At 38.1% G+C, this 64,467-nt stretch overlaps 2 protein-coding genes across 2 annotated transcripts in view; one reads left to right on the top strand and one right to left on the bottom strand.

Annotated features, from left to right (window-relative positions):
* The first annotated feature begins 11,579 nt into the window (after positions 1-11,579).
* LOC139708509 (solute carrier family 2, facilitated glucose transporter member 3-like) lies at positions 11,580-38,703 on the top strand. The gene is made up of 12 exons (XM_071620456.1): positions 11,580-11,727; positions 13,733-13,834; positions 15,698-15,858; positions 23,164-23,288; positions 25,662-25,802; positions 26,447-26,584; positions 27,932-28,119; positions 31,088-31,198; positions 35,489-35,590; positions 36,492-36,567; positions 37,097-37,224; positions 37,977-38,703. Exons 1-12 carry the CDS (start codon positions 11,662-11,664, stop codon positions 38,169-38,171), a joined length of 1,533 nt encoding a protein of 510 aa, XP_071476557.1. The 5' UTR covers positions 11,580-11,661; the 3' UTR covers positions 38,172-38,703.
* Positions 38,704-61,528: 22,825 nt separating this feature from the next.
* The window catches only part of LOC139708504 (solute carrier family 2, facilitated glucose transporter member 1-like), a 19,709-nt gene continuing 16,770 nt past the window's right edge, over positions 61,529-64,467 (bottom strand). The window contains exons 10-11 of the mRNA XM_071620450.1: positions 63,994-64,121; positions 61,529-63,034 (exon numbers count right to left, since the gene is read on the bottom strand). Of these exons, the coding sequence (XP_071476551.1) occupies positions 62,849-63,034; positions 63,994-64,121 (314 nt within the window). The 3' untranslated portion in view covers positions 61,529-62,848. The remainder of the gene's footprint in view (positions 63,035-63,993; positions 64,122-64,467) is intronic.

Genomic DNA, 64,467 nt, shown 5'->3' with positions numbered 1-64,467 from the left:
GTTCAAAAATGGAAACAGTAACATTCGGCTCTGTACGATGCTAAAATAATTGTCAGATGATTCATTTCACTTTCGGAAGTGGACAGCAGTAACATTCGGCTCCGTACGATAATGAAATAAATGTCGGATGTTTGCTTTTAAATTTTTAAATGAATAACGGTAATATTCTGCTCCGTACGATGCTAAAATAAATAACAGATTGTTGATTTTACATTTTTAAATGATTAACGGTATCAATCGGCTCAGTTAGATGCTAAAATAAATAGCGGATGTTTACTTTCACGTTCGGAAATGAATAAAGAGAACATGCAGCTCCGTAAGATGCTAAAATGAATGTCGGTTGTTTGCTTTCACATTTGAAAATGATTAACGGTTACATTCGGCTCCGTAAGGTGCTTAAATACTAGTAAATGATGGATGATTGCTTTTACAATCAGAAATGAACAACGGTAACTTTAGGCTCTTTACAAATCTTAAACAAATGTCGGATGTTTACAAACGTCTGCAAATGTTCCAACTTTCTCATTTCAAACGTAGGTTTTGACCACCTAAATAAGCATTAACTTTTATAATAATCTATTAGTATAAGCCTATTTGATAAATCTTAATGATTGAATTTTCTGTTCATTTATTTCAGACATGGGTACCTGTATCACTTGAGTAATGCTTAATATTCATTTTTCTATGTTTAGTAGGACCGATTTAGTTTTTCTTATGTTTTTCTTGATTTTTTTCGGGCCACCAAAAAATAAAAGTCAATGATTTTGATGGCCCGATCGGGCCGCCAAAAATAAAAGTTAGTGTGGAGCCCTGTATATATATATATATATATATATATATATATATATATATATATATACATACATATATGTAATTAGATATTGAAAATCTTGACATCAGTCCCTTCTGTCGTTCTACTTTTTATAAATGCTCAAGGCGAAATATCTACTGCTATTTCATTTTGACCTCCCCTACACCGGCCTCCGTATTAAGACCATGGATGGCCATTATTTATGCAGACAAACCTATATTTCTTAGGGAGGGGACACGCCTTCTGTGATTTTCAGGATCAACAAGAGAATTCAAAAGTTACAATATCTCACAACCATTGATTGAAACCGTATGAATATTGCCAAGTGAGCCCTGTAATCCACTTTGAAACGTTCTTAGATATAAGCTTAATGGCAATGTAAGTCTGGACTCCTTTTCGTGGCAACAGGATGAAACCTGAAGATGATAGTTGTGGTGCAGACACATCTTTATCTCTTTGTCTCTCTCTCTCTCTGTTTCTACTAAACTATCATGTTCACTTTATATCAAAAGATGTTTCGTCTCTCCGTCTCTCCGTCTCTCCTTTCATTATTATGATCCACCATGCTCCTGCTGCTTTCGCTTAATTGCTTTATTACCAATATTCACATGAAATTCTTACATTAAATTGTCATACTTTTGCCTTTCTTTTCTTTTGAATATACCAAGTAATGTCATGATAAATATTGTATGCTTATTATACATTGTTGCAACTATTTTTGCTCTATTTTTATGAATATGAGAAACAATAACTTTAATTGAATGGACCAAAAGAAAACTCAAATTTCGGTATTGTACTTTGCAAAGACATAAAATAGAAATTAGTGACAATTTAGAGGAAATGGATGAAAGCAAGCATGATCATTCAGATCATCTCCATTACCGCCAGAGCCATTCTGAGAATCAAGTCATTAATGGACGCACTCATTTTTTTTTTCAATTCAAATTCAATTCAAAGGTTTTATTTTCACTTCTTTCAACAGAATGTACAAAAAATATAGATTCGACATGCGTTACCGACCTTTGAAACTTTTTTTAAGGAGTCAACATTATGTTGCGCAAAACATTATTCAAAGAATTTTGTAAAGGTATGAAATCATGTGTAACTGAATAAAGAAATGTATTGTGCGAAAGGGAACAATGGCATATCGTATAATAAAACAAAATATGCACGACCATTAGTCCTTTGAAAAGAACAGATCCATCCTATTGACATTGTGGCTGGTATAACTAGTATCTCTCGCGGGATGGAACTATAGTTTTTTCAGAATGATCCATATGAAGGTTTGATGATATTTGCTATTTACGCAGTGTTATTTTACAGGGAGGTCCAGTATCACGTGACCTTGATTGTCCAATCGCTAGCCGGTGTTTGGCTAAAGTAATCCATGTAGTATTGCACGATGAAGCATAAGCTTCGATTCATTTTGCGGTAATAAAGAGACAAGCTCTGTGGCTTTCTGACAGGCGCCATCTGAAGACAGTCATTATCGTGACTGTAACTTGTCGCTTCTTTCAGAGTATAACGCCAATCACGTTTCCGATTGCCCTAACGACATCTGAAATGAATTTACACCCCAATTCATTTTCATTTTTTTATCATGTATTATTGTCGTATCTTCCTTTGACGTACGTGAGACCGATAATCACGAACGCCTGGGATATCGGTGCCCTAATCTCCGGCTTCAATCGGATCCAATCTTAGCCTCCAGGCATACAGTGTGCCATCATTTCTGACGTTCTCGCATTTGAATTGAGCTGACATTCCGAATCTCATCATTTTCACACTCAGAATCGTCTGCGTCATTTTTATTGTCTCTGAAAGAGAAGGTCAGGATTTAACACAAAATGAATGCACAGGACAGAGTGGATCGGTGAGAATTGTATGCTCAAGTTTAACTTTGGAACTGTTTAGGCGGTTTTAGGCGGTTTCCAAAGTTAAACGAGAGCATCATATTCTCACCGATCAACGAAATAAGCCTGTGTAGCAGTCGTTTTAAAAATGGGCCCGTATACAAATTCATGAAATTCAACCTTTTTTTACCATCATTCTTCCGGTACACTTACAACACTATACAAGGCTTGAGCCATGTGTTAGGATTTTTTGGATTTTACCGGTCGCATATGGCTCAGTTGGATCAGTAAAGATCAACGCATGATAATTGACTATGATCAGACTGCAGAGATTCTAAAGCCCATTTTATAGCATCGATTTACCAACGTGGAAATAAGGTTATAGTTCATAGCCTAGTTCGTAATCTACAAGATGTGTATCACAACATCCACGAATCAGCATCGGGGTTTCCTTCTCCTCATCGGAGTGGTGTTTTTCCCCCAAAAGCGGAAGAGAACATTTTTGGCATCAGTTTGATTTTTACAGAAAAGTTTAAACGGCTCATATCGTCAGGCAATTTTGTCAAATTCAAGTACAAGAAGTATATGTTCCAGTGAGAAGAGAGGTATTTGAAATTGGCGTTAATCTTTTTCTCTCAAAACAAAATATTTACCACTGAAATTTTCAGCTGCCAACGCCACAACCTTCAACAGCGGAATGACCCGTCTTCGCCTTGATCACGTTTAACACCAATTTCAGATGAATTTCCAATACAGATGAGCTCTACTCTAAGAGAAGTACTTTTATTTCTTTTCCTTTATTTTCTAACCAGGGCATGCTATGAATAATATTTGCAACTTTGTCGAAATTACTTTCTGCGACAGCTTCAAGAGTATTCCAGTTTTAGTGATGAGTTGTGAGAGACATAAATATTCAGGACTTCAAGTGTCGCAACTCTTTCTATCTGAATGCACATCAGGACTTTGTCGAAAAATTTTAATCAATTAACAATTTAAACAGGACAAGCAGGTTTTATGCTTAAGCTATATAGAGAGAGCATCCACCGTTTCAGCGGAGAAAACCGGATTTCTGATTTGTGCTGTTAATCAATGGCCTATCATTCAGCGCCATGCCAATTGCGTTTGACGTCTCCCAAATGCTCAAAGAAGATAAAATTATGATAACTCACGAATATTTTGTATTCTTACCTTGATTTTAGAACACAAAGAGACCATCATGACACATAACGGGTTCTTGGTAGAAAAAAAACCCCCAAGAACAACAAAACAACAAACAAAACAAAACATAAACAAAAACAAAATCAGAAGATTCTATCAACATACCACAAACGCCCCACCATATAGTGCATACAAGGCTTCTGTTACTTGTATGTTGCACAATATAAATCTTACAGTCTGACTGTTATACATATATCATTATGTTCTTCTCTGTCTTCATACACATGACAAAGAACAATTTTGTTGACTTTGTACCTAACATCAGGATATCATATTGAAATGATCACGATATCATATTGAAATGACTGAGAGATGCAGCGTGTGAAGACTCGCTTAGGTAGCCAAGCGATACATTGTTTGCGTGATGACATCTCCATAATTATTGTAACGCGAATGTATAATCCAGGAACATTATTTTTCAATTTTCACAGGCGTGTGGACTTGTAATGTTCATGTACCCAATTTGAAAACGCATACACACACACACACACACACACATACACACACAAACACACACACACACAAACAAACAAACACACACACACACACACACACAAACACACACACACACACACACACACATGCGCGCACACACACACTTCGTAATTACACTGCATGCATAAAAATATTTCAAAGTACTATGTGTTTTTAAGTACCCATGGGCTCCGATTTCGTCATTGGCCGCATTAAAATTTCATAACCAACGGCAGCCGGCCGAAGCTATAGGCCTACTTGCACAAAATTTGAGCACATCATAGGTAAAGCCCCCGTTCCACTATGCCGTTCTCGCTACGATTTGACAATTTTCTCAGGTCGGGAAGGATCGGGTAAAACCTGAGCCGATCTGGACACAGTACGATGTTAGAACGCTCTAAGTACGCTGCAGTTACGACTACCAAGTGCTTGCTACGCTCTTACTACGATGATCGGGAATTAGACATTGCGATCTCTGCCGCTGCCGGTACGCTTTAGAACGATGTAGCTACGCTGTTAGTGCGATGTTGCCGATGTTATCCGATCAATGCACGCTGTATCTACGCTCTGAACGATCTATACGATCTTATCACGCTGTTACCCCGTTCAGAGAGCTGAAAAGTGCCCGATGTGCCCCGATGTACCCCGATTCGACTGTGGGTCAGCAGTCAGTCAACTTATTAGCATGCAGAACCGAAGAAATATACTGTGGACCTCGAAGATTCATTCTTCTTTTTTTACTTTTGATTCTCAAAGTTGTTGTTGCTTCGTTATTCTCACTACTCTTTCTTCATCAGCGAGCCCGTGCTTCTGTGCCTCCAGTGCCCTGGTTATGACCCACCATTTCCCTCTCCTCTCCCCTCCTCCCCCCCCCCCTTGTCCACCTCGGACTTACTACCTTCTTCACTACTATATCTTTCTATCCTCTCATCAATTTTTCCTTACAAGAGAGCCGCCATGTGTTTGTTACTGTGCGTACGTATAGTGCATGTATGTGTGTATTACTCTGTCTGTCTTTTTTTTTTTGCTACCGCTTAGGGAAATTTGTTGTTGTTGTTTTTTGCAATCATATATTTTTCTCTATGAGGGGACTGCATTCTAATACTACAAGCTCTGCTTTTTAGCAGTCCCCTCCATTTCCAGCAATATTTTGTATGCATTCACCACAGTGACGTAACTGTTATTTGTATCTCTGTTGATAATTTGCCTGTATCTCTTTTACAATGTTATTCTGTTCATCGCATTGTGGTACTGATTTCATGACGTCTGTGTATATGAGCGTTTCTTTGTATTTTTTATTATTTGTTTGTTGGAAGTGAAATAAATCAACTTGAACTTGAACTTGAAGAGCCTCCTCAACTCACGGTTCTTTTGCAGCAATGCATTGTATAAACAAAGACGTGCTGATTTTTCAAAGGATTTTTCTTGATGTCCTTGCTTTTATAGTCCGTCTTCCTCCAGTTGTAGATGATTTCATATTCTTCAAAATTCTGCTATGTCCTCTTCCTCCTCTTTCAGCATCACGTGTAGTCTCTCTTTCTTCGCCTTTTGGGTAGCTGCTTCGCTGCTTTCTTCTCTTCTTTTCCTTCATCTCTTCTTCTTCTTCGAAAATTACAGCTAAAATTACTTCCCGTTCTTGTGCCGATGTTACTACGCTCAGAAAGACTTTGTTACGCTCATCCCGCTGCGTTTACACCGTCATTACGCTCTCCCCGCTGCGTTTACGCTGTCACTACGCTCTCCCCGCTTGCCGTACGATTAAAAATATGTCAATTTTGATCGGGGAGATCGGGAAGAAATTTTGAACCGGTTCAAAATTTCTTCCCGATCTGAAAAACTGCCCGCTCCAACCCCGACCTCCACACGCTGCTGCTACGATGTTTCCGATCCCCGTACGCTTTTGCCGCTCTCTCCCGATCTGCTAGATCGGGACAGATCGGGGTCCAAATCGTGATAGTGGAACGGGGGCTTAAGGAAGTAGGGCCTACACTCATCGCGTAGGGGCTCATGCACCTGGTCTCAGGTTTCGTCAAACATTACAATCTCATAATGAATCAACATCACATTAACCATAACGCAAGCCTTTGATGAACTATCACTGTATAATGAATTTGTGCATTTGTCTCCAATACTATGTTGTTTTTACAGAGCATCTTTCTCTCCGAAATTCAGTGTCATTGTGACTGATCATCCTCAAACGGAATTCATTCACGATACCAAGGCGGTGTACTTCCTTGACAATATACCAACACTGATCCCCTAGAGATCATTGAATACAAAGTTTTAAAGAGGGTTGTACAATAAAATTAGCAGTAGATGGCGCAATTCAAGTATTTTGTGCACGGCGTTTACGTCTACGTGTACGGCACAGACTTCGCAGTGAGCTCACGCACTGCCATTTCTGTGCATGAAATACGCACAGATGGCACAGATACCCTATGTGTATGATAATAATAAACAAGAGTGGCCCCTTATAAAACGCTGAAGTCCGTCAAAAAGGACGCTCATGGCACTGGTACATGGATAATACATTGTACAGCCATAGGAAAATTGAATACAATAACAATTATTATCTAATGAAATACAAAGCAAACAAAAAACTATTATTACACAGATAACGTAAGAGGTTAAGAGAAGCACTGCATATACTAGTGATATAATAGTGGGTACAAAACAAATTAAATTCAAAGTGATAAACATATTTAGAGGAAGTCAGACGTAGAAGAAGGGAAAGGTTGTACCATAGAGAGAAGGTCCTGCTTGGGAAAAGCTACATGGGCGAAGAGTGCGAGGATCGAGGAACCTGGAGAAGTTAAGAACTTGGCTTGATGAACGGAGTCTACGAGGGGGTTGAACTGATCAATGTATGGAGCTCTGGAGGTAGAGTGGCGAGGATCCATGGACTGTGTGGTAGACCAGTAAGAGAACTTTGAAGATGGTGCGCTCTTCGATTTGCAACCAGTGAAGGGACTGCAGAAGAACGGGAGTTTTGTGACAGAATATACTATTACATTAAAGAGTGGCAAGTCGCTGAGTCGCCAAGTGGTGCAGAGTTTTTAAAAGTTTGGATAGCTCGTGTTCGGAAAGGCCGAAAAGTAGAGAGTTATAAGAGTCAAGGCGAGTAGAGATGAGGGCGTGGACAAGTTGCTCTGGTGCACAATTCATTCTGGTCAGGTACCTGCTGTTAAAGCTAAAGTTGCGAGGTTGGTATCTTATGGATCTTGATATATCAGAAAAATGAGCATTGAAGATAACACCTAGATTGCGACTCTGGAGAATAGGTAGACGACATTAACGCCAATTTGGATACATAAGTCCTTCATATCTACTTTGCTGAGCAATCGCTTTGAGCCCAGAACACACCTCTATGACTTCTGCTGATATATTTTCAAACCAGAATGGATGTACTCATTCATTTTGTTAATGTTTTTTTTTAATGTAAGCCTAAAGGCGTTTTATACAACCGATGGCATCGCGGTGAAGGTTGGAGGAAATGACACATAGAGATTGTATCATCAGCATATAGCAGTGGTATCTGTTGCCATGACTCTTGATGATGGGACCAACAGGCTGCAAGTTACAGGGAGAATAGGAGAGGGCCTCCTATACCGAACCCTGGAGGACGCCATAGATCAGTTTACTTGCTTGAGACGAGGCATCACCAAGGATCACACTTTGACAACGATTTTTTGTCAGGTATGATGTAATTGAATTAACGCAGGGCTGTCCAACTGCATGACTCAAGAGAACAATGTTGGTCAAGGAGAATGTGGTGGTCGACACTATCAAACACTGACGACATAACGAGGAGAACTGAGAGCTGTCACGTTTCCCCAACCCACCTGCTGCGGTATATCGTCTGCTAAGTTGGTCAGGAATCGGTTTCCACGCTGTTGTGGGTCGATATTTCGACTGATGGATATCAAATAGCATGTTGTCATGCAGATTATTATTTTATAAAGACGAGAGAAAGCCACACGCTCCAAGACTTTGGAGAGGTAGGAGAAGTTGAACAGGCGGAAACTCTGAAGAGATTCCGTATTCATTTCTGATAGTGTCGGACGAACAATAAACTCTCTTCAGATCCGCAGGAAAGACTCCACTAGCAAGGCTGGTTGGAATTGATAATGTTTGTTAAGGGAGGCGATGCCATACATGCATTACTTAAGGAGAGACGCTGTGATAGGATCTAGTTTGCTAGCTTTTGCTGACGACCTTGACAAGATTTCGCAAACTTCATCTTCAGTATAGTAGCGGTAATAGTGTCAAGACTGCACAGCAGTTTCAGCGTTAACCCAATTAGTCCATGGGCCAAGACCCGAAAAATGGGTTATTGGTACCACCTGAGGTGGCAAAACCATTTTGGTGTCATTTTGTTTGTTGGACATGCTTATCAAGCTATGATAGCATTTCCAAATGAGTAGCTTAGCCATAATAAATGAATTTCTAACCAATTTGGTCTCGTTTTTATATCCCTATACTTCTGAATCGAAACTAACCGCTATCCAAAGAAGAGCACTGTCTGCTGTATGTCCACAGGTGTTCTGTTGTAAACGCGGTGCTCTTAGTCTTTGTTCAAGGAAGCGAAGGGAATATCCAAAGAGTTATGATGTCCACAGCTGCCACGCGGTGCGCTTTGTCTTTATCTAGAACAATGTACCATTATCATATCTAAAGTTCCTAGTAAAAGGGATTATCTATACTGTTTTTATACTACCCTCTCAACAAATACATCAGTTTTAAACAAAAATCACTCTGTTTATTTATGATATTATTTATTATAATGTATTGTAGTGTACCGGTACGTTGTTTTTGCATTATCTTCATTGTTGGATGGAAATAAAGCGACACTGGCGTGGTATTAGCGTTTTCACCGTAGCGTTTTCACCGGGAAATGATAGACAATTGAAAAATACGGTAAAATTCACGAGGAATTGCTCTTTTTGTTGTTGTTGTTTTAATTAAAGGGATATACACTGTATTATAAGCTTTGGATATTCCCTTTGCCGTCTTGAATAAAGACTAAGCGCTGTGGACATCATAACCTTTGGATATTCCCTTCGCTGCCTTGATTAAAAACTAAGCGCACAGCGTTTACAACAGAACACCTGTGAACATGACAGAAGTCAGTGCTCTACTTATGTATAGCGGTTAGTCTCGATTCAGAAGTATAGGGATATAACAACGAGACCTAATTGGTTAAAAATTAATTTATTATGACTAAGCTATACTCATTTGGAAAATGCTATCATATTATCTTGATAAGCATATCTATTCCCGACAAACAAAATGACACCAAAAAGGTTTTGCCACCTCAGGTGGTACCAATATCTGGCCTGGCCCATGGACTAAATACAGGCAGTGGCGTATCTAGGGAAAACGGCGCCCGGGGCAAGCGCGAAAATTGCGCCCCTAATTTCTGAAAAAGTGTTCAACCCCAACCCCATCCCGGTAGGCACTTAAAAAAAGTCTACATGATATGCTTTTTCAAGCACTTAAAAGGGGTCTTTTGAGGGTGATTAATAAATTTAGATAAATTTTGGCGAGCGAGCCGAAAAATTGTATATATTTCCGCGTCATCATCACGTTTTGTTCTTATCTCTTTTTTTAATGATAAATTTTGGCGAGCAAGCGCCGCAAGCGAGCCGAAAATTTTTGTATTTCAGCTTACAAAACATGGAATTCTTGTCATTTTTTGCTTAGTAAATCTTACAATTCTAATCAAGATATAGTGACGGCCTTATAGATAACGATTTGTATCAACAAACTGAGGACTTGAAAAAATACTCCAAATTAGTACGCACGAGTGCAGTGAGCCGAAATTTGTATATTTCCGCGCCATCATCACGTTTTGTTCTTCTTTTTTTTTTTTGGGGGGGGAGGATAAATTTTAGCGAGCGAGCCGAAAATTTCTGTATTTCAGCTTACAAAACATGGAATTCTTGTCATTTTTTGCTTATTAAATCTTACAATTCTAATCAAGATGTAGTGATGGCCTTATAGATAACGATTCATACCAACAAACTGAGGACTTGAAAAAATTACTCTAAGTTAGTTACGCGCGAGTGAGCCGAAATTTGTATATTTCCGCGTCATCGTTACGTTTTGTTCTTATCTTGTTTGATTTGTTTTTTTGCCCCCCCCCCCCGTATATAAATATGTTCGACACCTTTGGCTCCCTCATTTGATCCAATGAGCGATCGCTTCAGAACGAAAGAAATAAAATTGCAGCCGCTGCTCCGTGTAACATTTTGCCTTCTAACGATGGCATGTATGAACACATATATATACATTGTTATTTTGCCCGCGTCATCATCACGTTTTGTTCTTATCTTCTTTTATATATATAAATTTTGGCGAGCGAGCGCAACGAGCGAGCCGAAATTTCAGCTTACAAAACATGGAATTCTTGTGTGAACACAATAAACATTGTCATTGTTTGTTTTTATCTTGTTTGATTTGGTTATCTCACCCCCCCCATTCTCCCTCCCTCCCCCACCCTTCCCTTCCTTCTTTTTATCTTTTTCTTCTTCGAGTGGCGCCCGGGGCACGTGCCCCCCCCCCCCCCCTAGATACGCCACTAAATACAGGAACATGGCGGCCTGTGTATCAAATCTATGGGAATTTCAGAATTCGGCACGGAACGGGTTAATTGGCTCAGGTTTCATGAAGGGGAAACTGTCGCTTTCTTTCCATATTATGTTTTTCTTGCTAATTTGGCCAAAAGTATATTCGTTGCCCCCCTTTTTGTTTTGAATTCTAAGGTCGACGGTCCTCAATGGGTCCGATACACCATACGTCTTCCAGGATCATGTTGTCCTCAAGAAAGACTAGTACTGCATTTTGATGTTCCACATTTTGGTTGAGTCTATTATATATAATAGACTATACATGGTACATAACAATAAAGATTTTCAACAGAATAATGAATTTTCACTGTACTTTATGAGTGTCGAAATCTTCAATTGTTATCATGAATAAGACAAAGTGTAAGAACGAGAAAATAGATGAAAGAATTTGTTCAATATTCAACAAGTGAAATAAGATTAGATCGCTGAGAATGGCAGCGGTTATGATCCGACTACATTGTAAAGATCTACCAATAGAGGGCGTCAACCCGCTCTGGGGTCGAGAGATAAATGCACACACGAGACTGGTGTTGCATCAATGATCGTGTACAGAACGTGTGTGGACGTTACATGGTGTGGTTATGTATAGTTTGCATGCTGCTGATTGAAGTGTATGACATAATCACTGTCACGTGTAAATCTGTTTACTGGAGCAAGGATACCTGTGTTAAAAACCATGAGCAACAAGGAGAAGGAGGCTATGGAGCTTAGTGGTGACAAGAAGATGGATACGCCAAAACCAGTAAGTATTTTCCGCCGCATATTCAGTTGTCTTCAAATTTTGCAGTGGAAATTACAAGGGAATTGAGACCTCGCCATATCTCTAACATGTTAGAGGGGAAGACGCGACGGGGCTCGGGCGGGCGGGGCGCGAGCCGGGTGGTTGGGTGGGATGGGCCAAGCTCAATCGCTCAGCTCAGGGCTGAGGGCCGGTACCGTACCTCACCCCGGTGTGCCGCTGCTTTTCGAGTTTAATACACTTGTACTTAGCCAGCAACGTGTACTGACGTGAAGTAGCGATAAGAAAGGCCAGAATGGAATTTTATAATGAATTGTATTGCGTCGAGATAGGTTTGTGTTTAATGACTAGTAACGTGTAACAGTTGAGGTATTGAAGTATTGCTATTAGTTAGATAGATAAATTTACTCTAACTTTCTTAAAATAATTAATAGATTAACATTCATTAACCTCAGCTTCAACAAGTCCACAACAAATTAACATTTGCTCAAAGAGTATGTCGGAAGTGTTTACTAGTATGCCCTTGCTCACACATCTCAGGAATAATTTGCAAAATTTTGCAAACTTTGTCAAGCAAAAGAAATCTTCGCCTTCTGAGCTGTTAATGTTATGAAGAGAATATCAGTGATGTGTAGTTTTCATGTTTAAAATGCTGCGTTCAGCAAACAGAATCTTTCAATGAACTTTAGGGGCTGTGAGCCCGTGTAGATATCTAACGTTATCTAGAGTCTTTAGAGATAAGGTCTTGAAATAGAAATATATTGTTACATAAATTTACAGTATACTGTATTGAGCTGTTATTTTCATGAATGGTGAGGTCACAGCCATTTTCGCAAGATGTTGTTTTCGCAAATTGACATTGACACTATCCTTAATGTGCAACCTGTATCACATGGCAACATTTTTGCATGCTGTTAGATTCGTGATCGAACCTTGATTCATGAAATTCGCGAAAATAACAGCGTTCTGCATAACAGATTTACGTATTGGTACGCTTCTTTTAGTTCTGTGTTCTTTGAGAAACATTCAAGAAGCATACAAATATTTGTCTGTTTAATAGTGATGACATCTCTAGCTAGCTTATTTACTTTAATAGTAATTAGTATAAAGAGCAGAATTTCAAAAATAATTGATACCACATTTACTCACACACACAAACACCTGCACAAATTAAATACTTTGTTTTAAATACCTCTCAGTAGATTGGATTTTTGCCACAAGGCGCAATAGTGACTGGCTCTTTCAAGAAAAATGAGATTTTCCTTTGAGAATGGTAACAGCAGCAGGAGCACCTATGGCAATGTCCATAAAACACTTCCCTACACACTGGACTTTGGCCGCGGTCATTACCGGGTGTAATGGGAGTGGAACGTTTGCAGTAATTATCAGCTCTCTTGTGGTTGCCAATGAAAATTTATGTCTTGTTTTGCAAACTGCAAAGTCTTAATTGCCAGCTAGCAGTACCGGTACACCTACATTATTGATGTGCGGCACCAAGATTGCTTTAGTACGTATATAATATGAACTGATCTCCCTAGATGCTGTTATGAATATGAGCTCATTTTCTCTCAAGAAACCATGTGACACACCCTTGACAAAGTGCATGATTACTGTATTATTATGTACCAACTAGTGGGATACTTGTGAAGTGATGACATCCTAATACACAAGACTTATACCGGTACTTTTTAGGTTTGCTTGCAGCCAATATCACTTTTTGGTAGAAAACATGGATCTTTGAATTCTGTAACTTTGTCTCATATTTTCTGTGTCTGATTTGGATGAAACTTTTGCCAGTGTTTTCCTCTGATTTTAATCTTACAGTGTAGATTCTTCACAGTCAACTTTTATTTTATTGTGTGGAAATGCATATTAAGAAAGACCTAAACTTGTCAGGTTGGCCAGATATGAAACTAGTCCAGTATGAGCCAAGATAGAAAAAAAATTATTTGGCTAATTCCTGAGAGTAAGAATTCATATTTCTTTTTTTCCCTCCCAACCCCCACAGGGAAGATTCACCTTTTCGCTGGCCATCTCCTGTGCTGCAGCGGTCATTGGATCGTCCTTCCAGTTTGGATACAACACTGGGGTCATCAACGCTCCGCAAAATGTGAGAAACTTCCGGCGTGTACCATTGGGCATGTACAGAACATGGGAAGCAAAATTGATTATTTTCTTGTCAGCAAGTAGCCTGCAAAGAGCTAGGAATACTACAGTATTGTGCTTGGTACAGGCAAAGCAACTTATTTTATAAGAGCAGTAGAAAGAAAGCAACTGCAGAAAGTGAAAATGTGAAAGTGAAAATGTAAGTCATTCTGTGCCACAGCGTGTGTACATGAATAACATAAAGAAATGGTGTGTGCCACTTGGATGACGAGAGGAAGACGTGCAACAAAGTAAAAAATTGTCATATTTGTGGTCATATTTGTGCAATTTAGACAGAACTCATGTGTGATGATGTCCTTCTGCATCGTTGGATGTTTGCATGAAGCAGGGTTCTCTGTAATTTTGTTATAGAAGGGAGACAAATCTGTAGAACTCTGCATCCAAGTTTGTCTGGTTGTATGAAAATTGTTCATCATGACGATATAACATTGAGAGGCTTGCTGCCCTGTATTGAATAAGCACTGTGTTTGCAAACAAATATTCTCTTGGGTTTGAAGTCCATTTGCTGTCATTATGATGGTTATCGAAGTGCAAATTTGGAAAATAGAGATCACCATTTTGGGTTGTGTTCACTAGGATGTAATGATGATGTAACTTTAAGTGTTTGTATATATGTTCTGGCTGGACATTTTCTTAAAAACCAGTATTCACATAGCTGAAACTCTAAAACAAACTACAACTGTAACAACAAGAAGCCAATAGACTTTGGATGTTCCAGGGAAATTTAATTGACATTTGCCAGGTCAAGTGGTATTTGATAGCCCAGTATATTTGTGGCATAAATTTTCTGATTTTTTTTTTTTTCAAGATAACATCGATGTTTGGAGGACATGCAAGATTATACAGGTAGCACATGTCTCCAGCATAAAACCATGCGAAATCAGAACTAAATTTCTGAATGTGTAAAAGGAATTTAATTTCTGTTGTCAAAATTGATGGAAAATCTAGGATGTATTATGAAATGCTTTACATTGACTATTAAAAAGCATCAACTTCAAAGGGGATTTGGTACAGATTGGATCACTACGGATGTTGGGAAGTAAACCCTCTAGAGTTTTTGGATTAATGAAGCTGGTGACAAAACTTGGCGACACAGTTGTCATCTATGACTGCCAGAAAGCCTGTCCTTGATTATCTGGCATTAATGTAGCTTGCTTTCAAGACTTCGTTTGCATCCTGTGCATGAGATGGTTCACTTCAAATTTTGATTTCATTTTTCAGACATGAAGTTCAACACAAATCTGGTCATGGCTCATGAGTAATATGGTTACATTTCATCATTTTGAAGGTTCATTATTCCGAAGGCTTGTCAATCCAAAAATGATACAGGGTTCTTATTCCGAAGGTTCATTCATCCAAAAATGAGATAAGGTTCATTATTTTGAAGGTTTGTTCATGAATGCAAAAATGAAAAGAGGTTTGTTATTCCGAAGGTTCTTTAATGTGAAAATGAAATATGGTTAATTATTCCAAAGGTTTGTTCATGCAAAAATATAATGAGGTTTGTTATTCCGGGCATTCATAATCTGAAAATTCGAAAAAAGTTAATCATTCCAGAAGTTCTTTAACTGGAAATTTGATAATTCTTAAGGTTCATTAAAAGTTTACACCTTCTTTTCATTCTAATATTTTAACACATAGATGTTGTTTTGCTTTTGTATATCAACAAACCTTTGGATTACCGAACATCACCTGAGGATACGACTTATACCCACCAGATTGTCAAAAGTCATAGAGAGAGAGAGTACCAGGTCATGCTTGTACAGTAGAGATATTGAGTTGACTTTCTGGCTCCATCACTGTTCAGGTCATCGAGCAATTCATCAATGACACCAACATCGAAAGGACTCGTGAGCCGATGGATGATAGCCAGATCACGTTCCTGTGGTCCACCACGGTGGCCATCTTTGCTGTCGGCGGCATGGTGGGATCCCTGTCAGCTGGCTTCTTTGCCAACGTCTTGGGGAGGTTAGTTGACAGGACATAGCAGTTTGCCCTTCTACTTCACAACTCTTTGAACTTTGGTTGGTGCTGTGCTTTTAGTTTTGAAGTGAGCAGTCTTGAAAATAGTCGACATTGATTTGAGAATTTTCAAGATGACTTTTTGATAAGTCACTGATATTATTTTGAGCATTTGAGGTTCACATTTTGAAAATTGGTTGATGATGAGATGAGAAATTTGAAGGTAGTTCTGCACAACTGCTTGATGTAAATTTTATAGTTTTATTAAAGTCAACCTGTCTGAAAATTGGTTAGTGTTCTTTCAAGACACTTGAAATCAGCTTTTTGAACAAAGGGGTTGATATCGTATTGAAGTGCGTAAATGTTTCAGGAGTAGAGGACATTTTGTCGAGAGTCATTACGAAAAGTGGTTGCTGTTGCTAGTTTTAAAGTTTTAAGACTGCTTTATGAAACTTATGTTCAGAGTTCTGAAGGTTTTTCTTTTTTTTGAAAAAAAAAATGGTTGTTTTAGTCAAATAGCTCTAGTTATAGACACAAGTGCCGGAGCTAATATGGCCCAATGACAGATGTGATGATAGACTGAATATAGTAGTGCCATTTAGCTAAATGGGAGTAGCAATTTAGTTTGGTGTTGGTTGTGATTAGAAGGATGACAGATATGTATGTGATTATTAACTTCATCGTAGTGTCATTTAGCTCACTGGGAGTAGCAATTAAGTTTAGTGCTGGTTGTGATTAGAATAATGACAGGTGTTATGATCGATTTAATATTCTAGTGTCATTTAGCTCATTTGCTGGCAGTGTGGTGTTGGTCGAGATTAGAATACCAGAAGAGTAAGATTGCTGTCGAGGTTCCGTAGTTGACTCGGTATTGTTGTCAGTTCAATAGCTTATCACTTGAACTCTGAGCAGAGCTCACAAGTAGGCCGCTCAAGGTACACCCACACACTAGACCCGCCTCTCTGTACCTCCCTGTTTGAGATGGGCTTAGCAGTGTGGAGTGTAAACAGTAGGCCCTTCTCCCTGATGGTCAATGGATATAAATGTGCATTCTCAGTTCAGTTGACCCTAATAAGCCGATAGTTTGACAAACTCATGTCTACACAGAGTGGGGCGTTTTTCCGTTTACGGATTCCTGGGTCTGGTTGGGAAGTGGCAAGGAAAACATCTGTGATAAAGCAAGGACTGTGCCTAAGAATAGTTTTTGTTTTCTTTTGTTTTTTTCTTATTTGTGTGTAATCTTTGATTTCATTTGCTTGATAGTCTTGCCTCTTACTGTTTATGTTCTATTCCTGACTCTAACAGCACTGTACAGCATTGATGATTGTAAAGTTTGCATGAGACAGTATTCACATTTGATGCAGTACAATTGTTGTAGATGTCACCTTGGGAAAGTTAACTGAAAATCCAGGCATTAAGAGCATATTTGCTTCGAATCTAGAACAGTATTCATCCTGGGTTTACACATACCATGGGCCTTTTGAAGTATCTTGTAGTGCATTCTCCGCTGGAAGTTACGTTTACTTGCAAACCTATATGTGATATGAACTTTGGATCTGTAACCCTATTACGAGCAATGGATGTCAGACCTCCCAAATTACCTGATTAAGTGCTTACATAATCATGCAATAGTGAAAAAATGTAAGGGTACTTTGGGGCATATAATATCCTTTTTTTTTGTATGACAGATACACTATTCATAAACATATCTATATGTAGGGCCTGCAATATAAAAATCTTCCTCAGCCTGGTGGCCCACTTTAGTGACAATGTGTAGTTTAAAGTACCACGTTTGGTAGGATTTCTGTGCAAAAGTAATGTAAAAAGAAAAAAAAAATCAAACACACTGGAAAAGGAATAGCAAGAAGTGATGAAACTACAGGTACATGTACATGACTAGAGTAAAATATCCCGCTTGCAGCAGTTTAAGCATTGTTAAGGGTTTTTCCAACAAATCAGGCAAATTATTTTCAACCATTTCATATGTCTTAGACAAGATTATTCATTAACGCAATTGTTTTCATAAAAGAAATTTACCATTGACCAACGCAGTTTTCATGATTTACCAGGGCAAAACCCTTCACAATTTTCGCCGATAAGGGCGATATGCGACGTAGTATTTCTGCTTGCGGCACGATGTACAATCCCTATGCAATACGCGCGTGCTCCGCGATCTTTAGCTGAACGCCTTCACATGTCTCGCGAACATTGCGTAAGCGCCAAATCCCATTGCGAAAGCACGTGAAAATAACAGGCGCACATGCATTGGCCGCAAACAAGATCGCAATTCTGGCGGTGTTGTTGATGTCTTTCTCGTGTTTTTCTCATTTTTTCGATGGTAACATCCACTTTCCGAAAAAAATGGCGGCCCATATCGGCTCGCGAAAGTTCTATTTTACGTGAGGATATGTTTTCAAAATCCATGAACATCGAGAAAACGACAAAAAATCAAGTTTCTTGGACCATTGTTTCTTAACTGTTATGTTAAGAAGTACCGAAAATTTCATTTTGGATGCGATATGTCGTCATTTAGGTGAGAAAATTTCACTTTCGTCAGAGATCGTGCCCATTTTATCGGTTGGTTTTTGTTGATTGCTAGTGTGTTAGTATATGTGTAGTGTGCATGTAACAGTGCAATGCAGTGTTTAGCGGTATATTACCGTGTATGTTGTACCTGCCGCGAACGGCTGCACGGCCGCTTACTGACGCAGTTACTCTATGCCATTGAAGAATATCACTCTTCAATTTTTTTCTGTTCAGACAAGTATTTCCAATGTCTTTTGAACAAAGATTTGTACTGACAGAAATGTAGTTAGTAGCTTTCACGAGATTGATCACCGTTTTTGTAGTCATCGGCAATAGAGAACTTAAGGAGAGATTTTGAAGGCTCTATGTGGTATAATATGTGAGCGGCCTTATGCAGTGCAAATATCAAATATTGACCGTTGTAATGAAAATATTGCCCCTGGAAAGTATCAAGTACATCAATCTTGGTTTGTTTGTTTTTGTCTCTTTTTGTCTCTTTGTCTCAGCCCTGTCTCCTTGAACTTTGACACTCCTGAGGAGGCTAAGAGAGTGTGTTCTTTCTTAATGCACTACTAGTATATTAAAGCATACAGCAGATAATTAATGGTCACATTAGAGACTAAGCAAAGATTTTTTTAGCTCCATGATGAAGGTTGCAAGTGAGATATTTATTTGAGATAATTAGTCTCATTTTGCGACCATCATATTCATAAAGATCTTCGGGTGAAACATATGTAGCCATCACAACCCCTTTGGAGATACTTTGTGAATGAAAATATTCATTAACAGTCCATTCATGGATACCCGGTAAAATATAACAATATAATCTGTATTGTATTATGTTCAAGGTTGCTTCAACATAAAGTTCTCCACATGTGATCACAGTGCAGTGCTAGGAGAGTGAGCATTGTGACATAAACCTGCTCACCTAGGGCAAATTAAATTCACATTTGGGCAGTATGGTTCCTTATAGTGGGAAAATAGCTTACATGGGTATAGTTATACATATTTTTTTTTCTCTTTCAAATGACTTAAGGTGGTATTCTGAAAATTTTCCATTTTTTTTTTCTAAGTTTCTCCCTAAGTCAGAAAGTTAGGAAGTGCCTAGGAAAGACAGAATTGGTAATTCTGAAATTTCTTCCAAGGAACTTCTTAATGTAAATTAGGCCATCCTTATCCCCGCCCACATCCTTTCTTATGCCAATACAAAAGGCCGTATCATAAGGAACCAACCAATCACAATTGCATATGTATTATTATGATATAGGGTTAAGTACACGTATGCACAGCATGTCCCCTTTTTCATGCCCATTTCGTGCATCAAATTACATTTTGCGCGCAGTGAATGACAGGCGCCTATCACAGTGTTTTGCAGCTTGCTATATCTTAACAACATACTTAGGACAGGGGTGGGGCTTTCCTAACTATCTTCCTAAAATTCTTTCCTAAGTGCATTCTAGAATACCATCCTCTTCCTAAGTCAGAAATTTGCATAATATCTCATCCTATATGTATATCTTCCTAAGTTTGATCCTAAGTCTATGGAAAAAAGGTTAGGAAGACACTTAGGAGGAAACTAAGGAAGATTTTCAGAATACCACTTAGGAAAAAATCCTGACTTAGGAAGAAATTTCTTCCTGTTTACTATAATTTAGGAAGGATAACAGAATACCACCCCTGGAGTGTAAAGCTCTGGTGGTAGTTTGCCATGTTTCAAATTCTTTCCAGAATGAGGGTCTTCCCTATAAAGAATTGACTCATATAGACCTGAAATTTGTGTGAAATTACCATTGCCCGCTAAAAATATGCTTGAGTCAATCAGTCAAGTACGAAATACCCGACAGGAATGCTGTTTACTCTCAGTATCACATTCTACTCCAAATGAAGTCCATACACAAGGTTGAAATTGTACTAGATATCATGACATTTCAATGTCAGTTGCAGTCCTCAGAGAGGGAGAGAGAAGGGGGAAAAAAACTTTGATGGAGTACAGAGGGCCTATGAAAAATGATTTCTTCCTTTGAATTTTAAATGTGATTACAAGTGTATTAAAACTTACCGGGTATCTCACTGTCACATGAAAATATGAGAAACTTTAACTTTCCAGTTCTAAACATGCAACTATAGCGCTTTTTACACTTGCAAATTTTTGCTTAGTCCAGTACCAACGGTGGGGCTAAGGGGAGGGGGGGAGGGGGAGGGGGAGGGGGCCTTAGCCCCACTGTTGGTACCGGACTTTCCTTTATATTAGCCCACTTTCTGTTTGCACTTGTTTTTGCGAAAGTGGGCTAGCCCCACTGATAATCCCATACTATCTGGCCCTGCAAAAAAGCAGGGTTAGCACCGCAAGCTAACCCGGCAATTGCGGTGCCAAGCAAGCGAGTGTAAACAGGACGAAGAAATAATCCAGGGCTATAAAAGCGACGGAGACGAAGCCCGAACCCCACAAAGTACGGGACTATTAAGAAATATGAGTGTGAAAAGGTCAGTTTTCTCCTTAGCCCAGGACAAGAGCTTAGTACGGGATTTATTGGCAATTGTAAAAAGCTGAAAAAATTGGTACGGGATTAATGATGGTCCTTGGTCAGAGAAAATACGGGGTTAAGAAACACAAGTGTAAAAAGGGCTTATGATGAATTTTTTTATACTCTTTTTATTAAACGACTGTACTTATAAATTGATAGATTTAAATGCGGAGAGGTATTGCTCTCCAAAAAGGGAGTGTGAACTAGTTAGATAGCCTGCCAGACTGCATGCTGCACAGAAAATTGAAAAATCGGTGCAAGGAAGAACATTATATCTACCATTACATGGCTTGTCTAATGGTGTGTCTGTGTCGGAAGCACATTCTTGTGTGTTATTTCCTTTCCTTGATATATTGGAGACATGCTGTCATGTGACACACATGGGTAGTGTGCTGCACTGGGTCATGTGACAGAGTTTAAAGGGACTGTACAGTACTGGTTGAGGTAGGGATTCATGTTTTTAACATTCCTAAGTGAGATAATGAAAAGCCTCTTATGAAATATGAAAGAGCATGTAATTTTAAGAAGGATTCAATGCTTATTTGATGAAAATCGATTTTTAAATGGCTGAGATATCCAAAAATGTGCTAATAATAAAAGGCGACATGCCACAACTTTATTAGGATCTCTTTGTTTCACCTTGTTTTTGGATATCTCAGCCATTTCAAAACCGATTTTCATCGAATAAACAGTTGATACCCCTTAGAACTGCATGCTCTTTGACATCTCATAGAGTGGTTTCGGAATATCTCGCAAAACATTAAAAGCTAAATCTACACCTCGACCAGAACTGTACACACCCTTTAAAGGTCAAGTGAAGCATATATTATAACCAACTTTTATGTTCAGAGGTCAGCGAGATATCCTAGCTGTGTTCTGGGATCTTGCTGTGTGCTATGGGATCACACTATTATAGGCATAATTTACCATTTGCAGATGAAACAAAAACCCAGCATTATTGCTTCAAAATAGTTCTGAAATGTGAGTTAGGGATAGAAACAACCAATGTAAAAATTTTGACCAGTATAATCAATGTTAAGTAATGTTAAATATACAAAGTGTGAACAATAGTTATAATAAAAATGTTTCCAGACTGAACCGTCTAGAAACAGTTATGGTTTGATGAGAAAAATAGTGATATCTCCTTTGCTGTCAGGCTTTCTTGCAAAACTTTATGGTAAGATGTTTTGTGATACAACTGACCTACACATATATATGCACAAAAAGTGATATCTTGAACATGTTTTGAATCACTGCTCCCAAAGGTAAACAGGACCTTTATACATGAAATATGTTTTGTTTCTAAGGTGTAAATGATAACTTAAAGGGGGTGAAATATCTCTATGCTTGATCAATTCATCATCAACACACTGACAAATGTAAACACAAGACTTTAATAGGAAAAGATAATGTTTGGAGTGACAGGAGATGTTACCATCACTTGAGCAGACAAAACAGTCAACAAACAAAAGATAAAGGAGTAATGTTTCATTGATTCACTAAAATGTTTTATGATAATCATATTTTCTATGAATGTGTGCATCTGTAATCTCTGTCTATGTATTGTCACGTTTTATTGTTCAAATATCAGGAAAATTAAAGTGTCATTTTTTGGATTGATGCCAGAAGGAGTTCATCAAAGTCACTAGTTATGTTCAGACGGTGATCCTTGACCTCTAGGATAAGCTAACTTCGAGGATAAGCACTATGGGGCGCCAAGTGTCGCATGGTCGATTTCATTATGAAATCAGTCATTTTGTGATGATATGGCCACTTCATCGATGAAATGACTGATTTCACAATGAAATCGACCGTGCCACACTTGGTGCCCCATAGAGCTTATCCTATAAGTTAGCTTAAATAAAATCCTTGAGGTGAAGGATCACTGTCTGAACGTAACTAGTGTTTCGTAGTCTGCTGTTGTTATTGTCCCTAGAGTCAGTAGTTTATGGTCAAAATCTGTAGTTTTCACCTTTTAAATTACAAATTGGCTTTAAGTATTAAAGGGAACATGTCATCAATATGTATGAATGTATGAATGTATGTACTGTATGTACGTGCATGTGTCTGTTGTATATAAGAAAAAATGTGGTGGTTTTTCAGGTGTGGTTCTAATCTCAGTCAATGTGTTGTCACGGTTTTTGCACATTTCTTCTCATAAAGTATGAATGTTTGTATGTGTGTATATGTATCTATATCAATATCTGTATTATTCATTGGCATATTCATGTTTGATATTTTTGATGTTCCCAACCTTCAGGAAAGGAAGCATGTTGGCAAACAACATTGTGGCCTTTGCAGGGGCAGCACTCCTTGGATTTGCCAAGATGGCGTCCTCGTATGAAATGCTTATTGTTGGCCGCCTCATCATTGGCCTGAACTGTGGTAAGTGTTTGCTTATTGTTACCATGGTTTTACCGCCCCCCCCCCCTTTTACAGGTGATAGTTAATTGTCAGTGTGCAGTTGGGAGTGGGGTACAAATTTATGAAGTGTCAACATCTCAATGATTAAGATTTAAACAGAAAACAAAATTCTCTCCTTCATAAAACATTAAAAAACTTGTTTGCTTTGGTCTTAATTTTGCTCTGTATTTTAAATGCACCCTGAGCACTGTACAGAGTGGATTTGGCACAATATAAGTAATATAACTTAATTTATGTGCACACAGAAACTGTTGTTGTTCACTCTAAAATATGCATAAAAATGTTCAACATAACACTAAACATGATATCATTTCATTTTGTAACCACAAAATTAGCAAAATATTAGCCAAAAAAATTCGCTGACAGTTTCACAATCTCAGAGCTTGTGCGATTGTGGTTGCTACGCAATGTTTCATAATTGAAAACAAATAGAGCCATTGCAGTATCCATCGATCTTCCTCTAGAGTGAATTGCATGCAACTTGCTGAGAAATACTGTATTACGCCATACATATATTTAGCGAGTCTCAATTTTCGCGAATCAGGACTTCCCAATGATTTCGTGAGTGGTTAAATTCACGATCGTGGAGTACTGAACTGAACAGAGAAATGTGTATACCAGTCCGTCACGTTCATATCAAGATCAGAGTAAATTTTTTCGTGTGTCTTTGATTTTGCGAATGGCTCCTGACTCGTGAAACTCATGAAAATAAAAACCTCATGAAAAGATTTCGGCGTATACAGTACTAATCTACTGCTAGAGCACAGTCGATCATCACTTAATGTTCTGCCTACCCATTACTGAACAGGGAGGGCACTTCGGGAATTTAAGTCGTATGCACACAATTCTAAAGTACCATGTTTTCATCGTCAGTCAATTGTAAAATTTTATGTTACGAGTCTTCCTTTGAAGGCTATTCTTTTTTCTTAGACTGTTCTATAGGGCTGGTGTTCAATATTCTCCATAGTGTCGGAAATAATGCCTGGAGCTTTGATACTGTACATGCGCTGTTGCTGCGCATGAAAATACAAACAGTTGAAACAGAAGGAGTAGAGGTCAAGTTTTGTTTGTTGTCACTCTTTATCATATCATGGATAGAGAACGCTTGTGAGAATATGAGGGTATGCCCTCCTCTGAGCTTTTGTAAGTCATCAAAGAGAAATATTCAATTGTAAGAGAATGACCAATAAATTTTGAGTGGAGAAAGGCTTATCAGTGGTTTGTCTCTTGCTGCCAGAGTGTCTGTTTAAGCAGCTGCCTAATATCCATGCCCTTAACTCATTGGCTGTAAAATTTGGACATTGTTATGACTAAGGATGAATTTTTATAATTCATTAATATCTAAACTGTTCCACTAGACAATATTCCTTTTTGACCTGAATTTCTGTGACCTATATTTGTCTGTAATTGATTTATACCCTTCTCTCACTTATTTTGTTACATTTTTCTCTTCTTTCTGTCTGTCTCTCATGCATAATCTTTTTTGTCACCTGCTGTTGATTTCCAAGGTTTGAACAGATATTTGTGAGTTAAAAATTTATGTGACAACTGAAAAAAAGATTTAGTATGATGGCATTGACACTGCCTACTGTTAGCGATGAGAAAAGCATGGACATGTATAGCATGTGTTTAACTGCATTCATTTCTGTAAACTTTGTCTTCCTCCCCCATCCTCTCCCCATCCCCATCCCCTCCCTCTCCAATCCCTATCCCCTGCCCATCCCATTTTCCATCCCCTCCCCATCCCCTCTCCCACCCCATCCCTTCTCCCTCCCCATCCCTTCCCCCATCCCATCCCCATCCCTTCCCCATCCCCTCCCCATCCCCTCCCCATCCCCTCTCCCACCCCCTCTCCCACCCCATCCCTTCTCCCTCCCCATCTCCCTCTCCATCCCTTTCCCCATCCCCTTCCCTATCTCCCATCCCCTTCCCCACCCTATTCCCTCTCCCTATCCCCATTCCCTCTCCCTATCCCCATTCCCTCTCCCTATCCCCATTCCCTCTCCCTATCCCCATTCCCTCTCCCTATCCCCATTCCCTCTCCCTTTCCCCATTCCCTCTCCCTATCCCCATTCCCTCTCCCTCCCTATCCCCATTCCCATCCCATTTTCCATCTCCTTCTCTGCTCCCTCCCCATCTCCAATCCCTATCCCTGTCCCCTCTCCCTCTCCACCCCTCCTCCATCTCCTCCCTCATCCCCTCCCTATCCCATCTCCTCCTCATCCCCTTCCCATCTCTCTCCCTCCCTTCCCCATCCCCATCCTCTCCCCATCCCCATTCCCTCTCCATCCTCCATGCCCATCCCATCCCTCTACTCTGTCCCCTCCTGTGCAGGTCTCAACACTGGTTTTGTGCCCCTGTACCTGTCAGAGATTGCCCCCTTCAACCTGCGAGGGGGTGTTGGTGTCCTCAACCAATTGGGCGTGGCTTCCGGTATCCTGATCTCTCAGATTCTTGGTCTTCCTGTAGTATTAGGTAAGAGGGTGTCTGATGTGATTAGTGGCCACATTGTAAGGATTCCGAAGCCAAGAAAATTGCAAAAGTTACACTATTTAGTCGCAGATAATAAAAATTTAGATTTTAGAATGTTGGCATAGCAATATATGCACCAAATTAGGCCAATGAAAATGATGTTTTGTTCTGATGTACTGATCTTTCATTCATCCATTTCATTTTTTGTTGATGCTGTATCCTTACTCTCTTGGATTTATTTCAGCGTGAGATTATTTTCCAGTGACAGAATACACTGTCGTTACTAAACCTACATGACCACTGTCAAATCAAAGACTAATTTTGCCCTGGCTATCCATAAAGTTTTATGAATGAGGCAGCATACGACAACACTTGAAAAAACAAAATTATATTACATCCTGTTATGTTCACAACCCTCAGGATTTGAAGTGTACAGCAGTTTGAAGGTGTCAAGGAAAAGTGAAGGACAATGTCTTGTTTTCTCAAGTATTCTCCAGTCTGTTACTTTGTATAAGAAGATGATTTTTGACATCTGAAGCAGGCACCCGGTGTTACATGAGAAATCAAAACATCAAGATTTTGAACAATATCAACACACTTCATGAAGCAGCAGTAGTACGTCTTGAAAATTGCTCTGTATTTTACAGGTACGGACAGATGGTGGCCGCTGCTGCTGGGTCTGACGGCCGTCCCTGCAGTCTACCAGCTCCTGGTCCTACCCTTCTGCCCAGAGAGTCCCCGCTACCTCCTCATCAACAAGGGAGAGGAGGAGGCTAGCCGAAAGAGTAAGTGATACAAGGATCCTTTTGACTGGGGTAGGGGGTGGGGGTTATTCAGTATTCTCCAAAGACTTCCATAGGGAGAACATTTTATATAAAAGTGTTATTGTATGTGTGTGTGTGTGCGCTATGTTAGGCAGTCCTTGAGTAGCTAAATAAGGAGTTTCCATATGTGTGTATGCTATGTTAGGCAGGCCTTGAATGGTTCAAAGCAAGGAGTTTCTGTGTATGTGTGTGTATGTATTTGTGTGCTATGTTTGTGGCTGGTCCTGAATGGCCAGGCAAGGAGTTTCTGTTTGTGTATGTGCTATGTTAGACAGGTCTTGAGTGGTATGTGCCCAATGATTTGTAGGTTTTGGGTAACCAAGCAAGGAGCATGTTTGTCCTATTTGTTATTCAATTATTATTTGATTTCACTTTCTTCTGTTGTATAAGTTTATCAGGAGCCGTTTCAGTGCAGAAGAATATTTGTACAGAGGTTCTGGGCTTTAGAAATTAATATACTGTAAAATGAGAAACGTTTGAGTGCATTTTAACTTTGCGAGAGCCAAGATTTGCGAAATTAAAATGCACACAAAAATGCTTGTCTACGCTATATGCGTTAAATGCCAGTGACAATTTGTGAAAACTTCATGCTGCACAAAAAGGCCATCAGCTCCAATTCACGAAGATTTCATGCTGTGAAAGTACCGTGTATCTTCCTTTTCAGTATTGTTATCATTACATTATGTTCAGCAGGTCTTGAGTGGTCAATCGACGGGTTTCTGTATGTGTGTGACATGATTGGTAGGCCTTGGTTAAAGGGATCATGTAGTATTGGTTGACACCTAACTTCAGGTTTCTGTCACATTTCGGTGATATAATGAGAAACCTCTTAAAAAATATGAAAGAGCATGTAGTTTCAAGAGAAATTTAACATCTATTTGATAAAAATCGGCTTTGAAATGGCTGAGATATCAAAACAAAGTGAAGCTAATAAAAGGGGGGACCCACCTTTCATTGCAATCACTTTGATTTACTTTGTTTTTGGATATCTCAGCAATTCCAAAACCGATTTTCATCAAATAAACTCTGAATTCCTCTTAAATTGTATGCTCATTTCATAGAATGGTTTCAAAGTATCTGGCAAAAAGTTAGAAGCTGAATCCTCATCTCAACCAATGCTAAACTATCCCTTTCACCCATTGAGGACGGGCTGATTTTGCTACAACATGCTTTTCCCATAGACACTGGCTCGAGTAAACTCGGGACTCGTTCTCAACAGGTTAATCAACAGGTTTCTGTATGTGTATGCCATGATTGGTAGGCCTTGGTTAGCTAAGCAAGGAGTGTTTGTGCTACCACGTGTGACAGGTCTGGAGTGGCTACGGAAGGACACCGACGTGGATGCAGACATGGCTGAGATGAGGCAGGAATACGAGGAGGAGACCAGGGAGGAGAGGATAACGGTCGTCGAGCTCTTCAAGAAGCGGTCACTGCGCTGGCCGCTGGTCATCAGCATCATCATGCAGCTGTCGCAGCAGCTGTCCGGTATCAACGCGGTGAGTCACCGACTCCTTTGCCTCAACTATAAATTAGATTTAATTCTTTGTGCACAATCTTCGCATGCCTGACATGTACAGCATGTTCCAAAATCTCCAGTTCCGTTCATGAATGAGAATACACATCAGTCTTTTTCGATCTTGTGTATAAATTAAGTTGTTCTTTGCAGCTATATTCTGTACATAAATTACTATTCAGAATTCTGATAAAATGTAACTTATGGATGCAAGAAATGTATGTCCTTTATACTTATATGCTTTGCTCACCCATTTGCTTAAATCCCCCCTCAATACCTTTTTGGCTCCCTGCCTGTGACACCTAACCTACACCTTTTGTTGTCCCCACCGAACGAGTTCGAGCAGGGGACTATGAAACGGGCTCCGTACGTGTGTGTCCCCGTGTGTCCGTCCGTCTGTCTGTCTGTGCGTCCGTGTGTGATCAAAATGTTCAATTTGCTACTTCTCTGTCATTTATGAGCCAATTTCGATTCTGTTTGCTTTATATGATAGCACTACATGGGAGCTTTGAAACTTCTACACAGAATTTCAGTTGTGACCTTTGACCTTGACCTTTGACCTATATTGTACATTTTGCTTCAAAATGCCACTCCTTCGCCATTTCTAACCCGATTGCGATTCCGTTTGCTTTAAGTGATGGCACTAGGTGAGGGCTTCAAAACTTCTACACAGAATTGTGACCTTTGACTTCTTTGACCTTTGACCTTGATTTTTGACCTATATTGTACATTGGCTACAAAATGCTACTCCTTCGCCATTTCTTACCCGATTTCGATTCTGTTTGCTTTATGTGATGGCACTAGGTGAGGGCTTCAAAACTTCTACACAGAATTTTGACCTTTGACTTCTTTGACCTTTGACCTTGATTTTTGACCTATATTGTACATTGGCTACAAAATGCTACTCCTTCGCCATTTCTAACCCGATTTCGATTCTGTTTGCTTTATGTGATGGCACTAGGTGAGGGCTTCAAAACTTCTACACAGAATTTTGACCTTTGACTTCTCTGACCTTTGACCTTGATTTTTGACCTATATTGTACATTGGCTACAAAATGCTACTCCTTCGCCATTTCTAACCCGATTTCGATTCCGTTTGCTTTATGTGATGGCACTAGGTGAGGGCTTCAAAACTTCTACGCAGAATTTTGACCTATGACTTCTCTGACCTTTGACCTTGATTTTTGACCTACATTGTACATTGGCTACAAAATGCTACTCCTTCGCCATTTCTCATCCGATTTTGATTCCGTTTGCTTTATGTGATGGCACTAGGTGAGGGCTTCATAACTTCTACACAGAATTTTGATCTTTGACTTCTTTGACCTCTGACCTTGATTTTTTACCTGTATTGTACATTTTGCTACAAAATGCTACTCCTTCGCCATTTCTAACCCGATTTCGATTCCGTTTGCTTTATGTGATGGCACTACGTGAGGGCTTCAAAACTTCTCCACAGAATTTTGACCTTTGACTTCTTTGACCTTTGACCTTGATTTTTGACCTATATTGTACATTGGCTACAAAATGCTACTCCTTCGCCATTTCTAACCCGATTTCGATTCCGTTTGCTTTATGTGATGGCACTAGGTGAGGGCTTCAAAACTTCTACACAGAATTGTGACCTTTGACTTCTTTGACCTTTGACCTTGATTTTTTACCTATATTGTACATTGGCTACAAAATGCTACTCCTTCGCCATTTCTTACCCGATTTCGATTCCGTTTGCTTTATGTGATGGCACTAGGTGAGGGCTTCAAAACTTCTACACAGAATTTTGACCTTTGACTTCTTTGACCTTTGACCTTGATTTTTTACCTATATTGTACATTGGCTACAAAATGCTACTCCTTCGCCATTTCTAACCCGATTTCGATTCTGTTTGCTTTATGTGATGGCACTAGGTGAGGGCTTCAAAACTTCTACCCAGAATTTTGACCTTTGACTTCTCTGACCTTTGATCTTGATTTTTGACCTATATTGTACATTGGCTACAAAATGCTACTCCTTCGCCATTTCTAACCCGATTTCGATTCCGTTTGCTTAATGTGATGGCACTAGGTGAGGGCTTCAAAACTTCTACACAGAATTTTGACCTTTGACTTCTCTGACCTTTGACCTTGATTTTTGACCTACATTGTACATTGGCTACAAAATGTTACTCCTTCGCCATTTCTCACCCGATTTCGATTCCGTTTGCTTTATGTGATGGCACTAGGTGAGGGCTTCATAACTTCTACACAGAATTTTGACCTTTGACTTCTTTGACCTCTGACCTTGATTTTTGACCTGTATTGTACATTTTGCTACAAAATGCTACTCCTTCGCCATTTCTAACCCGATTTCGATTCCGTTTGCTTTATGAGATGGCACTACGTGAGGGCTTCAAAACTTCTCCACAGAATTTTGACCTTTGACTTCTTTGACCTTTGACCTTGATTTTTGACCTATATTGTACATTGGCTACAAAATGCTACTCCTTCGCCATTTCTCACCAGATTTCACTTCCGTTTGCTTTATGTGATGGCACTAGGTGAGGGCTTCAAAACTTGTACACAGAATTTTGACCTTTGACTTCTTTGACCTTTGACCTTGAGTTTTTACCTATATTGTACATTTTGCTACTAAATGCTACTTCCGGCGGGGACATATATTACGCACCGCGTAATTTCTACTTTTTTTCTCTGTTCTGTGTCCCTAGCCCCTCCCAGACAGTGCATGTTGTGTGTTGTCCATCTAATACGTCTCTGCTTACCTTGTTATTTGTCATTTGTCATTTTGCCTCTAACATATATTCTGCATGGATCGAAAGCTCAGTCTTCCTTTGATTCCTTCATACTTTGATGATGCAGTTTATGTCTAAATGTATACAGGACAAAGAAAGTGTTCATTGGCCATAAAACTCCATGCTGTGTTGGATTCATTGCTGCCCTTTTGTATTTTTCCCTCAGGTTTTGTATTACTCCACCTCAATCTTCATATCAGCTGGTGTTGAGGAGGACACTGCTCCATACGTCACCCTCAGCACAGGGGGTGCTATCGTCCTTATGGCTCTAGTAACTGTAAGTAAAAAAGACTTGAAAGAAAACAGAAAATGAATGATATCTGTTCCTGTGATGTCCATCACAATCATTTTGTTCTCTTGCTGTAATCTCTTCCCGATGTCATACATGTAAATTCTTTGGTGCAAATGTTTAATTTCATCAATGCTACCTCTAAGTGATGTCCTTCAATTGGCATAGATAAATCATGACTTAATTTATAATCCATGATCAAACGGTGCAACCTATTGAAGTTTGGACATCTCAATTGTGTGGAAGTTTTCTTGCCAATTTTGAAATGCATTAGCACATTAGCTCTTCTGAATTTTTACATGGCAAGTGTTTACACTACCATCACTAACAACAACAACCACAGCAGCAACAAACAACAACAATAACAACAACAACAACAACAACAACAACAAATACTACAACAAATACAACCCCAACAATACCAGCAGCAGCAACAACAACCACACTAGCAGTAGCAGTAGCAACAACAGCAGCAGCAGCAGCAACAGCTACAACAACAATAGCAACAACAACAACAACAACAACATCAGCAACAACAAGTAATGGCAGCTAACGTGAATCCGTCAGTAGACATCCCCTTCCTCACCCTTCCTCCAAACAATGTGTTGGGAAAAAAAATGAATAAAATGAAACAAAGGAGAGAAAACAGAGTTTATGCTTATGTTGATTTTCTCACGTTCGGCTGCACAGTGTGGAAAAAAGTAACTTTCTTTAAAGGAAAAATATGTTACAAGATATTCTGGTAAATTATGCAGTCCAGTGTCCAATGAGATCTTCTGTTAAATAATTGTAGAGGAGAAGGAATACCGGTTATCAGCATTGTGCGTGTCATTTTTCTACAACCGTAAATCAGCTGTAGATAGATCTTCTTAGTATCTCTTCAGAGCAAGACAGCATTATGGACTGGACAGCCTTAATCTCTCTATAAATTTTAGGAGCAACACTAAAAATTTTTATAGTCTTAAGATTTGACATCAACTTGCAAAAATTTGATTAATTTGACAGCTTAAAGGTCTATTGAGGACAATTTTCCTCTTTGGGAGTCCTTGATGGTGTTAAAATGTTTGCATGGTGTTGAAAGATTTTTCTGAAAGGAAGGACCTTCAACCCCAAATTGCCAATTTGCCAGACTCATCAAGAGTAGGTGTGTACACACACTCATCCCCTGTTGTGAATTTTGGATCCACTAAGTCATCAATACCTCACAAGGAACCTGGTTGCTATGCCAACTGGTGCAGTAAGTGGAGCTGGCGAGGGTAAACAGACTCTCCAGTGGGGGGAGGGGAGGGGAGGGCAGGAGGGTTAAGGTATTCACTGTATAGAGAAGAAAAGGAACCTCTCCGATGGTGATGGTACTGGGTGATTGAGCTATGTGATCATGTCTGTTTCCTTGTACAGCATAGCTGTTCTGTCTGGTTAGGGATTATGTGCTGTAGTGTGGAAGGGGGGGGGGGGGAGAGCGAGAAGGGATAAATGGGTGGGGAGAAGAAGGGGGGGTAGAGGGAGGTATAGAAGGAAAGAAAGAAATCAGACGGATGGGGAGTGGAAGACAAAGAGGAAGACAAATTATAATTTGATCTTTGGTTGTGTATCATGTGTAAATGCACCGGTATTTGCTGACCACTGGTAGCATTATGCAATGTGGGTGTGAAATTACACCTCAGGTTTTCTCCAGGGGTTCTCCTCAAGGGGGCTACTACCTGACTTAAACTAACTATTAAAGCGATGGTTTGAGAGTTGAACATGATTTTACATTGTCACATTCTTTGGGGTTTTTTAAACAACATGCTGATGCAAAATACACTTTTTTTGGTAACAGAAACAAACAAACACACTAAAAAAAACCACACACAAAAAACCCTCAGTTGTTTGGAAATTGGAAGGACTCGCTAGGATCAGTGCAGTGCTATAGGATAAAATACATCTCATTTATGTACGATCAAGGAGGTTTAAAACATGGGATTTCCAACTGGCTGTAATTATTCAAACAGTTGTCAGATTTCTATTGATGTACAAAAGAATTCCACAGGTGCACTTATGCCTTTGATGATCGATGTTCCAAGCCGCCATCTTGCTGAGCAATCTGAAGATTCATTTTGAACGTTGTCATAATGTTGGCCATATTTTGCTTATTTATTTATTAAATGAAATGAAATTTCACGTAATGATAAAGCATGTAAAACAAAAGTCAATTCCATCCAGAAATTTGCGCAAAAGTGTAAATCAGAGCTGTATCATGTGAAACTGTTTAAAACTGTACCATCCTGGAAAGCTGGTTTTATCACTTTTCCGCTTAATTTCCACAAATGAAACTAATATGGAATAATCTTGAAGTATAATTCTTTTTTAATAGATATATCAGATTAGTGCCCGGGTATGCCCAGTCGAGTAATTTTCATCTTAATTTCAGCTTTTTTTGCTCAATTTCTATTCGCTCATTTCCTATCTGCGTGGCAGATCCTGTTTGGCACATGCTTCAAATATTTTTGAGCGGCGGCTTCGACCATCTAGCAAAGGAAATAAGACGGTTGTGACTCCATTCTCCAGAACCTCCTTGGTGCGATGTACATGTTGGAAGAAGACAGCCAAAATAGTTTGATAGTCTTATCAGTCACATAATTCTACTTGTCATGCCATACATTTCAGATTGTGTGGATATTTGAAGGTCACCTTCAAAGGAATGTACACTTCATGCTGATAGTATAATGAATGTCATTACCTTCCTCAAATTGGAAAGGTCAAAAGGTCACATAGTTGTGGCTTGTGTGACAGATGGTCCCACGTCAGTACAGGATGGCAGCTGTTAGTTTCTGAGCAGTTGGTGAATTCTTGCTGGAACAGAGATGATTCGGCAGGAAGTATGGAAAGTCAGGGTGAGGGAAGAGGGAGTGTGTGTGTATGGTGTGTATGTGTATGTATGTATTCATGCATTCATTTAAATGCCTGATTTCTCTGTAGGTCTACTATTAAAGATAATTTGAACAAGGTATGGTATTGCCTGTTAAATCTAGATTGCTGGAATCGCTTAATTTATCAAAAAACAACAACACAGAAACCCCCCTAAAAACAGGCACTCATATCCGTAATAACCTGTTGTTGCTATGATCTTGCGTGTATTAAAGCATTGGATTGATTTCAGAGCTAGTTATGACATAGTTTTAAATTAAATTGTATTCAGAGATGAGCAGAAGACTTGTGACAAGCTATGTTGGTGTGGTATAATAATAATGTCAATAGGGATAATGATGATAATGATAACAATGACAGTAATAATACCAATAATAAGAATGATAATGATAACAATGTTAATGATTATAAATATTCAGCTGTACAAAACTCAGAATGACATAAAGATTGCCTCTGTGTGTGTCATATGTATAACCAAAAATATAGAATTTCAACATTTTGCAATAGTAGTTCTTAAAAATTATCAAAAAGGGTAAGTTTCTTACATTGATTTGTGACAAATTATATTAATGTGACGTCATGATAATCATAATGATATCTAGAAAAGCACTCTGAGAGTGCAGACCCCCTCCACCAAGCAGTCAATTTCTACCCATACACACATTCAATTTCCCAATTCAGAAGGCTTTTGTGACGTCATCAGCTTCCAGCTGTGCAACCCCTCGCCCAAGAGCAGAGCATGCACTTTAGTGCGCGCATGCAAACCTTAAAGTACGCCTACTTTGAACTCCCAAGTTCATTGACGCTATCTGCAAAAAAGATATAAAATCCTTCGAAAATCCATGAAAATGCTTGATTATTACTAAAATTTAATCGTCTGTTTCTTGTGTTATTATCAACTTTTCCTGCAAGTTTTATCCAAATCTGTCAACAACTTTTTGAGTTGTTTTGCCCACAAACAAACAAACAAACAAACAAACAAACAAACCAACGCCGGTGAAAATTTAACCTCCTTCCGTCACGGAGGTAATAATGATGATAATAAGATGTAATGAAAATGATGATGATAATTACAATGGTAATAATTATAAATATTTAGCTGTAAAAAACTCAGAATGACCTGAAATTGTCTGTGTGTGTGTGTGTGGTATTTAACCAAAAATAGAAATTGTCGGCATAAACAAATATGTTACTGATGATTATCAAAAAGGGTAGTTTCTAACATTGATTTCCATTAATCGATCTCTGTAATATTTCTGATGTTTTGGGGGAGATTATTCTGTGATGCTAGTGCCATATTTTTCAAAAGCCCTACCTCCTATAACGTGCATGGAATGCATGTATTGTTGATTTTCACCTCTCCTACGGCAGGTGCCATTGATGGACAGGGCTGGTAGGAAGACCCTTCATCTCATTGGTCTCGGTGGGATGCTCCTCTTCTCCATCACCCTTACCATCTTCCTCAACCTCAAGGTGAGTTCACATCTGGAGCAAGTCTTCTTAATCAGTGAGTCACTGTGTTTATGCCATAGACCGTGCACTCCCATTATGAAAACACAGTTATAGTGAAATTTAGTTAATCAAAGTAAAACTTCAGGTCCCAAAATTATTATCTCTGTGTCTTTATAGGCTTTATTTGTTTGGCTAAAACAAAATTTCAGTGTAATGAAAGAAAACTGTAAGTCTTGAGGATTTTGTTATAATGGGAATTGCCTGCAGTTTGGAGTCAAATGTGCAAATTTGATCTTCCGAGACAAGTGGTTAGAATCCTGATCAAGAACCAGGTCCACATGCAGTTGTACTGCACTCAACGATATGGCAAAGTTCATGTTATTAGCAGATTATGTCACTTTCCCTTAATCATGCTCTTGATTTTATCAGGGCCAAGTCTGTACGCTCAACCCAATGCAGTGGCAAAGTCTATGACAGCTTTAATTAGTTTCCTTCTAGACCAGTTTACCTCACTTACATCTTTAGTTAAACTCCAAATTATCTCAGTGCTGCTCCAAAGATGACATTATTTATGAGTTCACATCTAAAGTAGATAATCACATGTCAAAACTTCAAACTTTATTCCTGATTCTCTACCATGTCAAACTTTCACATTCAACACAATGAAAGGTACATTTTTATTGAAAAAAAAAAGAACTCACATAAATGAAGAATGACTTGTGGGTTGTATGACACTGTTTTCTATATGACCTTCAAGAAGAATTATAGTTTGAACTTTTTTTTTTGAGGGGGAGGGGCATTTCATAAAGTGCAATGGTAAGTAATGAATTCTGATGCAGGTTGGTGAGGAAAATATGAAAATGAATTTCTCGAACACTAACCAGCTGCAAATGATATATTTCTCTTCTTTTTCTCTCCCAAGGACACTTGGGATGGATCTTCCTATATCAGTATCATCTCCGTCATGCTGTTTGTGATCAGCTTTGGACTCGGACCTGGTACGATAAACATGCACTCTTCTTGTTTCCTCCAATTCCTGCTTAGTCTGATAAATTTTCATTTTGTTTGACTGGGAGAGAGAGAGAGAGGGGTAGAGGTGAGGGGAGTGCTGTGCTGGTGGAGTAGGAAGTAACAGACTTCTTATTTTGCCAAATTGCGGTAGAGTTGTACAGGTTGTGGTTTGTAAACAACAGTTATTATCTACAGGCAACACTATGAGAACAGACCTGTAAGACGTGTACATATAGTCATACAAACCAGACAAAAAATGTAGGAAAACAGTAAAATTTCACTTTCCCATTAGTCTTATGAAGCTTCAGGATGTTTATGAGAACAACTGCTCTTTCAGAAAATACAATATACAAAAATTAACTAGGTTGACCAATGTCAGCTCATTTTAGTCCTCATGAAAAATTGTGTCTTACGACTATTTGATGGTTTGTGATGCGCCATCACAGATGATAAAGTTCAGAGGTCAAAATACATGATACCAGTAGCTGTGATGCGTAATCAATTTTCTTCCTCCAGCGTCCATCCCTTGGCTGTTTGTGGCGGAGCTCTTCTCCCAGGGGCCCCGCCCTGCGGCCATCAGCGTGGCGTTCATGGTCAACTGGCTGGCGAACTTTGCCGTGGGCCTCCTTTTCCCCCTTATGCAGGTGACTTTTCCGCCCGACCTTGGCAAAGTTTTTGCACACGAATCAGCAGCGAGCTTTAAATCTGCGATGCGAGTGGTTATGATGCCCCTCCAGGGTTTGGGCAACAGGAATGGCTGTTCACACATGTGCAGACAAGATTTTTGCATAGTATCCATGACGATGTAGTAGCATCGCATATCTAAAGCTTGTTGTTCGTTCTTGTTAGGATCAATTATGGCTCGTCCGCTTGGCCCCCGAGTAGTGCAGAATAGCTACAATTGTGCTTGCATTAAAAGTTAAATTTGTATTGATTGAAGTGAAGGTTAGAAATCACTGAAGCTCAATAAGCTCAACGGCTTTAGTTGCAGGTGGGATAGGGTATGAGTTGCTCTTGTAGCAAACTCTTTGCAATTAGCTAGGGCCCGTAAGTGTTTTGAGGATAGTGCACATATACGTGTAAATATATATATATTACCAATCTATTTAAAGGAGGAGGCACTACAGAGCAATTTGACCATTGCACAAAGTCGACTGGGATGCCTCCTCTACTTATACAATCATTTTACCTGCCATAAAAAAAATGGCCCTTCATTTGCAATTTGATGAAGCTCATTGATTTTAACCACCACCTGGGGATTAACCTTTAACCATCACATTATGATCTTTTTTTTTCTAGCTGAAGTTGTGGCGGAGGATGCCATTTTTAACCTCGATGTACAGTGACAAATTGACCTTTGACAAATCCCTTCTTTCATTCCATGTTTTGATTCCAGGACAGTCTCGGGGCTTACGTCTTCTTGATTTTCGCCGGACTGCTGGTGTGTTTCTTCCTCTTCACCTGGAAATTCGTGCCCGAGACAAAGAACAAGAGTTTCGACGAGATCAGCGCCATCTTCAAGAAAGACGACAAGAGGGACTACAAGGCCACTGTGGAATCCCACGAGCAGGATGTGAGTGACAAGGTCTAAGCTTGGCGTGACCCAGATATAGCATAGTTTACAGGGTGTGGGACTACACTTGCACTGCATAACACCATGTCTTTGTTGTCTTCTTTCGTATGGCACAATGTGTTTTAGTGATGCTGTTTGCTAACTTTTACCCGTCACTATTGGGTGATCTGCCAGAGCTCTGAATGTTGCAAACTCACTTTCCTGCTCACCAGGGGCGATTGAAAATTACTGTCGGGCAAATTAAATGAATACCAGTAAACACTTTCAGTTAAAAACTTGGGGCCCTTGTTCCAAATGCACATAGGGGAAGTCAATGAAATATCTGTTGTGATGCCCCATAAAGGGTCAGCATTGTCCTGTCATTTTCAATTGGAGTGCAAAACTAACCACTGCACTGTGTTTGCACCCTGTTCTTCACAAGTAATGAAGTGGAATCTGTTGTGTGCAGTGCATTTTGTCTCTCTCACACATGGGTCTCCATTGAATGCCCTGTATGAGCCTTGAGTGTCTTGCCCCTTGACAGTGGTGATGTTGTGGCTACTACACAGTATTCCCTCAGCTGGTCATACTGAGGCGCATCGTGCCATACCAAAGGAAAACAGAATCTGAATAACATTGAGTGAATTGGTGTGCCATAACCTACCATATAACAAAGTCTGCATGATTGTAATACAGTGTACCGTATATCATATATGGTATAGAAAGGTGTGAATAATGTATTGATTCACAACAGTACAGGAATTGCATGATATCATAGCAGTAGATAGCAAGCCCTAGTGCCATATATAAAGAGACTATGGACAACTGCTAAATTGGAGGCCATGTCGTTACTCGGCATATTACGTGTTAGAGGGTTAGCATGTACGCTCAGATGTCATAGTGAAAGCAAGCCAAATAAGGGGTAGTTAACAATGGACACTGCAAGTGAGCGCGCTTTGGAAACGACGTAGCTCCATGACAATCAGGGGACCAGTTTTGACCAATCGCAGGCTTCAAAACTCATAAGTAAAAAACCGAGTTGGGCAGACTCTATTTATATACGGCACTGGCTAACCCGACAACCCACCATTGAAAGCGTGTAATGGTGTCATAATTGCGTGATGCTTCTTTAATAGTTATCAGTTTTGAGTCGACACAACCCACATCCCGGAGTCAGCTTCCCTAATGTCAGTGAGAATATTTGCCATGATTTCTCTGCTCATTTTAGCGTTCAGGAGACTTTTCGAACCAAAAATCCATGGGCAAAGAAAAGATATGCGCAATTGCCGACCATCCTTCAAGCCTTAGTCTAATAAGCTGTCATTTTTCTTTGGTAAATCTGTAATCACGACTAGGAATCGTAACTGCACAACCAGCATGGGGATTTGTCTTTGTCTTTGTCTTTTTCTTTTTGTTTTGTCGCACACAGTTTTGTGGTCAACTGTCTCAAAGTCACGACAGCAGTCACAGTGAAATGTGTGTTCAGGGCAGAAAACTGATCATGTGACCTGAATAATTACCTGAAAAAATTATGTGATGACAGAATGCCAGCTTCGGCAAGTTGATACAAAATCGAAGGAACTTAGCTTTACCTTTAATAATCTATTTTGATTTGGGAGCCTTTTTTTTTTTTTAATGTTGCTGCCGGATAAGATGAAATTTGTGGAGTTCCACAATTTGCCCTTGGATTCAGAAGTGTCAGTTCCCGTTTTGAGAGGGGTTTTGTGAAGATATGAACAAATCTATTAATAGTGGATATATTGTAAAATTAATCAACAAACTGATCAAATGGCAAATATTCTCATGATGTCTCTAACATTGGTGGTGATTGGTTGTGGATATTTACACTCTGCATGCCTCATTTACATATTGCATGAAATGACTTTTCTGTGTGAATTTATGCTTTGAGGAGATATCCTTCTGTCTTTGAACATTCTTATCTGAAATTCACTTTGCCTTTTCTAAAATACATTTTATTTCAACATTGTTGGGAAGAAATGATTGTGGGAAAGATGTTTTAACTGGAGTAATGAGTGTCTACTGTAATGTAAAAAAAGGAGTGAAATGCTGTTAATATGGACTGGTAGTGGCTGAAGCATTTCATCAGGGGAAAGAAAGAAAAGAAAATAGTATATAACATCAGAAATCATGCTGCATTCTTTTGATACCTGGACTATAATCAAGAGTTGCCTACTATACTGCTTGGGCTGCGCTTACTATGCATTTAATTGTGATTGAGAATTTCAGTATTACAGAAGAGTGTCTTCTATCATGGTTGTGATTGCTGTTATTCACAAGTATTATATTGCATGTTGTGAGCAATCTTTGATGTGTGTAAAGTGTACATATGTGTGTGGATTGTCCCACAAGCTTTCGTACCTTGTGTATATCTGATTGGTTAGTTTGTTTGTCTGTTCGTGAAATGACAAGGCTGTACAATTTGTCACAGCTTGATATGAGTACGTAAAGTGTACCCGACTGAAGTGGATACAGTGTAGTACGGAAGTTTTGCTGTGTAATACCTAATATCTTATGTAGTTTCTCGACTGCGTACTTTTTCTCAAACTTTACAGAGGCTACAAGTGTTTGTTCCTGCAACTTCTCTCTAGTCTCTGTCCCTTCCTTTGTCGTTACTTAGCAAGCATTTTTCTGCATTATGGACAAAGGGTTATGAACAGCTTGAAAGGAGACTTCCAGGTATAAAAATAATTCGGGAAAAAGACTTTTGGATATTTTGAGCAAAACAGAGCAAACAGGTATATTTTGATTGGTTGTGAGATATTTCTTGCGTGCATTTATTAAAACATTCCCCCCCCCCACACACACACACAAAATAACAGTGTGAAAATTAGATTACCTATGCAGCTCTGTCAGTTAGGAAATTGTGGTACCTTGAATTGGAAAGCTTGCATGACACAATCTGGGCTCATTTGAAATACAAAGGTTTGCAGTTTGTATAAAATGCAAGAACTGCTGTCACTGGAGCAAAGACTAAATGATGCTCAAAGCTGATTGATTTGTTTCTATAGCGACGGCAATGATCACTGCATACAGCAATGGAAAATGCTTTTTACAAGATGGGCGTATGGTATATGCATATATATATATATATACGTCGTATATATTTCTTTTTTTTTTCCCCAGAGATTTTCATAACAGAGTCATGTACTTGGGGAAGATGGAGGAATGATATGATGGAATTCATGTGAGATAGTTGTTATACATACGTGCAAAGAATGTTGTGGAAGAATAATATGACAGAATTCATATACAATGTTAGATATATATGTAGTCATTATACATACATGGGCGGAATGTTGTGTATTGTATTACATATTTCTCTTTGGCTAGCAGTGATTACCCGTAAAAGTTGCCAGAGGAACTTCAAAATAATTGAAAATACTGTCAGTGATGGCCTGCAGTATTCCTCAGTCCACTTTTCTTGCACATCACCTGTTTGATATGCAATTTCTCACCTTTATGGCGAAGGGTAGAAAGAATTCATACACATTGTAATGTATTCATACTTCTCACTTTTTCTGCTATAATATCTCCCTGTGTTGACAGTTCTGCACTGATTTTGCTTCTACCGATATCTTGTAGAAATAGGCAACAATCAGAATATGAAAAAAAGAAGAAGATATTTCTCAGGATAGGAAAACATAAGTTTGTGGAAAACTCTTTGTTGGTTGGACATGAATATGCACAAATGAAAATAGTGACTGTAGAATATCTCTTCTTTATTGACCCTTATGACAAAGGGGGCACTGCCAGTCAATGTTGAGTCAGATGAGAGGGTGGAAAAAAATCAGCAGATGATAGAGTATTTTAGGTAACACTAATACAAACATAAAATTATGTTCTCTTATACATCAAATGATGTCGTTTGATCGGTTTTTAAAATTAGGATTTTAGAAAAGAAAAACTTATTCAGGAATCAGAATATTATGATACTACTGTGCATCCTAATGAGACATATATTTAGGAAATCCTTATTTTTTTTCTGATATAATTCTTTGAAATGCTCTCTAGCTCATTTTATATGCAAATATAAGTGCCTTTGTGCTGCATGTAAGCCTAGATTATGTTGATTTGTTCAAAGCATTTTTTTAAAGAAAAGTAATGTGTTATATTCAGCAGTTGTGATTGTTTTGTGTTCAAATTTCACATTATATGCATGTGTTTTTATAGCTCTTGAAGCATAAGTTGTTTTTTATGTGCATGTGTATTAGTTCTCATGTTAGTGTAGAAAAAAAAGTCATTGTTAATGGACAAGGCAGTATGTTATGCTTTTTATCAACAATGTATGTTTGTATATAGATTTATATTTTTATATAAGGTAGTATCTTAGAAATACTAAGAAAATAACATGAATCATTTTTTGTAAGCATGAAATTCATATATTTGCAATATCTCAGTTTATTGGAATGAAGCTCTGAAGGAAAAAAAAAAATTATGAATAAAACTTTCATCGTAGGCCAATCCAGCAGTGAAATAAAATTCAATTAATGTGCAATAATTGCAAGATACGTAAAATATTTGCCTGTGGGTAACGCTTGTCCATCATTAGCCAAATTTACAAAGCCAACCATGATTTGTGCAATTAATCATGATTTATATGCCATCTGATTCATGCTTTAATGTCAGTCTCCAATAGAAGGTGCTTTTGATCGTGAGTGCAATTACTAACATTCAATGTAATCACAGAAGAAATAGAGCTTGATTTTATTATGGAGCTTTATAGTGCTTTACATAGCCAGTGGTGATCATGTACCGCTGTTGTGTAGACTTCATCTGTGCATAAGATGCAATTATGCAAGTGTGTGATTAAATAAAAGTGATTTAACCTGACCTGCAAATGTCAATCGCTTGTAATGCCCATGTGCCTAGAATGTGTGTAGATTTTAGACGAATGTGGCGCTGTCAGCGATGGAATTTATTGTAACTTTCGATTTGTACCATGGATGTGAAGTCAAAAGTGACAGAAGCGCCATCACTTGTGCCTGTGTGGAGCACAGGATACCTTCAGTGTGCTGGTCTCGCCACGGCTCGTTGGTAATATATGTGTTGTAGTATGTCACATGTGTGGTCATGTGATCAGGGCTGCACGTAGGCCTATTTACTTACTTTGTGTGTGTGTGTGTGTGTGTGTGTGTGTGTGTGTGTGTGTGTGTGTGTGTGTGTGTGTGTGTGTGTGTGTGTGTGTGTGTGTGTGTGTGTGTGTGTGTGTGTTGTGCTCTCTGTCTCTCTTTTGTTGGTATATTAATGTCAAAAGTTTTGTGTTCATTTTGCTGTTGTGTGCTATTTGTTTATTTGTTTGGTTGTTTTTGTCTTGTCAGTGTGGTAGATGTTAGCATTAGATTTCAACACATCTTGATTGTGTATTCATCACAATGTAGTTGGCTTTCATGTAGTTTTTTTTTTTCATGCTGTGCTTTTTATAACACAGACCAATGGTCAACATATGAAATGTTCATTGTTATTCATTAACATTCATATCACTTTGTGAATGCAGTATTCATTGCTTTATATCCAATCGTATCACATTTGCCCATGGTAGTTATTGGTTCTGTAATATACCACATTTGTGCTCACCAACATTTTAACCCATAACTCACCTTCCACATAACTATCTTTTTTCATGTATAATTATGTTTTTCAGGAAGTACAGTGTGCACTTACATATGTGATATTAGCATTACAGCATTTTGTTTTCACATTTATGTGCATTGATGTAAAATAGATGATCCTCCTCTTTTGATAATGACCTGCTGATTGTTATCGAATGCAAGGTTGCATATTCTTGTTTTCGTTCAAATTAATTCCTTTGTGCATTGTCACAAATACATGTACCCAAGGTGTTAAGTTAAGGGTCTTTTTTTGTGTGTCCAGAGTAAGTGAGTAACGATAGTGGGCAATGCCAAGGGCATATGACCTGATAGGCCATGTGAAGGTCTTGTTAGGACCTCACAGTAGATGACTCACCCCTGAAATCTCAGTGGAATTTGTCTTTGCCTCTGTGGTTATTGATGTGTCAGTCATGTCTCGCCAATTTTATGTTAAGTTAACAAAGACACTTTATCTGAGAAGCAGTTTTTCGCCACATGTTTCAAACAGGATATTTTGCCACTATAAAATAAGTCTTAAGTCACTCATTTCACTCAGGACAAACTCATTTCTGTATTCCTATGATACCTTAAAATTTGAAGTATTTTGCCAATATTTGTTGATTTTTTTCTCTCACATTTGTTCCTCTGTTTCGATGATCTTGTCACAAAATGATGTTCCGGCGATCTTATCATCATTTGATAATCGATGTTACGATTCTTTTTTTTCTCCCTCTGTATTCCCCTTCAGGGTCTCTTATAGCGACCGAGGATATTCCGTACCATCGTTGCCTACCACCCATTTGTCTGTCACGCCATTGCGCGTTGTCCGTCAGCGTGTTTCTCTCATTGTCTCCATGGCATCCCATCATGCACCTGCTTTGTCATCGCGCAAAATTTTTGTCCACTTTTTTTTTGTCTTGACGATTTTGTTCATGTTTATTTTCTTCACGGCTCTGTGACAGTCTGCACATTGTGACTGTGCTAGAATTAAGTGAAATAGGCTGGAAAATTGGCTATGCTTTTTTTTTTTCCGCTTGTAGGTGAGTGTGTGTGCATGTGTGTGTGTGTCATTTTCAGAGTGTATGAGCTGCGCTTCATATGCAGAGATTAGCTTTTTAGCCAAGATTACTGGTCAGACGTTTTAGTTCTGGTAGAAAATTACTAGGGAGGTGACATCCATCTACATTGTACTTGGTAAAAGAAATAGATAAGTTTATTAGTAGCACAAAAGGACATAGTTGTAGTAGCAGTGGTGGTGGTGGTAGTAGTAGTAGTAGTAGTAGTAGTAGTAGTAGTAGTAGTAGTAGTAGAGCTTTAGACATATTAAAAGCAACAGTGTTGAAACTAGTACTAGTGTTATATTCTTTTTAGTACTATTAATTAGTATAACATGGATTGTCGTACTAGTAGTTGCATTATTAGATTTTTCACATACACTGTAGTCATACTGCCCTCAAAGAACCATTAGGTGATGTTTATACTTGGTCTGTGCTAACTCTATCCTCCTGCCCAGCAGACATAAGCTGCCAGCTGTGTACATTTTCATTTCGTGTTGAAACAAGTAAACTCAACGAATGCCAATGTGTACATCATTTGCTTGTATTATTCCATGTACTTGTATATTCTTTCACCTTTCTATCATTCACATGCATTGATAACTCAAGATAGTTTAACTGTCTGTAATTTAGCCATCATGAATACTAAATTTGTGCACTGTCACCATCCAGGAACATTGCTCTTTTTGAGTAGGAAATTTGGATGATTGTTGCCATCATATGCTAATTTTCAGCCTTTCAGTAATCTGTGACGTCTGCTATAGTAAGACTCCAAGAAAACTGCATGGAATGATTTTACTGTATTTCATGTGTCTGCTAGGAATGTAATCGTAAGTTTAATTCGTCTAGTCTTGGTTTAAATGGGGATTCAGATCTATATTTTTTGTAAGATAATTAGAAACCTCTCATGAAATATCAAAGAGCATACAATTCCAAGAGGAATTCAAAGTTTATTTGATGAAATTGGTGTTGAAATAACTGAGATATCAAAAAGAAATAAAAAAGTCCTAATAAAGGTGGATCCCACCTTTTATAAGGACCTCTATATTTTTTAGATATCTCTGCCAATACAGAACCAATTTTCATAAAATTATTTTAAATTCCTTTTAGAATCCTATGCTCTTTCATATTCCACAAGAGGTTTCTCATTGAAATTCATTCGTTGATGTAGGGCAAGTTGCCAATCAGTTGCAAAGGTTTCTCACTATCACAAAATAGTTGGAAACCTGAAGCCCCATCTCAATCCAAACGTTTCCATCCCTTTACTTTTGTTTGTTTGTGGTTGTTTTTCGGGGGAAAGGTAGCATTTTGATGATTTTATTATAGATTCATGTCATCTTGTCTGTCTTACTCTTGAAGGAGTCTGTACTGATTCTTTTGGGCAAGCAAAACTGCATGTGGTAGCTTTGCTTCGCAGGAATGCAAAACAATCTAGTCTTAACTTCAGGAGTGTATGAACTCTCCATTGAGGTTGGATATGGAAAGGCAATAACATTTTGAATTCTTGCAGGAAAAACAAGAAAACAATGTGTAAATCTGGTGAAAGATTTCATGTCAAAAGTCGCTGTCATGCTTTTTGTGTTTATGTTCTTTGTACTTTTTCATTGTCAGTAATTTACAATGTATGAAAGATATCATTCAGATTTTTTTTTTAATTCCTGAAACAGAACACCAACAACAACATTAGCAAAAGGAGAGTATGTATGTGTAGGAATGTAATTAAAATGATGAACTTCTTAGTGTATAATCATTTATACCAAAGAGGAACTATAGCAAGGTTATATTGACCAATCAGGACAAAATTGCACAATGTCAGCTGAAATGATTAAATCTGCAATAGACTCTTTAAATGATATATAACCCCCAAACATATTTTTGGATTCAGTTAACCCTTTCTGTGCTAGGGTATGCTATAGGTTTTTCCGTGCCAGTTGGCTGGCGCTCAAAGCACACAAGGCCTTTATGTAGTAAAAAAAAGAAAGAATCAGAAATGCAGCTTTGCTGGACTTTATCATGAGTTTTAGATTTATTTCAGATATTATTTTATGCAAAATGACTGACATGTCAAATGTCTTCAGACCATAGTTCCCAGGTGAAGAGTTGATGGACATGATTACAGCTGGTTAAACAGCTGTGTGGTTTATATCATTTTTCTGTATCAAGATTGGACACTCTTTCAATCCCCTTAGTTTTCAAAATACTAGTATGAAGCTCAGAAGTTATGAAAAAAATGAAATCTTTCTAAGTTGGAATGTCCATGGTCATAAAGGTACACTGTAGTTTCCCAGGTTCATGCTAAAGAACAATACATGTACATCATGTAGCAGAAATTCCCAAAACTAAGATGAAGTCTTGCCAAGAAAGAGAGGCCAGAAGAGAGTCTGATTTTGCACTAGTAAACAATCAGGACATATGATTCTGCACATTAAAGCTGCAATGGAGAAATCAAGATGCTATAAGTTAAAGGTTTCGTTTTGCAAGATATTGTATAAGCTGATAATTGGACAACACATAGTATATTTTTCTTGTTAAAACACGTTTGGATTTACGATGGGATGTACACGTGCATGCACGTACTAGTCCTCATACTTTTCATTTGAAATGTTCGCAGGCAAGCTTCATAACAGACAAAAGACATTAGTCTTTGCTGAAGTTTTTTTTCTTTTGTTTTTTTTAAAGAATGTATTATGATATTCAAACCATGTGCAAAGTGTGAGATCTGATGCACTGTGGTGTGGCAAGAGCTGAGGAAAGGTAGATGACAGGCAAACTATCTGTGCTAACAGTAGTCTACTAAGTTTAGTTCATGATGAGAAGCAGTCCTAACTTTAAGTTAAAGGTCCTATTTATCTTTGGGGACAATGATTAAAAAAATGTTCAAGATATCACATTTGATGCATATGTATAGGTCAATTGTATCACAAACTATCCTACCATATAAAATTTTCACAATAAAACCTAAAATATAAGGAGATATCAATATTTTTCTCAATAAACCATAACTGTAAACGGTTTAGTCTGGAAACATTTTCATCATTATTATTTATTGTTCACAGTTTGTGTATATAGCAGTACTTACCATCGATTATATGGATTCAGATTTTTACAGTGGTTGTTTCTATCCCTAACTCACATTATAGAACTATTTTATAGCACTAACGCTGGGTTTTTGTTTCATCTTCAAATGGTAAATTATGCCTTTAACTCCAAGTTGGCAAACCTTGATGATAGTGGGATCCTAAATATTTCAGGTAAGAGACAGTGTGAATGCATCTCAATTTCTAGGAAGATATTGTGCAAACGCTCTGTGTACAGGAAATGGGGGTTATTGTCCATGGTCTATGACACTTCTGTCGAGTGCAAGTCAAGTTCCACGATCATCAATGGAAAGTGACATGCAAACATGCCTTGGTAGGCAGGAGCAATTTCAACCCATCGTTGATGGTAGCTATCATCAATGATGCTGTTACCGTGGGAACATGGGTATGGCGGTATTGGTCCCCGCTAAACAAGTCTAGTGAATGTGGAAATATTATCTCTGAAAGTGAGATATGTTGCCTAGAAGAGCTGGAATCTTTGGTGTTGATGGACTAATCTGGACTGCATTACAATAATTAATGGCCTGATGAGACGGTGGTAGGGGAAGTACTTGCATGCCTCTCGAGAAATAGTAAAATTGAAGAGGGCTAGGGGTTGACGTTGTTCTTCTCAAGTAGATGTGAAGAAACTTTGGCCTAAATTGCATCAAAGAAACCCAATGAAGTAACAGTCGCCTATTTCCTCTATGAACAGTTAGCTCTTCATTTGACAGATGTCCGTCATCACAACTCGTCTTAGGTCGTCATGGTAACTGATGATAGATTGAAGAACTTCAGGAAAACAGAGCTCCTGCCAGAGTTATTGGATAGTATGTTTAGGTGGAACACATACAATTACCAGACCTTTTTCTGATAACTATCTGCTTATAGGTCATTACTTGTTATTTTATTGTAAAAGAGGTAGTAGAGCTCTTAAAAGCAATTATGTCTGTGTTGCATGTGAAAAAATATGAGTCCTGTGCCAAATGTTTTTTTTTTCCCCCAACAATTATTTTGTCATTTATATTTCAGAGTTACATTGTGAGTATTGTTTTAGGAATAGAAAGAGAGAAAGTTAAGAGTTTGATGTATATAATGAATGTACCGTAGGAAGACAATCTGTTATGATGGAAATCAGTGGAAGATGGTAGCAGCAAATGTATGTGGAATAATGTAGTACAATTGATTTGTTATTCATTCCTCTTTCCCTCTGTCTTTGTCTGTCTCTCTGTCTGTCTGTCTGTCTGTCTGTCTGTTTTTCTCTCTCCATAATATGTGAATTCCCTATCTCTGAAGTTTATAGAGACATACCTTTGATGTGAGTGTGCCTGTTCGTAGTCTAAATTTTTTGTCAAAATTGTTTTAATCAAGAATGATTTCTACAAACTGATATTTAGATCAAATTGTAATATGTCAGATATGAAAAGATGACTATTTTTTAATGAAATGTGTAAGAATTCAGCTGCCAATTTTTTATGTGTGATGTGAGTGGGAAGACAGTGGTGCATTTTTGTGATGAAATCAAGTTCTCATGCTGCTAAATGTTGATTAAAGGCAATTTTTGATCACGGCAGGGTTTGTTGTTTGATATGTTTTACCACTCATAAACTGAAAACTAGTCTGAATATAGCTTCCATCGTCTGAAATCAATTCCACTGTCTGTGTCGGTGTCATGTTAGGAATATGTTGTTAAATATGTTTTGTCAGACACTTTGATGAAAGTTATCTGTGAAAATGTATTTGTGATGATAGATGGTAGAGTTTTCACTTTTAGGTGGTACAAAGTGTAGGTTGTACATTATACATGTCGGTCAACATTGTAGTTAAAGTATAATTTCATTCATGTATACAACTCAACCCTAAAGAGGCTAGGCGTTTTGGCAATCTAAAATGTCCTCGTATTACTAAGGGAATTAATTGATATTTATATTGTGACCCATTTTTGATGAGACTTTGTTGATACGAGACCATGTTTCTTTTTCGTCTGTTTCGTTTGAACATGGTTCACCTACACAGTCATATTATAGATGTGCCTATTTGTACATGCACCCATGGCTGTTGGAATCTGCATTACCGTGCAGTAGGCCTATGTATGAAAAATCTGAAGTCATTTTTTCCCCTAGTTATTCTTCACTAAAAATGAATATGAAGAAAAACCAATTTGGCCTTAAATGTATATAATTAGGAAATGGTAGAGGATGCCGTAAAATGTTCTTCCGTTTTGGCAACGTGGGATCTTTGCCACATCTAGACCTGTATGCCTCCATGTAAAATGTTGAAGCTGCAGATATTAAGATGTACTTCCTGCCATAAGTGTACTTGTTACTTCCTCCGGTTTCAGATTTAAGGGGATAAACTGATGGATTATAGATTTTAATGTGTTAGCATTTCATGTAGGTCCTAAATGTACCGATTTTGGTCAGTTAGTACGTAAGATACAGTTTAATTAGAAAAATAAAAACCAAAGTGATATCCATCTGATTTTTGTGGAGTATTGCATATCAATAAATGTCTGTACACATTATACATATATCTAAACACATATAGTATGTATATATACACACACGGGCACACACACACACAACATAATACATGTACTGTCATATGTGGACTTGGTATAACTGTTTGTTTTCATATGAGAGGGATACTTGGGTGAGTTTTTCCCATGTCTTATATCTCAAGACTTTTTTTTCTTCATTTCTGATTTTATTGCACATACTGTATACGCAATATATTTAGCGAGCTTAAATTTTCGCGAATCGGAACTTCCCGACGATTTCATGAGTGGTTAGATTCGCGATTGTGGAGTCCTGTACCGAATGGAGAAATGTATACGCATTCATAGCTTGATTAGAGTCAATATTTTCGCGTGTCTTCAATTTCGCGAATATCACCCGACTTGTGAAATTCGCGAAAATTAAAACCTCGCGAAATATTCGGCGTATACAGTATTCATTTGTATTTTGCAGCTTACATTTCTTTTCCACCATCTTTCGGCAAGAACAGATGGACATTTCCTTAAAACATTCCCCATGTAAATACAGCTCTATAACATTTCATATGCTCCGTGTCATATCATATGTGTTTGTTTTATGTGTTGTCAGTGTACAGTTAACAGAGGTGTTCAGTGACTGCCATATGTTCCATACCACTGTCCTGATGAGTTAAGTGTTGCTTCGAAGTGCAATTCATTATGGAAACATGGCGTGCATATGTACATGGAACCTCGTTATAACGAGAACAGATACCCTGTGTTATACAGTGAGACACCTGTGGCCTGTTGCATAAAATTATTAACATGAGAAGAACTGGTTAGAATGGAAGACTCTTGCTAGACTCCACTATTGACTCTAACTCTGAAAAAATTCTGTTCAAAGTTTACCAGAGATTTTTCAGTTGAAAATTTTGTGCAACAGGCCCCTGATATAACAAGGTAATTTTGTTATACAGTATGATCCAAAAAAAAGATTACAGTCAGATTTCGCATTGATACCTTTCTAGATGATTAAGCAATCTAGATGCTATTTCAGGGCATGAAAATATAACTTCTTACCTACATCTCGCAGAAAGCCCCATTCAATTTGGTCAAGTGATAACAGAAAAATGCGGATCATTGTAAAGTATGTCATGGGTCTGATTCTTCCAAGTTACGCTCTTGGATGCTGTTGGCATCCATAACACAATGGACTGAACTTGGAGGGAAGGGATTCCTGACATACTCGACAAGGATACCCATTCCTCTGTGATCACTGAAGCAAATCGGATGGGCTTTTCTGTTAGATGTTGGTTGTAAGGTATAGTTTCATACCTTGAAATTGCATTTTAATTGATTTGTTATTTTTGAAGTTATTGTTGCAGAAAGTCCTGTTTTGTTTTGTTTTGTTTTGTTTTGTTTGTTTTTTTTACATAGGTAGAGAGGTTCCTCTATACAATGCTGTTTATTTTGGTGGTTGACTGGGGAGGTTGGTTGGAGAGGGAGAGAGAGAGAGAGAGAGAGAGAGATTTGTGATGTTCATAAATCATGCCCATGTCACAGGAAGGTTCAAATTCATTGCACCAGTAAGTTCCAAAGCTGCACTTACGATGATTGAGTAAGAATACAGCAGTTCCCAAGTTGCTGGTGTGGTCACATCCTCAGTCGATTCCCAATGCTTGCAAACATCTTTGTCAACTAGGGGTGCAAATTCTGATAGTGTCCCATTTTGTTTTATTTTCTTCCTTTCTTTTCTGCGACAGGCATATCAAATGGCCGTGGTGCATCAAAAGTGAAATTATGTTTGATTTTGTGTTCTTGCTTGACTTATAGAGCCAGGAAATTTTTGGACATCACAAGGGTGTGCATTGGTTAAAAAAAGCTGTGCGTATGTCTGTTAATATGTGAATGTCTGAAATATTTTTATATGGCAAATGTGCATTGTTAGAGCCGTACGACTGTTGAAACAACCTCCAATCACTGTGATTTTGAAATATCCCAGCTCTTGGAACAAGCCATATGGTAATTCAAATTATCACTCACGAATGCTCACATCCAGTTTTTATTGCAACTGATTGGTAAATTGCTCTTCATCGACATGAATAGCAATGATAATTCCTTGTTGAAGTAGTAGCACTTATGATTCCATCCTGAGTATGTATGTCCATGATTTTTTTGTTGTGGCTACTGCAAAAACACTGAATACATTGTAATCAGCGCTTATTTTACTTTGACAGAGGGCAGTTTGTCACTAAGTTGCAATAAGCTGTATAGGGTTTCATGATGTGCGGTATGTAGTATACACCATACGTATGAAGAATTTGCCTACCTGAGCCAGTAGACTGTGTTCATATTATTTCATCAAACTCCCTTCATCAAACTCCCTTCATCAAACTCCAGTCATCACACAGAAAATGGACAAAAACAGGAACAGGAAACATTTTTCTTTTTCCCACAAAGTTTAATTTCAAATTTTCAGGAACACCAGTTCGGGGAAATAAAACGCAACTCATGCACAATCTTACAGTTATGTATAAATCTAGTGATATTTCATTTCATGTTTCACCATATTTTCATATATTTGTACTTCACACTATGAAAATAGTTCACAGCATCACAAACTTTTAATACAATGAACACAGTGATCCTGACAGGCTTGACGAAAAGAAAACTTCAAACCACATCTGTGCCAGCAAATGAAATGATATCATTCAAATTATGATTATCAAAAGAAGTAAAACAATATTCAAATTACAGCCATACATTTATATGAATATGACAACATAAATTAACACAGATTTTCACAGTAGAACACATTAATTCAAACAGAGCACTGACATGAATTCTGGCGACACAGCAAATATCCTCAAGCCATTAAAATGATTTCTGGAATAAAACATATTTTACTTTAGATGTCGCGTGGACTGTGAAGGAAAGAACAACAAACAATGTTGATATGAGACCAGTGTAGTACTAAAGTTTTCTACTTTGTGATTTAATTTCTGCTTCTCCTATACAACGGACATTTACAGAGTGTCAAATATCTAAGAGATGCCTCCGTAATCAAATGTACTGGTATTCGTTTCATACCGAGGCTGGGAAGGGACGTAGTGAGAAAGTTGATCATCCGTATATCTCTGTTTATAATGGTGTTGATAGTAATCATAATCATCATCATCATCATCATCATCATCATCATCATCATCATCATCATCATCATCATCATCACCACAATCATAATATTAACATATTATTAATACTATCATGAGTTGATCATGATACATTATGTCTGTCATGTGTAAAGTACAGATTATCATTATCATTGTCAGTTTCATCATAATCATTACTATTGCCTCTGATCATGTTGATGAATTGAAGGCGAAATCTTCTGATGAATGGTCTTGCCCTTCCCCTCCCCCTTCCTCCTTCTCCCCCATCCCCTTCCAAACCCAGAAATTAAACAGAAGAGCCTCTTCTTCCAAATATCTGGTGAGAATAGATCACATGTATTTGTTTGGCCACACTGCTTCCATTCACAAATTGAAGCTCCCAGACCACTTCAGTAAATGAATCAAATTACCAAAGGGAAAGTGGCATCTATTGCAGGAAAGAGTCTAAGAGTTCTCAAGATTCAGTCATTTTTCCATGAAATTAATTTTGATCTACGGTATTTTGCTACGACCTCAAGCGCTGATTTTTACATTCATGATGAGAGAAAGAAACTCAGAAAGACATTCTGCAGATTTTTTTTTTTTTTTTTTCATGGCGATCAAGCTTTGACTTGTGCTACCATCTAATCTTTTATTTATTCATTTTTTTTTCTCTTGCATTGATTTGTTCTTGTGCTTGGTACAGCCAGCTTGGTTTTGGCAACAAAGGTTTCTAAGTTGCAAAGTTTTATGGCAAAGTTTTGAGGGAAAAAAATGTAGAGCAAATGCAAAGAGATTTCACCAAGGCCTCAAAAAATACGAAGTGAGGTAGATCATACGTAAAAGAAGTCATTGAGCTGCATTTCTGATCATGCTTTTAAAGTATGCTACATGTATCTGACATAATGACTCTGTCAATATGTACACAGCAGCCTATTATGATTAATAATGATGGCATTTTCAGAACGATTTAACGACCCTGGTACATTTTTTTTTTTTGGAACAACCATCATACTTAAAGTTGATCTTTGGCATCTCAAGAGGCGTGACAGTCTGTACTAATGAGTTTCTTTCTCATTTTTCTTTTTGCCCATGAGGGCCCCATATGGGAGGTAATGATACTTAATTGTAAGAATCAGTTGCATTACCATGTTTGATAATTTTCTGTGTTTTAATGTGGTGCTCACATTTTTACCTGAATCTAAGCAGCTACCAAGCAAGCAGCATTAGGCCCTCGTGCACAAAATGTGGCTATGTGAACTTCTGGTCAACAAATCTACACAGATTACTTTTTAATAATCAATACGTACAGCAATGACTGTGAAGATATTCACACAATAGGCATGAATAGCATGTTTTGGGAAACATGAAATTACCCTGTTTTCACTCTCTTTCTGGGAATGCTTTCCCAGTTTTTTGCCACTATGTGAAGAGTGCCACTATAAGAAGAGTGGACCAGAATGACATTTCATCTTACACTTATTGTGTATTATTCATGTCACTGTCAATCACATAACTGATTGATATTTCAGTTGGAAACCCTGCAAAAAGTAATTATTACTTAATTGTACACATGACAAGCTCTCTATTTGCATTTATGGCTATTTTCCAAAGCACTGTACAGGCATGAACCAAGTAATATCTACATCTTTGCTGTTTCAGTTCCACGCAGTTTAACTCTTGTGTAAAACATCGCAGTTCCACACAGGTATCCCCCTTCTGTTTGACCTGTGTTGTGAGACTTAACTTGATAAAGCATAATTCGACCAGGTTCCCATTTTATTCCTAGCTCATCAAATCATTATCAACGTAATGCAATTGTCTTGTGTGACACTCGCAATAACGACCTCATCAAACGAGGAGATAAGCTGCGTACTCTCCTAATGCGATACATTCATTGCTTTCACATTACACTGCTCGATTATGTGTCAACTCATCTCCGACCTAATTTTCTCTGTGGTCGGACACTGCCGACATGATTCTTCAATCCTTACTTGCATTTGACACAGATTCGTATAAGAACAATGAGAGCAACACCAATTATACACCAACTTGTGGAATGCTATGATACACAGTAACCAACACAATGTGTACATGTCAACAGGAATTGTCAGAATTGCACACTCTGATTTTCTGGATTTCAAAAGGAAACTAAAAACAAATACAAAAACTGTATGGAATCACAGCAAAGAAGGACTGTATCTTGTTTGCAAGTTACTACATGACTGGCATGCACTTTGTATCATTACGTTCTTCAGTACCTTCGTTCCCACTTATGGGGAGCACTTGATCTGGGATATACTAACGAAATCATCAAAAATACGGTTTATATTTGAATCATCAAAGTAAGTCAATATCCTTGAAATGAAATTTACTCTACCCACAAAATTCCCTTTGTCTCATACAATAATTATAAATTCTGTATGTGAAAAACAAAATTATGAAAGTTGACATCTTCCATATCTGACTTTCTCCTGCATTGTAGGACTTATGTTTATCCAGCACTCCACGAAATCAAGGATGAACTTAAATTTACTAATGTTGACGAGAAGAAATTTGTCATGCTAACAAGCAAGTGGAGTTACAAAGATATTGAATACAGTGTTAGTAATACCATGGGGAAAATAAAAACCTGACAAATCAAATTTGTTTTCATCTTCATGTTGCATTTCATCACCATTGCCTGATAATGTCCAAGAGGGTTAGCTGTTTTTGTTAATTTAAAGGCAATTTTGGCTACATTTTTAAGACTTCTCATACTTTCCTCATGATGTATAGCTTGTGTAACTTTATTTCCCAAACCTACGACAGAAATGGACAAGTATCCACAAAATAAACTTTAAGACAAATTCGGCCCTTATGTTAACATGCATTAAATCAAGCAAAAGATTACTCATCTAAAACATTAAATAGATTGAGTCAGGAAGTGGTGAAGGCTTGCTTCATAAAATAGCAATAAACTTGAATCCTGAAACGGTGATAAACTTTAAAATGTAAACAGGAGGTAGATACAGTCTAAAACTTTCGATTTACAAAAAAGCTTCAAAACATCAACATATTTTACACCCATATTATCTAATTCCCATTTGATTTCTTTCAGCTTTTTGGTTTGGGCGTTAACGAGGAGATTAGGGTGATGGATGACATTCAATTTCTGTAGCATTTCAAATGGTACAATATGCAGTCATCGAAGCAATACCAATCTACAGTTTCCTGCCATTTATCAAGTATTTCATTTCGACAACTGTCAGATTTTTCTGTCATCAAGATTCAACCTGGTCACTTCACTCTTTCTGCACTGATGTTTACATTCTGCTTTGCTTGGCTAGCCTCAGAGTTGTGTGCCTAGCTACGAGTGATAGCAACTACCTACTAAATTTAATGCGGAGGGGGAAAAAAAAGGAAACGTGGAGACGATCTTATCATGTGATATTCATTCCAATGAAGTGGCCTCCTGCAATTTATTTCATATGAAAATGACACAAAATAGAACTAGAGACAAGAAATCAAATCCTTTATATTACAACTTATCCAGAGAAAGTCAGTGAATATATATAATATGTACATTCTTAACAAAATGACAACAAAGGAACTTAAGACATATGAATCTACTTTTGAGAATACACATGATCTCAAAACATAATCTTAGATGTAACAAATCATCAATTATTCAATAATGACACTGTAAAAACCCTCATAAAGCCATAGTCATGTGTAATTCAATGCAATGGATTTAACAAATGCGAGAATTAAAAGCAGACAATCTGAATAAACAATCAACCCTCATGGTATAAAAAAATCTGCGTAACTTTTGTTATCCATTAATCATCTATCACAGAATTTCTTTACTTTGGGGGTTATTCATTTTTCGTTCTCTCTTGGCAAATTTAATGCTGGCCTTTCCAAACATACTGTATGACCGTATGAGGGTTTAATCTGTATGGGCTACATACACATACACACATGTGTATCTTAAGCTGCATTTCAAACAAAATCAAAATAAGCTGTCTTGGTGATTAATAGCAAATTCAGTCTGCTTAATATCTTATTTAGCAATGTAAAATTCTTTGGCTCTTTTGTTTTTAAATCCAAATTGGCAACATCTGGTGGATCGAAACTCTAACTTCGGTAAGTTTCTAATCTTGTTACTCACCTAATACTATCAAATTGCCACATGGCAGTACAATACTTTTGTGGGTTTGGCAACGGCATACTCTTCTGTCGATGAAGCAAAGGTACTACAATCTTTAATTTGGCATCTCAGAATGAGGTATTAAGGTTTACTTGCATACCCTGTTTGAGGGTAGCTCATCCTGTATTAGGGCTATGCTTGTATGTCCTACATTCATGTCTATTTCAAGCAGCATTTCAAACACAATCAAACTACAGCTGTCTCGGTGATTTAAGAGCAAATTCAGTCTGCTTGAATATCTTGTTTAGCAATGCAAAATTATTTGGCATTTTTCTTTTCTTAATACTGTAGACACAATCATCTGGGTCATAGCGTTTACTTCTCCATTTACTTCAGCAAGTTTCTAATCTTGTTACTCACCAAATACTACTACACTGCCACATGGTGGACACAATACTATTGTGGTTTGGCAACAGTAAAACTTTTGAAGACAATCATGCAAGGTACAGTATTAGTCTTAATTTGGCCACTTGGTATGATGTACTATTTTTGGACTTTGGCAGATTGTTGAGGTCCAGTGGTAATACAACAAGTCATCATTTGGGAGTACTTGTTCTTTTCATTTGGCAAATCAATATTATTCTTAAGCTGCAAATGCCGTGGCTCATGTTCCCGAGGTGGCTCAAATCTGGAAATTGGCATTCATTTCTGACTCACAAGTTAATTTCACTCAGATTCAAGAGTATTGGGTAATCTGGGATTTGTCATCTTTTTCATATTTCGAGATGAACGCTGGGGAAATAAGCCACTAGCATATTGCAGAGATGCACATAACTGCATTTTAAATCTTGATTCACCTTGATTTCTACACAGGACTGTTCTGTGCAGTGCAATATAATAAGACAATATGCAATGATTTTTTTTTCTGCTTCCAAAAAGAGTACAAAAACATTTTCTCCTCTTCCTCAGCTATTTCCTGATTGCACACAGAATCAGGGGTACAGTAATTGTCGTCCTACGTTTGCAGACATTGACAAAGCACAGGATATTCCTACTATTCTCTAGAGCAACACAGACGCAGTTGGAAAAGAAAATAGGAGGAAGATATTGATATCAATTCTTCTCTCCATTAAAGAAGCATGATTCACAGTGAAAAACAAACGTTAATTTTTGCATGCTTTAACTACTGGTGTTTCAGCTGGGCATACACTGTACGGTACCTACTTCCAGAACTTGTACAAACTATAAAGAGGATGTAAAAGAAAAGAATAGAAAACACACAAACACACACAGATGAACGATGTTTAAAGAAACCCTGTCATTTCAAAACTGTAATTCACAACCAGAACTCTTGACCAATTTACTGCTAAAGATTACCATTATTAATCTACGAATGAAATATTTTACAAATGACTTCCGTACCCTAAACCAGAATGTAAATTGCAATTGTTTAAAGTCTACTCCTTTAATCTAATTCAATTTACATATCCAAATAAAAAGAAAGAAAAGAAAAAAGAGAAATCTATTACAATACATTGACTGGCTGAATAGAGAAAATGTTAAAGGCACTCATTGCTGTCATTTCTTCTTCTCTTTTTTTTTTTTTTTAGGGAAAAAAAGTTTTCATGAAATTTACTTCCAAAATATCTTGCGATAAAAAAACGTCAGACATTTCATTCAGTGAAAGGTATGATGTCTACTTTGTTCATGTGGGGGGAAAAAACTCCCAATACTCGTAGGAAGCACATTCTTTGTAGCTGGGTTAGAGTGGGGGGTCTCTGCCCAACCCTTCCACCTTATCAATGGGCGATTATTTTTTTTTTCTCTCTCTCTTTGTTCTGGTCCTTATCTAACAATGGCTTCAATAATTCAGTTAACCATCTTTCGGACTGATTTTCCTTCTATTCTCTGAGGTAGTGCTATTCCTCCAATGACAGGACACCAGAAAATGTCAAGAGGACAGGAAAATATATTAGAAATCATCCTCAGAATACACAACTACATCCCTCCTCCATCTCTTTACACAGTATAACAACCAATATTCTGAGGAGAAAAATATAGCACTACTTCCACGCCATCTCGACTGATAATGGTTTGTTTATCAGGTTGCATTGAAGAGGGCAACATATTTACATGGTAGTCAAACTTACTGAACTTTAATTATGATTCCAACAATGTCCATGAGCATGGGAAAAGTATTTTTGGATCTTGTTTTTTTTTTTTTAAAGTTTTATTCTTTTCCTATCCTATTATGTACAAGTTTATCTCACATGGACCTCTCAATGCGATCCATGATGCTGTACAGATTGGCATCCGTTGCCATGGCAATATGCCAGCTACCATCCACTACCACATCTTCTACTGGATGCAGCCCCAATTCACACTCTGCCGAGTGTCTCCAGGGAAGGGGACTATGATGAATCACAAGAAGAATAATTTACGATACATATACGTCACATTGTATATATATATATATATATATATATATATATATATACAGCCATCTCTTCTTATCTTAACTGATCGACAACGAATCACGGCACTGTTCCATTATGGAACGCCGGGGCCATTTGCACAATACTGAATAATTCAACAAGTAAACTACCCTGTAACACATGTTATTCTGTTGTTCTTTGTTTTTGTTGTCTTTTAAATTTTTGTCTACGTACATACATACATATACATATATATATTTCTCTTCATGTTTCATATAACTCTCTATCTCTTTTTTTTTTCATTATTTTTACTCATTAACCCCACAAACTACAATCCACGATGTATCATAAATGAACATTAGATCCTCATGCAGTCTGAATGGTAGTGTCGTTGTGGAGTGATCTTGGTATTCTGGTTCCACAGAACACAACTACTTTGCTTTTTAGATTGCTATTCTGGAGTGTCCTCCAAAATTTGAGTCACAATATCTTTTCTTTTTTTAGTCGGCTAGAACTCTTTACTTTCTTAAAAGACTACAACTCACAGTGCACGAGGTAGCTAATGTCCACCACTTATTCTACATGTGGAAAGCAAATATGACAAGTCTTTCCCAGCAACTTTGTTTACATTTACAAATGGTTCATGGAACCCATTTCACACGGGTAAAATAAGAGCAGTCGACCCAAGATTATCCTACATAAGGGAGCTTTCACATGACCAATGTGAATTGGTGTCGACAGCTAAACAAATGCACATGGCGAGTGATATAAGACTGTGAAAGCCCCCAAAATTCCCAAAATGTAAAATACCTGTACTCTCTGAAAATAAAAATACGGAAGAAAAATAGAGGTTCTTCTTGTCCCAGAGAAATATCGAAACCATGATGAATCTGAGCTATGCTTAGTGAGGTTGATCTACGGCATGATGTGCCACCCTGTTTCAAGTACCGTATTATTGGCAGGGCTCAAGTGAAATGCAGTAAGGTATTACTCATTACTGTAAGATGAAGCAAGTTGTATGTGTCAAATGTGTTATTGTTTGTTGTTTTTTTTTGCTACATTTTTCATCATTTTTTGTTTTGGAAATAATATTTCATTTTGAAAGAGCATAAAAGCTGCCTCAGAAAAATTGGAATATCCTCCTTGCATCCTGGCAATCATTCACAAACATCGGTTATTTCAAATTACCTGAATTTCATCTTCGACTTTGAATATATTATATACATACATGTATATTATGTCTATAGCACATGATCTACAACAAGGTTGAAGACGCTACCCGCCCAAGGTAAGATTTCAGCCTCAAGAAAATGCAAAGCGTGTATAGACTGGACCACCCGGGCACAAACGTCAATGCATTGTAGGCAAAAAAAATCACTGCATAGGATCTCCAATGAAGGGGGATCTCTCTCTCAAAAAAACAAAATAATACAAGGAAAGTACAACACCAAAAGACATGCCTTCACTTTTGCAGTAACCTCCTTTACAAGAAGCTAATTTTAGAAGAAACACATGAACTCTCGCAATCCCCGTAACAACTCAAGAAGGCAGCAATCCACATGATCAATGCCAATCCATTGTCACATAATGCTATTTATTATATCCGAAGTATATGGCAAACCAAATTTTTCCCCCAATATCTGCCGAGATACTTTTCGGACGTATTCATGGTGCTATCGTATAAAGGATGTCTCTGAATGGGACAACTTTCCTATGCTGTGAAATCAGCTTTTCTTTGTACCCAATCAGCCACAGACATACTGTGATTCTTTACTCCTGTTTATAAGTGTTTGATATGCTCCTTGAATACAACAGAAAGCAAATAAAGCTCCGTATAAAGCAAACCGATTCTGCACTGCCCCGAAAGAAAATTTGTGACCCTGCACCTCAAAACAAACAAAAAGTCGCCAGACATGAATTTTTAGTTAAGACCATATTCTGAAAGAGCAGACTTTAAGCTTTAAAATGATGTATAACTCAAATCAAATGGACTCTCCTAACCTATCTAAATATTGGAAAGAAAGCACAGACTCAGGAAAAGTGTATACTGAGAAAAGAGGCTCTAAAGTACAGTGTCTATTCAAGCGCTTAATCTCTACCAAACCGTGCTGGCTGTGCGATGAATGGGACAAAAAAACAGGAAGTAAACCACCAGAGTAACAACAGTGAAGGGATTATCAGATTAAACTGAAATTAAGCATGCCTCATTAACACATTCTGTCTATAATCAATGCCAACTTTCAAAGCAGTAGCGCTATCCTCTCAAAAGTTATTAGAGTCGAAAGTGACGAGTGTGGACAAGGTTTTTCATAAATGAAAAAGGGATTCTAAAAACACACCTAATCACACTATTCTACCAAAAATGTTCGAGATAAACTGCTAAAAAAACACACTTTCCCGCCCGTTTTATGATACCAAATTTTAGCATAATGTAAAAGAAGACCCGCTCTTTCAGAAAATATGAAAAAGTCAAGTTCGGCTAGGTTGACCCATTTCACTTATTTTCGGTCCTCACGCAAAATCAGTGTATGCGACTTTATGTTCGTTTTGAGGTGCACTGTCACATTTGGAGACATCCTTCGTGACAAGTGCAATCTAGACAGTGCTACTTTGCTCTTTGGTTCTAACTTTTAAACTGCAACTTATCTATCCTCATGTATCTATCCCCTTCAAAGATCACATCAGATAAATCTTTTGCTACAATGCAATGTTGACATGGCGACTTCTCCAATCTTTGTGCCCCAGCAGTCGCCCTCGCTACACGCTTCGCGTTTCAAGAGACATCATCAAGCTTTCGCCACGTTGTCCTGTAGTTCGTAGTTGTCTCGCCCCTTGCCCTTGCCCTTCCTGAAGTCGTCGGCGATCTCGTCGAATGTGCGGTTTCTCGTCTCCGGCACGTAGAAGTAGGAGAAGATGGTGGTAAGGAGGACGAAGAACATGAAGACCAGGAAGGAATACGCTCCGATGGAGGCCTGAAGGGATGGAGAGAAACGAGAGAGAAGGCACAGCATATATTGCCCAATTACTAGAGTCATTTTCCTTCCATTCATTTCAGATTTTTTGCAACTGAGAATGTCCTTCTCGTAGGCCCACTTTCATACTTTATAAAATGTCCCGCAGTAAATTATCACATAGTAGCAGCCTATAAACAGAAATATTTGTGGCATGACATTTTCGCAAATTGGAGACGACCGCTTATTTTGCGGCATGTACTTTCCACGAATTGCCACTGGCATTCAATGCAAATAGTGTAGATAAGAACTGTTGTGTGTATTTTAATTTTGCAAATCTTGGCTCCTTGCGAAATTTGTGAAAATTGCATGTGAGCAATAATTTCTGGTTTTACAATATATCAGATTAGCACAGACTGACTATGACCCTACACCTGTGACATGATGTTAACAGTTCTCTAGTTTCCCCTTTTGCTTTTACTGCTCAAGGAATCTTCTTTTATATATTTTGGGAGAAAAAGTCATACCTTTTCTCAGCAAATGCTTTCCTCAAATCAAGGTACAATGATGACACACATGCACATACCTGTAAACATAGACATTTTTCGCCCAAGGTTCGGTAAATAAATTCTGTATTTTTAAAATTCTGTTTCCTGCTGACACATTACCAGTAAATGCATTCAAATTCATGTGGATGAAGTATAATAAAGCACTGATTTGCATGCCTTCAATTCTCTTGAAACTGCACTCTTGTACTCTCTTTGAAGGGCTAGAAATATTCAATTCTGATGAGTAGTTTGCAGTAAGGAACTGAGAATCTCTTCCTACAAAATCTGACCTGGACTGAAAAGAGACTACAACACCAACCCCCAAATCTCCCAACTTTTGATCGGGTTTTGTCATTAAAAAGTCACGCGTATTCTCTCACAGCTCACTCTCTTCTCAGGCAGACAATAGGAAGAAGATGATCTTAGTCTCACCTGGATGAACGGGAAGATGAGACCAACGAGGAAGTTGCACCACCAGTTGGTTTGGATGGCGATGCTCATGGCTGCTGGACGGGGCCCCTGCGCCCACAGCTCGGGCACGATCACAAAGGGTACAGGTCCTGAGAATGGGGAGGTAGGAATCATCAATTTAAAGATGGAATTTGACCCTCACACATGATGTGGATGTAGTGAATGCATAAAAAATTGTACAACATACCAGTAAAGCTTTAACAAAAATTTGCCATTCCACACTTGGAAATTTTAAAAGTTTAGATTAAATTCACGTGCAATCATTGCTGTAGACTACACAATACATGATGCCATGATAATACAATATGAAAAAACATAAGAGGAATTAAAAATAATAATAATTTCCTTTTTAATGAAAAGTAAATATTCCCTCCACTTTCTAATACAAAGATAAATTCAGGGTAATAATATTCCCTCTGCCTACCAAAGTAGGTA

Source organism: Diadema antillarum, unplaced genomic scaffold (assembly GCF_040938485.1).
Source record: "Diadema antillarum isolate AM-2024a unplaced genomic scaffold, OU_Dant_1.0 seq00001343_RagTag, whole genome shotgun sequence".
NCBI lineage: Eukaryota > Metazoa > Echinodermata > Echinoidea > Diadematoida > Diadematidae > Diadema > Diadema antillarum.
This window is presented reverse-complemented; position numbering and strand designations above follow the sequence as displayed.

Bases quoted from the DNA above. Each gene is read 5' to 3' on its own strand.
- LOC139708509 (XM_071620456.1), top strand. From the start codon at position 11,662: ATGAGCAACAAGGAGAAGGAGGCTATGGAGCTTAGTGGTGACAAGAAG. The intron at 15,859-23,163 runs GTTAGTTGACAG...CCCAACCTTCAG, and splicing joins TTTGCCAACGTCTTGGGGAG to GAAAGGAAGCATGTTGGCAA. The intron at 28,120-31,087 runs GTGAGTCACCGA...TTTTTCCCTCAG, and splicing joins AGCTGTCCGGTATCAACGCG to GTTTTGTATTACTCCACCTC.